At 35.4% G+C, this 72,089-nt stretch overlaps 4 protein-coding genes and 1 pseudogene across 13 annotated transcripts in view; 3 read left to right on the top strand and 2 right to left on the bottom strand.

Moving 5' to 3' along the window:
- Positions 1–15,027: 15,027 nt before the first annotated feature.
- Positions 15,028–19,984, bottom strand: fam168b (family with sequence similarity 168 member B). Of its 7 annotated transcripts, none has more exons than XM_026283068.1 (8): positions 19,833–19,981; positions 19,129–19,173; positions 18,361–18,449; positions 18,142–18,225; positions 17,280–17,374; positions 17,017–17,197; positions 16,817–16,936; positions 15,028–16,164 (listed from the first exon to the last, which is right to left on the bottom strand). In XM_026283068.1, exons 3-7 carry the CDS (start codon positions 18,428–18,430, stop codon positions 16,827–16,829), a joined length of 540 nt encoding a protein of 179 aa, XP_026138853.1. In that variant the 5' UTR covers positions 18,431–18,449; positions 19,129–19,173; positions 19,833–19,981; the 3' UTR covers positions 15,028–16,164; positions 16,817–16,826. The 7 variants fall into 7 exon arrangements, with proteins under 7 accessions (XP_026138853.1, XP_026138850.1, XP_026138854.1 ...); XM_026283065.1 differs by having other exon boundaries at positions 16,783–16,936; positions 17,280–17,422; positions 19,833–19,980; XM_026283069.1 differs by having other exon boundaries at positions 17,017–17,194; positions 19,833–19,980.
- An 824-nt stretch (positions 19,985–20,808) lies between these two features.
- Positions 20,809–31,462, top strand: LOC113115473 (ATP-binding cassette sub-family D member 3-like). Of its 4 annotated transcripts, none has more exons than XM_026283062.1 (23): positions 20,809–20,982; positions 21,498–21,531; positions 21,717–21,815; positions 22,602–22,690; positions 22,799–22,868; positions 23,488–23,585; positions 25,094–25,217; positions 25,330–25,386; positions 25,470–25,612; positions 25,708–25,777; positions 26,599–26,668; positions 26,756–26,853; positions 27,020–27,111; positions 27,235–27,326; positions 27,410–27,476; positions 27,564–27,627; positions 28,402–28,479; positions 28,570–28,635; positions 28,726–28,815; positions 28,935–29,054; positions 30,080–30,184; positions 30,282–30,338; positions 30,423–30,568. In XM_026283062.1, the coding sequence occupies exons 1-23, from the start codon at positions 20,873–20,875 to the stop codon at positions 30,498–30,500; spliced, it is 1,971 nt and encodes a 656-aa protein (XP_026138847.1). In that variant the 5' UTR covers positions 20,809–20,872; the 3' UTR covers positions 30,501–30,568. The 4 variants fall into 4 exon arrangements, with proteins under 4 accessions (XP_026138847.1, XP_026138845.1, XP_026138844.1 ...); XM_026283060.1 differs by lacking the exon at positions 22,799–22,868 and adding an exon at positions 23,175–23,244 and having other exon boundaries at positions 20,812–20,982; XM_026283059.1 differs by having other exon boundaries at positions 20,812–20,982; positions 21,714–21,815.
- A 1,629-nt stretch (positions 31,463–33,091) lies between these two features.
- On the top strand, positions 33,092–34,766 carry LOC113115490 (tartrate-resistant acid phosphatase type 5-like; annotated as a pseudogene).
- Positions 34,767–37,656: 2,890 nt separating this feature from the next.
- LOC113115472 (tissue factor-like) lies at positions 37,657–41,226 on the bottom strand. The gene is made up of 6 exons (XM_026283057.1): positions 40,991–41,226; positions 40,737–40,845; positions 39,893–40,086; positions 39,602–39,786; positions 38,674–38,842; positions 37,657–38,262 (listed from the first exon to the last, which is right to left on the bottom strand). The coding sequence occupies exons 1-6, from the start codon at positions 41,064–41,066 to the stop codon at positions 38,117–38,119; spliced, it is 879 nt and encodes a 292-aa protein (XP_026138842.1). The 5' UTR covers positions 41,067–41,226; the 3' UTR covers positions 37,657–38,116.
- Positions 41,227–62,368: 21,142 nt separating this feature from the next.
- Positions 62,369–72,089, top strand: part of LOC113115489 (UDP-N-acetylglucosamine transferase subunit ALG14 homolog) — a 9,947-nt gene continuing 226 nt past the window's right edge. Inside the window, exons 1-4 of the mRNA XM_026283083.1 lie at positions 62,369–62,447; positions 62,898–62,899; positions 63,474–63,572; positions 70,893–72,089. The exon at positions 70,893–72,089 is cut by the window's right edge and continues 226 nt beyond it. Of these exons, the coding sequence (XP_026138868.1) occupies positions 62,369–62,447; positions 62,898–62,899; positions 63,474–63,572; positions 70,893–71,123 (411 nt within the window). The 3' untranslated portion in view covers positions 71,124–72,089. The remainder of the gene's footprint in view (positions 62,448–62,897; positions 62,900–63,473; positions 63,573–70,892) is intronic.

Raw genomic sequence — 72,089 nt, 5'->3', positions numbered from 1 at the left:
TAATAACTTTCTACAGCAGGGAGACAGAGACATGAAACCACTGTCAATCATAGAGGGGGAGAGTGGACATTTTTCACAACCTTCTTTTTACCCCTACTGGTAGAAAAGGGAATTGCATGTCCAAATTAACCTTCTTTTTGTAATAACTTTCTACAGCAGGGAGACAGAGACATGAAACCAGTGTCAATCAATAGAGGGGAGAGTGGACATTTTTCACAACCTTTCTTTTTACCCCTACTGGTAAAAAAGGAATTGCATGTCCAAAATTAACCTTCTTTTTGTAATAACTTTCTACAGCAGGGAGACAGAGACATGAAACCAGTGTCAATCAATAGAGGGAGAGAGTGGACATTTTTCACAACCTTTCATTTTACCCCAAGTGGCTGATTAGGGAATGCATGTCCAAAATTATCCTTCTTTTTGTAATAACTTTCTACAGCAGGGGAGACAGAGACATGAAACCACTGTCAATCAAGAGAGGAGGAGAGTGGACATTTTTCACAACCTTTCTTTTTACCCCTACTGGTAAAAAAGGGAATTGCATGTCCAAAATAAACCTTCTTTTTGTAATAACTTTCTACAGCAGTGAGACAGAGACATGAAACCAGTGTCAATCAGTAGAGGGGAGAGTGGACATTTTTCACAACCTTTTTTACCCCTACTGGTAGAAAAGGGAATTGCATGTCCAAAATTAACTTTTTTTTGTAATAACTTTCTATAGCAGTGAGACAGAGACATGAAACACTGTCAATCAATAGAGGGGACAGTGGACATTTTTCACAACCTTTCTTTTTACCCCTACTGGTAGAAAGGGGAATTACATGTCCAAAACTAACTTCCTTTTGTAATAACTTTCTACAGCAGGGAGACAGAGACATGAAACCACTGTCAATCAATAGAGGGGGACAGTGGACATTTTTCACAACCTTTCATTTTACCCCTACTGGTAGAAAAGGGAATTGCATGTCCAAAATTAACCTTCTTTTTGTAATAACTTTCTACAGCAGGGAGACACAGACATGAAACCAGTGTCAATCAATAGAGGGGGACAGTGGACATTTTTCACAACCTTTATTTTTACCCCTTAATGACTTTTCTTTAACAGTTTTGATTCAACATACTGGTTGATCAAAACATACTTTAACATTACGACAGAAATTTTTATTTAGTTATATTCATTAACTTTCAGTAGTTTCTTTTTTTTTTGCAACACATTATTTGTATTTATTAATTTATTATTAGTATCTACTGTAAGTATAGTATTATGAACAATATTTATCAATCTTTTAATGTTACTTGATTTATTTTTGTTCATGTTGATTCACGGTACATTAACTTATGTTAACAGATACACAAATGAAAGTTAATAATGTATTTTTAGTATGTAACTATAGAATTAATACTATAAAACATTGTTCAAGTTAACATGCAGAGTTAAGTACTGTTAACATATTAAAGGAACATTCCACTTTTTTGGAAATAGGCTCATTCTCAAACTCCCAGTTTATACCATTTTTGAATCCATTCAGCCGATATCAGGTTTTGAGACCAGCAGCATGGCATTCAGAAATGACCAAGAGTATGGATATTTTTTCCTATTTAAAACTTTCCTCTTTTGTAGTTATATTTTTTACTAAGACCGGTGGAAAATGTAAAGTTGTGATTTTCTAGGGCGATATGATTAAAAACTATACTCATTCTGGGTGTAATAATGAAGGAACGGTGCAGCCATAACATGAAGCGCAGCCATTGCAGTGATATCACTGCAGTAAAACTCAACTTATTAACTCTGGGGGAGTTGGAGAATGAGCATATTCCAAAAAAAGGGGAGTGTTCCTTTAAACCTTATTGTAAACCATTATCAAAGGTTTATATTTTGTTGTCTGTGTGCATGGTGTTTAACCATTTCATTGCTGTAACCCTTAAAACCAGACTGCCAAATGGTTAATATCAATGCATGCACACCTAGTGACTTGGGCTCGTCATTGCAGCTTGAATCATTTCGTACTTTAATTTAGTAATGGCATTTTCCACCAGGGAGATGTAAAAGCAGTGTCAGTTAATAGAGAGAGACAGTGATCAACTTACACAACCTCACATTTAATCCTTACTGTTGCATAAGGTAGTTGCATTTACAAATTGTACCTTATTTACATCCTGACAATTATGAAATTTATGTAATGCAGAATGAACCTGTTAATACTGTTAACTAATTTGAAACGACAACAGCAACAGTACAATAGCCTTTTTGACTGAACTGGTATTTATACACTGATCAGAAATTTATTCCTGATTTAAAATTTACTGATTTTAACATTTATAAGGGAGCTGATCAAAACAAAAACAACAACAAAAAAAAAACATTCAAGAGTAAACAATATATTTTAACACCTACACTTGTAAAGTACTTTTTACTTTTAGAAAACACATTTTTCACAGTTGCTGCACTGAATCTAGTGGAAATGAAAATTGTCACAAGTAAACTTAATTTTTAATTATATTGAACATATGTAGGGAAACACAGGAGACGAGAGATCCAAACGCACTGTGAGTTTAATGTGTAATCCAAATTCAGAATCCAACAAGCAGGGGTCAAAACCAAAAATCCATCCAAACAAACAAACTGGAATAGGAACAGGAACAGGAACAGGACTTGAAACTCGTAAGGCGAGGAAAACTGGGTGACGGAAAGAAAGGACTCCATGAAAACAAACAGAAAAGACCGGTTAATATAGGCAGGGTAATGACTATCAAGTGAAGACACCTGAGTGCAATTGACAGGAGTGCAATTACTGTGATGAAGGGACAAGGCTTTGTGGGAATTGTAGTGCCTGCGGTGAGGTGCCTATGGGGAAGTGAGACCACTAGTGGAGACTCAGGGAAACAGAGACCAGGCAGCGTGACAACATATTAAGTTAAAAATAAACTGTAATTCATTCTTTTATTACTCCATTATTAAGATATTAATAGTAATTTCAGCTTAAAATCATCAAATTGAAATATAGACAATTGAACAAACAGTAAAAATAATAAAACTTTTGATCTGTATTGACCTAATACAAAATACTACTTAATATTTGATGTAAAGTCATTCTGTATTAACTGCATACTAATTATCGGCACAATCACAAATCAAAGTTTTATTTAACCATTTGGTCAGACAGACAGACAGACCGACCAGTGTATCGACAAACAGATAGACAGACAGACAGACACTAACCTAAAGGATTATTAGGAACACCATACTAATACTGTGTTTGACCCCCTTCCATCTTCAGAACTGCCTTAATTCTATGTGGCATTGATTCAATAAGGTGCTGAAAGCATTCTTTATAAATGTTGGCCCATATTGATAGGATAGCATCTTACAGTTGATAGAGGTTTGTGGGATGCACATCCAGGGCACGAAGCTCCCGTTCCACCACATACCAAAGATGCTCTATTGGGTTGAGATCTGGTGACTCTGGGGCCATTTTAGTACAGTGAACTCATTGTCATGTTCAAGAAACCAATTTGAAATGATTCAAGCTTTGTGATATGGTGCATTATCCTGCTGGAAGTAGCCATCAGAGGATGGGCACATGGTGGTAATAAAGGGATGGACATGGTCAGAAACAATGCTCAGGTAGGCAGTGGCATTTAAACGATGCCCAATTGGCACTAAGGGGCCTAAAGTGTGCTAAGAAAACATCCCCCACACCATTACACCAACACCACCAGCCTGCACAGTGGTAACAAGGCATGATGGATCCATGTTCTCATTCTGTTTACGCCAAATTCTGACTCTACCATCTGAATGTCTCAACAGAAATCGAGACTCATCAGACCAGGCAACATTTTTCCAGTCTTCAACCGTCCAATTTTGGTGAGCTCGTGCAAATTGTAGCCTATTTTTTCTATTTGTAGTGGAGATGAATGGTACCCGGTGGGGTCTTCTGCTGTTGTAGCCCATCCGCCTCAAGGTTGTGTGTGTTGTGGCTTCACAAATGCTTTGCTGCATACCTCGGTTGTAACGAGTGGTTATTTCAGTCAAAGTTGCTCTTCTATCAGCTTGAATCAGTCGGCCCATTCTCCTCTGACCTCTAGCATCAACAAGGCATTTTCGCCCACAGGACAGCCGCATACTGGATGTTTTTCCCTTTTCACACCATTCTTTGTAAACCCAAGAAATGGTTGAACGTGAAAATCCCAGTAACTGAGCAGATTGTGAAATACTCAGACTGGCCCGTCTGACACCAACAACCATGCCACGCTCAAAATTGCTTAAATCACCTTTCTTTCCCATTCTGACATTCAGTTTGGAGTTCAGGAGATTGTCTTGACCAGGACCACACCCCTAAATGCATTGAAGCAACTGCCATGTGTTTGGTGATTGGATTGTACGCTGAAATTTTCTACTGACAGCTACAGATAAAGACATACTGTAGATTACTGTCTTTAAACAATTTAAAGCTTCTGACAATTATAGTGTTCTAATAATTTTTTCCACCACTGTATAGATGAGCGTATGGTTACAGTAAGAGAGGTAGATGGATAGATTTACTAGCAGGAAGATCATAATTCATAAAAAAATGTGCACAGACAGTCAGGTGCCAAATACATCTTTGATCTCAGACAAATACTTTTTTTTAGGTTCTTATAGACCGTTCATTCATTAATCTGTCATGAGAAAATAATTATTAAAACATCTTAAGCATCAGGAAGATACTAGTTAATTAAATGGCGATGCGGGATTGCAAGTTGACCTAAATGTGCGGAATGTAAAATCCAGGCTTTTAAACATACACCAAAAAACACCACAGTTCTGCCAAAAAGGGAGTGCTAAAAAAATAAAAATAAATCACTGTAATTTTGCTTCAGTATGATTAATGAACTTTGCAATTATGTCCGTATGAATGCATCTTTTCATCAAACTGAAATGGCCATTAATGACAAGAATACAAAGATTGTCATATCATGATCAAAATAATATCAATAATAAGCTATTTCTTGTCATATATTCTATACCCAGTACTTGAGGAAATAAAATTTTGTAAATAATTGTAATAAGACAATACAGTAATATAGTGATTCGAAATCAATTGCAATATTTAATTTATGATAAAATAGTATCTTAACTGTTAATACGTTAAAAGTGTTTATACAAATAGTGCACAGCAAATCAAAATAGTTCAATTAGGTGATATGTAAAGACAAAAACAATGTTTTGTTTACTTTAACAACTTTTATAAATACACATTTCTCTGTACATTAGGTCATGGAGAACTATAAAACTTACTTATAGTTATGTATACTTTTATACATGTACTACTGGTTAAGTAGTAATGTTATTTTAATCTCTACATTGTTAATACTTCAAATAAATGTATGCATATATACTTACAGTACAGACCAAAAGTTTGGACACACCTTCTCATTAGAAGAGTTTTCTTTATTTTCATGACTATGAAAATTGTAGAGTCACACTGAAGGCATCAAGGGCTATTTGAGCAAGAAGGAGAGTGATGGGGTGCTGCGCCAGATGACCTGGCCTCCACAGTCACCGGACCTGAACCCAATCGAGATGGTTTAGGGGTGAGCTGGACCGCAGACAGAAGGCAGAATGCCAACAAGTGCTAAGCATCTCTCGGGGAACTCCTTCAAGACTGTTGGAAGACCATTTCAGGTGACTACCTCTTGAAGGTCATCAAGAGAATGCCAAGAGTGTGCAAAGCAGTAATCAAAGCAAAAGGTGGCTACTTTGAAGAACCTAGAATATGACATATTTTCAGTTTTTTTCACAATATTTTGTTATGTATATAATTCCATATATAATTCCACATTTGTTAATTCATAGTTTTGATGCCTTCAATGTGAATCTTCAATTATCATGAAAATAAAGAAAACTCTTTGAATGAAAAGGTGTGACCAAACTTTTGGTCTGTACTGTACATTAAATAGATATAAAATAAAATATAAAATAGGTACATATAAATAGTGTTCTTTATAAGTGGATAGCATGTTCTATCCACTAAATCAGAAAGATGTATTTTAATGTTGTCTCATAACATTTCTTTTCAGGTACCTTTATTTGTAATTGCATAGACATAAAACCATACATTGTTGACAAGGATTGTGCTATATGTAGTGAAGTGAAGTAAAGCAACATGATGGTGAAGTATAATAATAACAAATACTTGGAATTTGTGGAGTTTATCCCATCCACATGCACCTGGCATATACTTTGTATATTTACACATTACTCCTGTCATTGTGTCAACAGTGTATGGTTTATGTCTATCCTTTATGTTTTTATAAGCATAAAGCATAATGAACTCTTAACTCTACTTATCACAATTTTGTTAGTTTGGACGTCTGTCTTTCATACTTTGTCATTTGACCTATATTTTGTCTTACATTTTGATTACATATGTTCACCTGTGGTGTTGCTAATTATTTCATTTGTTCTGTCTACGTTACGTTCTTGTCCTTTTAGTTTGACTTTGTTGGGTAATGTTTTAGACCTCATGACTGCTATCTGTGGATACCCTTTTCCTATGTCATGTGGAATAAATACCTTCTGAATCTTCTCCTATGTGCACCTTTTTCTACAACCTAGCTTCTGTGTGAAACTACAAAATATAAGGTTCTTTAAAAGTTTAAGATCTTAAGCATTACCATCACCATGTTTCAAGTAAAACACTTTATTAGTAATATGTAGTAACCAAACCACAATAAAATAAAGTAACTATTCACTCATGCAAATTAAATACATGTAATTAATTAAAATAATTAGTAACACTATATTTCAGAGTCTATTAACTAGTTGCTTATAAGTATGCATATTTATAGAATATTAGCCATTTATTAGTAGTAAGCACATATTAACAGAGGTGTAAAATACTTGAGTAATTTTACTTGAGGCAGCAAAGGTTGCGTTTCCCCCGCAAAAAAAGTTTATTCATTATTTGTTGTTTTGATAGAGCCATTAGCTATGATAAACTGAATGCACAAAATAGTGCAAATAAAATCTGTGATGAAAATTTAAATACTATTAATATTTTTGTGGGACTTTTTTCTCATGAATCTAATTAGTCACAAATAACAATTTATCAATATTTGCTAGGAAAAAACTATAAATGCCCAAAATAAAAATCGAAAAGATCAATTGTCCTTTTAGACAGTGACGCTGAATAGACAACACAAATAAAGTGGACTTTAAAAACGTTAACATTGTTTGTATTAATTCTATGACTCTACTCATTAATTGAACACATTCTTGTATTCTGTTTCGAATATATTTCTAGCCTCTCCATCACATCTTGCTCTTCTGTCACAGTCTTATGTCTTTCTGTCACTGTCTTCTGTGAGTGTTGTGTTTGTTTGGTGCCATCTGCTCTCTCCTCTCTTTTTCTGATCCCACCCACCTTGTTACCTCATTATTGTTTAGTTGCTCCCGGACTCATTACCTTCATTCCGCACAGCTGTTTCATCCACTCACAGGCTGTATTAATTGTGTAATGCAAATTGTGATTTGTAAGTGTTCCTGGATACTCGTGTTTTTGCATCTTGGCTGCGTCTGCTCTTGTCTCCGTGATTTGTTTCTGTTTTGTTTTGTCTTGTTGGCCTTTTTGTTCTCATTTATTAAAAAGTAATTTATTCCCTGCACTTGGACCCAGAACCTTTTTTTTTCTTCACAGCTCCGTTTCTATCACGCCCTGACCTTCAAAGGGATAGTTCACCCATAAATGAAAATCACCATTTACTGACCTCTGTCATCCCAGATGTTTATGACTTTCTTTCTTCACATGAACACAAGCAAATAATTTTTATTTTTATTTTTATTTTGAACATGCAATTCTCTAATTCTCTAATTCTCTAATAAAATGAAAGGTTGTGAAAAATGTCCACTCTCTCCCTCTATTGATTGACACTGGTTTCATGTCTCTGTCTCACTGCTGTAGAAAGTTATTACAAAAAGGAGGTTTATTTTGGACATGCAATTCCCTTTTTTACCAGTAGGGGTAAAAAGAAAGGTTGTGAAAAATGTCCACTCTCCCCCTCTATTGATTGACAGTGGTTTCATGTCTCTGTCTCCCTGCTGTAGAAAGTTATTAAAAAAAGAAGGATAATTTTGGACATGCAGTTCCCTAATCAGCCACTTGGGGTAAAATGAAAGGTTGTGAAAAATGTCCACTCTCTCCCTCTATTGATTGACACTGGTTTAATGTCTTTGTCTCCCTGCTGTAGAAAGTTATTACAAAAAGAAGGTTCATTTTGGACATGCAATTCCCTTTTTTACCAGTAGAGGTAAAAAGAAAGGTTGTGAAACATGTCCACTCTCTCTCTCTACTGATTGACACTGGTTTCATGTCTCTGTCTCCCTGCTGTAGAAAGTTATTACAAAAAGAAAGTTAATTTTGGACATGCAATTCCCTTTTCTACCAGTAGGGGTAAAACGAAAGGTTGTGAAAAATGTCCACTCTCCTCCTCTCTTGATTGACAGTGGTTTTATGTCTCTGTCTCCCTGCTGTAGAAAGTTATTACAAAAAGAATGATAATTTTGGACATGCAGTTCCCTAATCAGCCACTTGAAGTAAAATTAAAGGTTGTGAAAAATGTCCACTCTCTCCCTCTATTGATTGACACTGGTTTCATGTCTCTGTCTCCCTGCTGTAGAAAGTTATTACAAAAAGAAGGAAAATTTTGGACATGCAATTCCCTTTTTTACCAGTAGGGGGTAAAAAAAAGGTTGTGAAAAATGTCCACTCTCCCCCTCTATTGATTGACAGTGGTTTCATGTCTCTGTCTCCCTGCTGTAGAAAGTTATTACAAAAAGAATGTAAATTTTGGACATGCAATTCCCTTTTATACCATTAGGGGTAAAAAGAAAGGTTGTGAAAAATGTCCACTCTCCCCCTCTATTGATTAACAGTGGTTTCATGTCTCTGTCTCCCTGCTGTAGAAAGTTATTACAAAAAGAATGATAATTTTGAACATGCAGTTCCCTAATCAGCCACTTGGAGTAAAATGAAAGGTTGTGAAAAATGTGCACTCTCTCCCGCTATTGATTGACACTGGTTTCATGTCTCTGTCTCCCTGCTGTGGAAAGTTATTACAAAAAGGAGGTTTATTTTGGACATGCAATTCCCTTTTTTACCAGTAGGGGTAAAAAGAAAGGTTGTGAAAAATGTCCACTCTCCCCCTCTATTGATTGACACTGGTTTCATGTCTCTGTCTCCCTGCTGTAGAAAGTTATTACAAAAAGAATGTTAATTTTGGACATGCAATTCCCTTTTCTACCAGTAGGGGTAAAACGAAAGGTTGTGAAAAATGTCAACTCTCCCCAACTATTGATTGACAGTGGTTTTATGTCTCTGTCTCCCTGCTGTAGAAAGTTATTACAAAAAGAATGATAATTTTGGACATGCAGTTCCCTAATCAGCCACTTGGAGTAAAATGAAAGGTTGTGAAAAATGTCCACTCTCTCCCTCTATTGATTGACACTGGTTTCATGTCTCTGTCTCCCTGCTGTAGAAAGTTATTACAAAAAGAAGGAAAATTTTGGACATGCAATTCCCTTTTTTACCAGTAGGGGGTAAAAAAAAAGGTTGTGAAAAATGTCCACTCTCCCCCTCTATTGATTGACAGTGGTTTCATGTCTCTGTCTCCCTGCTGTAGAAAGTTATTACAAAAAGAATGTAAATTTTGGACATGCAATTCCCTTTTATACCATTAGGGGTAAAAAGAAAGGTTGTGAAAAATGTCCACTCTCCCCCTCTATTGATTAACAGTGGTTTCATGTCTCTGTCTCCCTGCTGTAGAAAGTTATTACAAAAAGAATGATAATTTTGGACATGCAGTTCCCTAATCAGCCACTTGGAGTAAAATGAAAGGTTGTGAAAAATGTCCACTCTCTCCCTCTATTGATTGACACTGGTTTCATGTCTCTGTCTCCCTGCTGTAGAAAGTTATTACAAAAAGAAGGAAAATTTTGGACATGCAATTCCCTTTTCGACCAGTAGGGGTAAAAAGAAAGGTTGTGAAAAATGTCCACTCTCCCCCTCTATTGATTAACAGTGGTTTCATGTCTCTGTGTCCCTGCTGTAGAAAGTTATTACAAAAAGGTGGTTAAATTTGGACATGCAATTCCTTTATCAGCCACTTGGGGTAAAATTAAAGGATGTGAAAAATGTCCACTGTCCGCCACTATTGATTGACACTCGTTTCATGTCTCTGTCTCCCTGCTGTAGAAAGTTATTACAAAAATAAGGATAATTTTGGACATGCAATTCCCTAATAAGCCACTTGGGGTAAAACGAAAGGTTGTGAAAAATGTCCACTCTCCCCCTCTATTGATTGACACTGGTTTCGTGTCTATGTCTCCCTGCTGTAGAAAGTTATTACAAAAAGAATGTCAATTTTGGACATGCAATTCCCTTTTCTACCAGTAGGGGTAAAAAGAAAGGATGTGAAAAATGTCCACTGTCCCCCTCTATTGATTGACACTAGTTTCATGTCTCTGTCTCACTGCTGTAGAAAGTTATTACAAATACAAGGTTAATTTTGGACATGCAGTTCCCTAATCAGCCACTTGGGGTAAAATTAAAGGTTGTGAAAAATGTCCACTCTCTCCCTCTATTGATTGACACTGGTTTCGTGTCTATGTCTCCCTGCTGTAGAAAGTTATTACAAAAAGAATGTCAATTTTGGACATGCAATTCCCTTTTCTACCAGTAGGGGTAAAAAGAAAGGTTGTGAAAAATGCCCACTGTCCCCTTCTATTGATTGACAGTGGTTTCATGTCTCTGTCTCCCTGCTGTAGAAAGTTATTACAAAAAGAAGGTTAATTTTGGACATGCAATTCCCTAATAAGCCACTTGGGGTAAAACGAAAGGTTGTGAAAAATGTCCACTCTCTCCCTCTACTGATTGACACTGTTTTCATGTGTCTGTCTCACTGCTGTAGAAAGTTATTACAAAAAGAAGGTTTATTTTGGACATGCAATTCCCTTTTTTACCAATAGGGGTAAAAAGAAAGGTTGTGAAAAATGTCCACTCTCCCCCTCTATTGATTGACAGTAGTTTTATGTCTCTGTCTCCCTGCTGTAGAAAGTTATTACAAAAAGAATGATAATTTTGGACATGCAGTTCCCTAATCAGCCACTTGGGGTAAAATTAAAGGTTGTGAAAAATGTCCACTCTCTCCCTCTATTGATTGACACTGGTTTCGTGTCTATGTCTCCCTGCTGTAGAAAGTTATTACAAAAAGAATGTCAATTTTGGACATGCAATTCCCTTTTCTACCAGTAGGGGTAAAAAGAAAGGTTGTGAAAAATGTCCACTGTCCCCTTCTATTGATTGCCAGTGGTTTCATGTCTCTGTCTCCCTGCTGTAGAAAGTTATTACAAAAAGGTGGTTAAATTTGGACATGCAATTCCTTTATCAGCCACTTGGGGTAAAATTAAAGGATGTGAAAAATGTCCACTGTCCGCCACTATTGATTGACACTCGTTTCATGTCTCTGTCTCCCTGCTGTAGAAAGTTATTACAAAAATAAGGATAATTTTGGACATGTAATTCCCTAATAAGCCACTTGGGGTAAAACGAAAGGTTGTGAAAAATGTCCACTCTCCCCCTCTATTGATTGACACTGGTTTCGTGTCTATGTCTCCCTGCTGTAGAAAGTTATTACAAAAAGAATGTCAATTTTGGACATGCAATTCCCTTTTCTACCAGTAGGGGTAAAAAGAAAGGTTGTGAAAAATGTCCACTGTCCCCTTCTATTGATTGACACTGGTTTCATGTGTCTGTCTCACTGCTGTAGAAAGTTATTACAAAAAGAAGGTTTATTTTGGACATGCAATTCCCTTTTTTACCAGTAGGGGTAAAACGAAAGGTTGTGAAAAATGTCCACTCTCCTCCTCTCTTGATTGACAGTGGTTTCATGTCTCTGTCTCCCTGCTGTAGAAAGTTATTACAAAAAGAAGGATAATTTTGGACATGTAGTTCCCTAATCAGCCACTTGGGATAAAATGAAAGGTTGTGAAAAATGTCCACTCTCTCCCTCTATTGATTGACACTGGTTTCATGTCTCTATCTTCCTGCTGTAGAAAGTTATTACAAAAAGGAGGTTTATTTTGGACATGCAATTCCCTTTTTTACCAGTAGGGGTAAAAAGAAAGGTTGTGAAAAATGTCCACTCTCCCCCTCTATTGATTGACACTGGTTTCATGTCTCTGTCTCCCTGCTGTAGAAAGTTATTACAAAAAGAATGTTAATTTTGGACATGCAATTCCCTTTTCTACCAATAGGGGTAAAAAGAAAGGTTGTGAAAAATGTCCACTCTCCCCCTCTATTGATTGACAGTAGTTTTATGTCTCTGTCTCCCTGCTGTAGAAAGTTATTACAAAAAGAATGATAATTTTGGACATGCAGTTCCCTAATCAGCCACTTGGGGTAAAAAGAAAGGTTGTGAAAAATGTCCACTCTCCCCCTCTATTGATTGACACTGGTTTCATGTCTCTGTCTCCCTGCTGTAGAAAGTTATTACAAAAAGAATGTTAATTTTGGACATGCAATTCCCTTTTCTACCAATAGGGGTAAAAAGAAAGGTTGTGAAAAATGTCCACTCTCCCCCTCTATTGATTGACAGTAGTTTTATGTCTCTGTCTCCCTGCTGTAGAAAGTTATTACAAAAAGAATGATAATTTTGGACATGCAGTTCCCTAATCAGCCACTTGGGGTAAAATTAAAGGTTGTGAAAAATGTCCACTCTCTCCCTCTACTGATTGACACTGGTTTCATGTGTCTGTCTCACTGCTGTAGAAAGTTATTACAAAAAGAAGATTTATTTTGGACATGCAATTCCCTTTTTTACCAGTAGGGGTAAAAAGAAAGGTTGTGAAAAATGTCAACTCTCCCCCTCTATTGATTGACAGTGGTTTTATGTCTCTGTCTCCCTGCTGTAGAAAGTTATTACAAAAAGAAGGATAATTTTGGACATGTAGTTCCCTAATCAGCCACTTGGGGTAAAATGAAAGGTTGTGAAAAATGTCCACTCTCTCCCTCTATTGATTGACACTGGTTTCATGTCTCTGTCTCCCTGCTGTAGAAAGTTATTACAAAAAGAAGGTTAATTTTGGACATGCAATTCCCTTTTTTACCAGTAGGGGGTAAAAAAAAAGGTTGTGAAAAATGTCCACTGTCCCCCTCTATTGATTGACAGTGGTTTCATGTCTCTGTCTCCCTGCTGTAGAAAGTTATTACAAAAAGAAGGTTCATTTTGGACATGCAATTCCCTTCTTTTACCAGTAGGGGTAAAAAGAAAGGTTGTGAAAAATGTCCACTGTCTCCCACTATTGATTGAAACTGGTTTCATGTATCTGTCTCTTTGCTGTAGAAAGTTATTACAAAACGAAGGTTAATTTTGGACATGCAATTACCGTTTTTACCAGTAGGGGTAAAATGAAAGGTTGTGAAAAATGACAACTGTCGCCCTCTATTCATTGACTCTGGTTTCATGTCTCTGTGTCCCTGCTGTAGAAAGTTATTACAAAAAGGTGGTTAAATTTGGACATGCAATTCCCTTATCAGCCACTTGGGGTAAAATGAAAGGATGTGAAAAATGTCCACTCTCTCCCTCTATTGATTGACACTGGTTTCATCTCTCTATCTTCCTTCTGTAGAAAGTTATTACAAAAAGAAGGTTAATTTTGGACATGCAATTCCCTTTTCTACCAGTAGTGTTAAAAAGAAAGGTTGTTAAAAATGTCCACTGTCCCCCACTATTGATTGACACTGGTTTCATGTCTATATGCCCTTTATCTAAAAAGCTATTACAAAAACACCTACTGAGCTATAGCAAAAAACGAAGAAAGTTTGCAATTTCCCCACGGTCCCTAACTGAAGGCTCTGCTGAGAGCGTTCTCTCCCGGCTTTTTGCACATTGCCACGGCTTGCACGGGGCCGTGCTTATTATATCGAGGGAAAATATAGAAAAAGAAGGATGTGAAACATGATCAGCTTTGTCCTTTTGGCGGTCACACTGCTTAGATTTTTTTAAGGCAATTCGTTTTGGAGTTATTGGCGTTTACCGCTGAATGTGTCACGAATATCGAAAACAAAACCAACTTGACCCCGCTCAAAAATGGCTCATAAAATGGTAAATTTAGGAAAGCTTCATTTGTGTGGAGATGCCATTTGATTTGAGCTAACGTTGAAGTAGCTAACGTTAGTTTTCAAAGCAAATCGTGTGCTGGAATATTGTTTTTCAATAACGTTACTATCATTAGCTCTCACAACAAATATTAGATGTGATCTAAATGCTTTAAAGGAAGTCAAAGGACACCAAAGTTAAAGTATTCGTTGAATGTGGCAACTAATATTGTAGATTTAACCAGTTTCTTACCTTGTTTTTTGAGAGAAAGGTGTTTTATCAGTCATTTGACCGAGTACAGTCGAGTACACACTTAGGCGAAAGGTTAGATCTGTAACGGTCAATATACTAATGAGCGCGAGCCAGCTTTTAAACGTGTTTCGAAGCAAACGGACTCGGGCGCATTATCAAACCTATATGACCTGTACTACGATTTTAGGAATGTAATTTTCTTTCTTCGAGTGGTATATTACATGTTGTCGTTCTTAACCACAATATCTGTCAAAGTAATTATTTGGCCTAGACTAATGGCGACATCGATTGAAGTTAGAAAATAATTTATGTTGTTGCCACTGAAAATTATGAAAATTAAATCAGAAAGGCAATAATTAATATGTTAATATTACATATATTTAGGCCTGTATGACTTTTTAATCAGACACTGTGGCATGTGATTTTGTAATTTCTTATATTTACAGCAATCATGTCAAATTCCGCGTCCTCTCCAGTCATTTATGATTACCAGATTATTTTTAATTTCAGACATATTTGTTAATAAACACTGAAAAAAAACAATTTGAAAATGGTTTTCTGTGACAGATGGGACCTTAAGTTCAGAAAAGACAGTGTCCTTAACCAGTGTCTAGCATATTAAAAATAAAACCAGAAAACTATTTTATTACTGTATTTATTTTTTGGTCTTTCTTGAAAATACAAAACAAAAACACATTAAACATTACAAAATATTCTTTAACTGAAGTGACATAGGCAATGTATAAAGTAAAAAGACTATAAAATTCAGTCAGTTACGGTGTACTACTGAGGTAACAAGCGATGTTTGGGTCAAGAATAACTAAACAACTCAAATTCACCTCCTCAAATGTAACCAGTAGTGTAATCAAATCAAACTTAATTACATTTCTTTTTATTAACCACATAAACAATTGACCATTTAAAATGCCGAATATCACTGCGATTCCAATGTTAATCTTTCGGTCAGACTTTTAAAATCTAAGAAAACCAAACCAGAGGTACACAAATGAGTTTATATGCTCTCAGCACTAATACAGCTCAATCAACCAATTTATGTACACACACAGGCAATTAGTGCAACAATTAACTGCAGTGAGAGCATGTCGAGTGATAAAACTAATCAAATGAAAACAGGCATATGAAGCAGAGGCACAAACCCTAAAGGCCCGTTTTCCCAATAGGGCACCGAAGCAACAAGCATACCGTCACCCAGAGAAAACAAACCATGCCTGGAGCTACAATTACCCAAATTAAAACCAGGAAAATAAAAGAAAAATATTAAATGCTCAAGTTATTAATATTTTGTATGAAATAACAATTAAGACATTGCATTTAATATACAGTTGTTGTTCCCCCATCCCTTTGGATTTTTGCTTGAGATAACTGCTGATAGTTTTGCATCTGTAATAGCTGGTAGAATGAGCTAGCGCTGCTTTTTTTTTTTTGTCCTCTGTTAAATATATACATGCATTCAATAGGTATTCCAATAAAACTAATTCCAACTCCCTTCCGGTTTCACCAATTAAAGAGTTAGCTAAAAACTGCAAGACAGTCCACACAACACAATTCAGCATGAAGAGCTTCTCTGGTCTTCGGCCGTGAGATATGTTGTAGAATGAGTGAAGGATGGGAAAATACTCTTTCCTTTCTTCTGTCAAGTGGAGTCGGATTCACATTATGTTTGGAAGGAAGAGCAACTGGCTGATAACACTTGTAGTGTCAGCTCCAACTGTGAAAATACTGGACAGTGAGAATGCATATCTACCATCTTTCGACCTGAAAACAACAAAAAGACAATTAATTCACACAGGGACCGACAAAAAAGTATTATTTTTCTGAGTATAAACACAGTAAAGGTGCAGTCACATTAGTGTAATTTATTTAGTCTACAAAATGATTGTCAATAATGTAGCGGTGCATGAAGTCACGATCAAACCAAGCAACTTTCTAATGTTCAATGTAGCGAATTTACGTAATGTATGTAAATCGTTTGCGCAAAATTCTCTGTAGATTTTCAATAGCATAATGTAAGTTGTCACTTTCAAACCAAGCATCTTTTTGTCAGACAATGCAGTGAATTCGAGTAAAGCAACTAAATCTGATCCATTCTTAAACTATATTCACAATCGCATGGATTCCCATTGAAATTACTGAATTTTGCCGGTGAAAATTAGCGTTAAATTTTTTTCTGTAGTTAACAGTGTAACAGTGTATGACGTCGCTTTCAAACCAAGCAACTTTCTGTCAGCGAATTTGTGTGACCAACTGAACCCGATGCGAAATATGCACTGGAAATATTTCGTCCTCACACGAAATTCCCATAGACTCCTATGGGAAAATCTCACAAAATCTCGCCAGCGAAAACTCGCCAAACAACAGTAAATATGACCGCACCTTAAGAGCTGGCAAATGTGGGCTTTACACTCACAGTGTGGTGTTCACCACTGCGGGGGCACGTAACTGTAGGTGGGAGTGGTAGGCGGGCGGTACGTGGGCATTGAGGGGTGAGGTGCGACTGGGGTCGGAGAGTGAGTTGTTAATAATGTCCCTGAGGAGACAATAAAATGCATTTTTAAAATTGCCTCTTCAACTACATGAATTTCCATGGATTATTTGGATGAGACTCACCAGCAGACATCGCCATGGTGGTGCCTCCTACCATTCCCATGGTAACTCCGTTAGGGCGGGGTGGGGGAATGGGAGGGGCATACATGGCCGCTGGCATGCCATTTGGCTGGACCACAGTTGTATGATGAATGACATGGGGCGGTGCTGCGTAAAGGGGCTGTGTGTAATAAGTGCCTTGCTGCTTTGGAAAAAAACATACAATATTTTAACAAATTGCAGGTTTTATTATCGCTTCATAACATCTGTTTTTTTTTTTGCCTTACCTGTGCGTAGGGGTTCTGTTGGGCGTAGGGACTTCTCATGGGGTAGACTGCAGCAGGGTAGGGGTTGGGTGATGAGGAATAGGGGGGTACAGCACCTGTTGTTGGGGAGCAGGACATTTTGAAAGGGGTCCCGGGAGCATAACCTGCAGAGATCACATTATATTTAAAGATAATAAAGAAAATACATTTGCTAGCAGCAATAATGCTTTTAAAAGTGAGTATAACATCAAAATTGACCTTTTGGATAAAAATGGCTGGATAAAATTAGGTAAAATCATATATTTTTCATGGAAATCTAGTTTAATCAGAATATATGCAAAATTGCAAAGGCATAATGGGCAGTTAATATCTTTTCTAGTTATTCATGTCATTTAAAATCTGTATGACATACTTTTTTCTGTGGAACACAAATAAGATATTTTAAAGAAATGTTTAATTAAATTTGATTTGCTTGATAATCAAATGGTCTGGTAATCAAATTGACTTCCATAGTATGGACACAAAAATACAATGGAAGTAAATAGGAACGAAAATGTTTAGTTACCAACATTCAAACAAATCATCCATTATGTTCTGCAGAACAAAAAAACTAAAGAAACGTCATACAGAAGTTTTTTTTTTTGTTTTTTTTTAAAGCAACAAAAATGTTAAAGAAAAATACTGAAAATAAAAAAACAATGTGAGCTGTAATCCAAGAACTGCACTTTTATAGCTTTGTAAAACTTTGCAAAAACGTCAGAATATTTTGCTTGGCTGAGAAAAGGAGATCCATGTAACAACTCATTTCACCTTAAAATCTCTGTTTTGGCTTATAGGGGAACTGAAAAACGCAGCAAAAACACAGAGTTCGGACTTCCTTTACCTGAGGGAAAGACTGGATTAGCGCCAGGGTACATGCCAGGGGAGTATGCTGGAGCTGCCGCTGCATAACCCACAGGAAATCCCGCTGTGCAAAAAAATCACAGCAATTAACAATAACAGCAAAGACATTGTGCTGGAACTTAATTGCATAGATGTTGTGATAACCCCAGACACTTCCTACCAATTGCATGCAAGTGAGTCAGAGCTCATCTCTGGTTACCTGGGTATCCTATTCCTTTAGGGTTGGCATAAGGAACCCCTGATGATGCAGGGTTATAAACAGGATTCATGATGTTTATCTTTCAGCACCTTTGAAGAGTTGGACAAAATAAGAGATTGCATTCAGCTAAACAATGACCAATTACTAGACAGCTGTACTGTGTGCGCTTTACTTTTCTTTGGAAATACAGGTGTGTTTGTGTGTTTGTTATATATATATATATATATATATATATATATATATATATATATATATATATATATATATATATATATATATATGAGAGAGAGAGAGATCATAACAAACACAATAGGTTTCTACATGGTTCTAATTTATTTTATATATATATATACCAATAATAGATTCTTAAACACAGCAAGTTCCTATTTCAATGGAAAAGTAGAGTATACAAATTTATAAATATAGACTTTTTTTAATGTACAGATAAACCAGTAATTGGTTTGACTAATCTTTTTACTTTTCTTATCAAAATCTTTTTAAAGTTTACAGATGCCATATGCTAAATATTCACACTCACTGTGCATTCAACATGCATGCATAAATGTAAAATATCACCTTTTTTTAAATAATTGACTTTTTGGTTTAGAATTATGATAATTTGTTTTTAATCAAAGTAGTCTAACGATAAATTAATTATTATTATACTTATTATTGAGCATTCTAAATCAGTATCAATATAGGTCAGCACAAGGAGAAGTGGGAGGATATGGTATGCAGATATATTAGTCACGTGTAACGGGTACTTACTTCGTAATGAGTCCCTTTATGAACTTGAGTCACCCTCTACTACACCTGTCAATCAAAATTTATGTGCGGGAACACAAAACCGTTAACCGCATTGCATGAGTTTAATAACATGTAAAATGCCAAAACCTGTGTTACTCAATGCTTTTCAAGAAAAACGTCGAGATTATGAATACGAATGCTGTAAGGCGGGTGCTGATGTGAGATGCAACGTGTTTCTGTTCGTATTGGTTGAGTGTGCATCCGATTTAAGATATTGAAAACATACAGTTAATGCATTGAACTACAATTCAAAGCAATTGAGAAAAACTATCAGATGCCAAGCAAATGCGTTTAAACGCATTTAAACGCACTGCATTCAATGCACCAGGCTCGTCTGAAACACAAGAACGGCTTTCAATAAGCCTGAGGTCCCAATTGTAAACTGACTCTACCGGTCGGACAATTAATATTTTACATGCATGGATAAAACAAGAGCTTTTGCATCACTGCACAATGCTCAAACACATCATAATAATAGATGTGACATTGTGAACGAAGGATGCAGCGCAGCGGCTCGGTGTTACAGGCCAACAGCAGCATCCCTATCCCAATTCACTAGATGTCCCACTCCTCCATCCATCCCTCTCTTTTTCCCCAGACAAAACCCCCTCAGATGGGCAGCTAAAGCATTGCATCTCAACCGGACAGTGGCTGTAGGTACGTACGGTCGCTAGAGTTTTTGTAGTGGGCGAATAATCCAATATTTCGCTCGTATCTGATGATGTTGTCCGTCTCGCGTTCTTGCGTCGACTGCGAACACTAGGCAGCACCGTGCGTCACTTCCGCCTCTGTCAAGAAGGGAAGCGGAAAGACAATTTCAAATTGTCGAGCAGTTTTTTACTGAGGTGTGGACGGAATTTCAGATAAAAGACAGATAAAAGGAGTCTGAATTTTATGTTTGGATTTCTTCTAAATTGTTGAAATGACGTGAAATAAAACCAGCAAAATCAGGGTATTATGTTTCATATGTCTAATATCTGTTTTAAATGTATTGTCGATCGAATTTACTTCAGTTTTAACATTACCTTGTTACCAATGCACGTGACATAATGTAAGATAGTACGTAAGATAAAATTGGAGTGGTTTTTGTACCACCCTGTACGGTTAATTTGTGCTCATAAAGTAGTCTTTATACAGCAAATATATATATATGGGGGTGGGGGTTGACATTTACAATGCTATTCCAAGAAAGAAAACCTAGCTAATTATGCAGACAATAAAATCAGACAATGTAAAACTAAAATTTTCATTTTCTAAATATAATTTATAAAAGTGAAAAAGACAACTCTATTAGTTAAATTTCACATTTAATGTACATTTTCCAAGAATTTTCCAATATATATATTGGAAAATACTATATATATATATATATATATATATATATATATATATATATATATATCAAAAACTCTTTGGTATATATAATCTACCAAACAAGTGGTAAAAGTTCAGATATTTTAATAAAGTGAATAATCATATTTAAATAAATTATTAAATGAAAAGTGTTACTCGTTTAACTTTAACGTGATTGATATAATAGGCTTTTCCTCTCCATAATTTTATTTCAAGTTTGTATTTGTATGGTTGTTTCTTAAAGGGTTAATGAACACAGAGCAGGTCCGTGATGATGGCGTGATGATGATGTCATCATGAGTACGGAAGCCGGTAGAGGGACGGGATCTTCATTTCTCTCGCAGTAGGAAACATGGCGGCCGTCAGCAAGTACATGACAGCGAAGAACTCCGCTGTGGCTGGCGGTATCCTACTCGTTTTATACTTTCTAAAGCAGAGACGAAAATCCGCTGGACTGAACAGGTATGTAAAAACACACATAAACTACCTAATGCATAAAATAAGATAACAAACAGAGTTCAGTGTCAGAGTGACCCCGGTTCAACTAACAGCAAAACGAGTTCTGGGCAACATTATGGCCATGTGTCAAAACCTAATGAGCTGTCTAGTCTAAGTTGGAACCTCACTAGTTTTTGAGACACATCCTATATCTTGACTTTAAAGTGAAATATAATCCATGAAGTTTATTGAACTGGATTTTGCTTGTTGCAGATTCACTGTCCAAACAATGGACTCTTTCATAAAGAACAGTGTTAGTTGGGCAAATGTTGTCAGAGTTTGCAATCAAAAATGATACACTCAAGAATGATAATAAAGAATAATTAATGCTTGAATCTTTAATCTCTCTTAATTTAGGATTCAGCATCAAGCATACTTATGACAGAAGAACTGCAATATTTATGAAATGCTTCTTACTGAATGTTATTGGACATACTGTAATTATTATTAATGTATATTTATTTCATCATCTTCAACAGGAAGAAGGGTTCTTCAAATGATCTGAGCAGTGAGGTAAGACATGCATTGATCGATCTCTGCTGTGAACTGGTATAAACTGTAAATACTGAATGCAGTGGAATGTAATGTCAGATGCATAAATGTAATGTATAAGACTATTTAGTCAGTCTGGCTGTGTGACACTATATTCCATGAGTTTACTTTGACTTTCAACACTTCTTGTGTTTTAAAACCAGCAGAAAGATGGCAAGAAAGACAGAGCTGCTGTGGACAAGCTCTTTTTCATCCGTATCTCACGGATCATCAAGATTATGGTGCCAAGGTTTTTCTGCAAAGAGGTGAGAACTGGCCTAATGTTAGTTCTGGCCGGAACAGGAAGTTGTGGTGAGGCATATGTTGAATATTTCCTTTAAAAAAAAAAAAAAAAGCCAATCACCTTTAATTTATGTCATGGCAAAGAACATGATGTTCTCTATGGTGATGATAGTCAGAGTGTATTGTTTTCTGCATATATATATATTTTTTTCTAACTGAAAAGATACAAATTTTATATACTACTATTAAAAAATTTGTGGTCACTGAGATTTTTTTAAAATAAATTATTATTTTTATTTTATTTTATTTACCAGTGCATTAAATTGATCAAAAGTGACGGTAAGACTTTTACATTGTAACAAAAAATGGACTTAAAATAAATGCTATTCTTTTTAACTTTCTGTTCATCAAAGAAAAAAAAAAAGTATTGGAGTTTCCATGAAAATATCAGTCAGACCAACAATTTTCTACATTGATGATCATAAATAGAAATATTTGTTCAGTATCAAATCAGCGTATTAGAATGATATCCAAAGGATCATGTGACAATGAAGTGAAATGAAATTAAAGCATATTCAAAATGAAAACAGCTATTTTAAATAATAATAATATTTCACAATGTTAATGTTCATACTGTATTTTTGATCAAATAATTGCAGCCTTGGTGAGCATAAGAAACCTCTTCCTAAAACATAAAAACTTTCAGACTCCACACTTTTGAAAGATATTGCGCTAAATAAAAGTGATGCATTTCAGTTAATTATTTTTTTTTCACATTATTATTATTTTTATTTTTTTGTATGTCACAGACATGGTACCTGCTCTTGATCGCAGTTATGCTAGTGACTCGGACCTATTGTGACGTCTGGATGATTCAGAACGGCACTTTGATCGAAAGGTACCGTATGGATGTAGACTTTAAATGTGTTAGTGCTGTGAAAACGCCAAGCACCCAGACAAATATTGATTTAATGTGATTTGATTGTATTTTTGAAATCTTTGACAGTGGAATCATTAGCAGAGATCCCAAACTGTTCAAGAGGCACTTTTATTCCTACCTGACTGTCATTCCTGGGGTAATTTACTGTATCTTCATGTGCTGTGAAAGCTAATGTATTGTTACCGATGTGTGATGTGATTTACATCACTTAACCAGTCATTGTGTTTCCTCACATGCTCACCTCTCAGATCTCCTCTGGTCTGCAGTTTAAATGCACATTAGTGTTTTATTAATCCAACTATGAATGTGCGCTTCCTCAAAAATCATTTGCATTCATTTTTCCATGCACATGAAGGACAGGCCAGCGGGATGTGTGTTTATTCCCTTCTGTATTAACTCAGACCATGTTTGCATGTGTTTGTGTGCATGTTGTGGTTTGCAGTGCAATCATTGGTCGATCCACTAAAGGTTTCAAGAAGTACTTATTCAACTTTATCACGGCCATGCCAGTTGTAAGTTTCTGCTTTTTATCCAAGTTGGTAGTAATTGTTAATAGTCCGAGGAGTTCTGAGAATATTAACTACTTAAAACATCCATATAACCATCTAATATGTGCCTCCTGTTAACATCGAAAACATTTTTGCGGATAGAATGCATTTGTTTAATATCAGTAAGAGATTAGCTTGGAAGAATTGCTTGTTGTTGTTGCTATGAAATCATCCAGATTTGTAAATGGTTGCATCTCAATCTTTTAGATCGCTCTGGTGAACAACTTCCTGAAGTTGGGTCTGAATGAACTGAAGCTGTGCTTTCGTGTGAGACTTACCAAACATCTCTACGATGAGTACCTGAAGTAAGGCCCATCAATGACATTATTCTGACTGATAAATTCTTCACAAGTTTTCAGTAAAATGCTGTTTTTACAAAACAAGCATTACTATTATATTTGCTCGTATAGGCATTCGTTATAATGTACTAAAATAAGAATGATTAAAATGGATGTATTGACATTCAAGTTCTGATAAAGGGCTAATATTAAAACTTGAGAAATCTTTGTAAAAAAAAAAAAAAATATATATATATATATATATATTTGTAATTTATTATTTTAAAGGTGCCTATACTTGACTATAAAAGCATAACATACCATAATATGTTTACAAACATTTAAGAAACATGTTAAGTTAAGAAAAACAATGCTACAGTCAGTTATTCTCCTTTGAAAATGTGCGTTCCGGGCCGGAATGTCAGTCTCTGTTTTGGTTTGTGAAACCCGCCCACTGCCAGTTTACCCAGCTGTATTTTGGCATCCCGGGTTGCCAGTTGGCCCGAAAACACATTGTATTTCATTTCATGCATCGTCAAGTGCGCTCGTATCTGTTGGTGTCATCAATCTAGCAACCTGTGTGTGCATCATGTCTGAGGAGGACAGGCCAGGTGGAAAAAAAAACCCACTCCAAGATTTTGAATTTGGACTGCAATACCTAGTTCAACCACTCGTTGTCAATCCTACATACAGCACCTTTAAATTTAGGCATCACTACATGTAGAATTGCAAGTGTGTGAAATGTTAATTTTAACATCTGCTGAAGATTAAATTTAAAATTTAGTTTTAAATAATAATAAAAAATATTTATTTTGTGTATATTTATTTGTTTATTATTTATTATTTATATATAAAAAAAATTGAATTAAGTGTAATTAAAAAAATCAATTTAAAGACAGATTTCAAAACATTTATATCAGGCAATAACTGATATGGTATGAATATGTGACCCTGGAGCAAATAAAACCAGTCAGAAGTTGCTGTGGTATATTTTTAGCAATAACCAAAAACACACTGTATGGGTCAAAATTATCCATATTTCTTTTATGCCAAAAATCATTAGGATAATAAGTAAAGATCATGTTCCATGAAGAAATTTTGTAAATTTCCTACTGTTAATATATCAAACGTAATTTTTATTAGTAATATGCATTGCTAAGAATTCTTTTGGACAACTTCAAAGGCGATTTTCTCATAATTTTTTTTATTTTTATTTTTTTGCACCCTCAGATTCCAGATTTTTAAATGGTTGTACCACGGCCAAATATTGTCTGTTCCTAATAAACAATACAACAATAGAATCACACTTTATTCAGCTTTCAGATAATATATAAATCTCAATTTTGAAAAATTGACACTTAAGACTGATTTGGTGGTACAGGGTCACATACTGTAAAAGCATACCAGATTATTCATGAGAGGTGATTTTTACCTTTCTAATGTGAATAGAAATGTGAGTTTGTTTTGAAATCTGATTTCTTTTTGAAGGAAATGTAAAAGTCTAGCTACTAATGTCAGTATCTTTGGGATCACAGGGGATATACATACTACAAAATGGGAAACCTGGATAACCGCATTGCTAACGCTGATCAGCTGCTGACGCAGGATGTGGAGAAGTTCTGTAACAGTGTGGTGGAACTTTACTCCAACCTCAGCAAGGTACGAAACCCCTTTGTACAAAATACCAATTTTACTTTTCCCAATAACAGCAGATGATTATTTTCTTCGACTGAACAGCATTTGTTGAGTTTTTCTTGCTTTCCCCCTCCAGCCTCTGTTGGATATCGGTTTATACATTTTCAAATTAACAACAGCGATCGGTGCTCAGGTGAGCGTGAAAGACATCGTAAAAGATCTACTTTAGATCAGTGCCATTGCACATCCTGAGGATCTGTTGGTCTCTTTGCACAGGGTCCCGCCTCAATGATGGCCTACCTGCTGATCTCCGGCCTCTTCCTGACCCGTCTGCGCAGGCCGATCGGTAAGATGACCGTGACTGAACAGAAGTTTGAAGGAGAATACCGATTCGTCAACTCTCGTCTCATCACAAACAGGTCATTACTCGTATCTATCTAGCCGTATAGTGCTAATATCATTTTGTTTTTCTCAAATTTTGATGCATGCTCAAATGTTTTTATTTCCTTCTCAGTGAAGAGATTGCCTTCTACAATGGAAACGTAAGGGAGAAACAGACCATCCATTCAACCTTCAGGAAACTGGTGAGTGTGTGACCAAACAAATCTGTGAGTTTTAATTATCAAATGGTTGCAACAGGATTAACAGATGAAATACAGAAAAGCCGAATATGATTATTTTTATATTGTTGCTAATAAATGGCCAATATTATATTTTACCTAAATCAAATACAGATAAACTAGACTAAAATGAGTCATTTAAAATCCCAAGTGTATTTAGGCATTACAACGTTACAATGTAAAGTATGAGAAATTAATATTTTGATGACATTTAACATTGTTATTAAGCTATTAATGTTTTTATTAATTTTGTGGTAAGGATATTCTAAAAAGATATCAAAAGTAGATGAAATATAAATGCATGCGCATACAGAATTAAATATCCAGAATTCTAATATGGGCCAATAATCTATAATACAATATTTTCCCGGCTATAAGTTGCACTTTTTTTTCATAGTTTGGCTGGTCTTGCGACTTATAGTCAGGTGCGACTTATTTATCAAAATTAATTTGATATGAGCCCAGAGAAATGAACTAACAGAAAACATTACCGTCTACAGCCTCCAGAGGGCGCTCTATGCTGCTCATTGCTCCTGTAGTCTACACTGAAAACATAGAGCGCCCTCTCGCGGCTGTAGATGGTAATGTTTTCTCTTGGTTCTTGGTTCTAAATAAATGTGACTTATAGTCCGGTGCGACTTATATATATTTTTTTCCTCATCGTGACGTATTTTTGGACTGATGCAACTTATACTCAGGTTCGACTTATAGTCCGAAAATATATATTTAATATAGGTTTGCATCTTGATAATTGAGTTTATTAGCTGATCTGGGTTTGTTTGCAGGTCGATCATCTGCACAATTTCATCTTCTTCCGTTTCTCCATGGGAATGGTGGATAGCATTATTGCCAAGTGTAAGAGGATGTTTCATTATCTCCCTAAATTAAATATACATGATCATGCGCAGTAAAAGATGAATAATATGTTCTCTCTTGCTCCAGATTTCGCTACTGTTGTTGGGTATTTAGTCGTCAGTCGTCCTTTCCTTGATCTGTCTCACCCTCGACACCTGAACAGCTCACACGCTGAACTGCTGGAGGTAAAACTTCACTACTGATGTTGTTATTATGCTTAGTTTGAGGCCCTCAGTTGCTTTCACGATGCATTTAAATGTGGTAATATCACATTGCTGAGCAAAACTGAATGTTCATGTGGAATAATGAGAGACGGGGCAGGATTATTCATCTTGACATGTTCTCCTGCAGGACTACTACCAGAGCGGGCGTATGTTATTGCGTATGTCCCAGGCATTGGGCAGAATTGTTCTTGCTGGCAGAGAAATGACGCGTCTGTCAGGGTAAACGTTCATATTTCCTCATCACATTGCACCAGCATGTGCAATTAAGTTATTGGGTTACTCGCCATTTTATTAAAAACTTGTTACATTTGATGCCATAAAATGAGTTTTTTTTCTCTTCAGCTTCACCACACGCATCACTGAGCTCATGAAGGTCCTAAAAGAGCTGAATTCTGGGAAATACGAACGCACCATGGTGTCTCTATCAGAGAAAGGTGGGTTTAAGAGACTCTTAAGGTCCAAAAATATTTTTTTTAAGAGCCACTTATTTAATTGTTTTACAATTTTTTATAAACAGATGATACAGAAAAGCTCACGCTGATACCTGGAAGTGGAAGAATCATCAATGTAGACCATATCATCAAGTAAAAGCAGCTTTCTTCAAACCTTAATCTCAGATTGAGCGCTTCACTGTTTGGAGAACCAATGATGCTAATGTTATTTCTCATCAGGTTCGATCACACGCCCCTGGCTACACCTAATGGAGACATACTGATTAGAGATCTGTGTTTTGAGGTGTGTTTCACTTTATTTCTACAACTCAGTTGTCAGTAAGGTGGCAAGAAATTAAAAAGAAATTCTTAATATCTCACAATCTTTTATATCTTAAAGTTTTTCAGAATAGCTACTTCATTTCTTGCAGTTGTAACATTGTTACTCATATTTTACACATCTTTACATCATGCAATTGATGCATTTTACATCAAAATTGTGCCATAACACAATTATGTTTTAGTTTCCCTATTGCAACTTAGTTTCTTGTAGTGTGATTTCATATCGCATATTTGCATCTTTTTCTCATAATTGTAAGTGTTTCTCATAAGTTCGACTTTTTTTTCTTTGTTTCTTTGTTTTTAATTACTAGAACTCTTTCTCACAGAGATTTTTCTCACATTTGCAACTATTTCTTGTAATTGTGACTTTTTCAAAATTGCAGACTTTTATTATTGTATCTTTGTTTCTTGTAGTGTGATTTTTGTTATATATATATATATATATATATATATATATATATATATATAATCAAGTGTTTCTTTTTAATTGTGGCTTTGTTTCTCGTTATTGCATTTGTATATCCTATAATTGTATCTTCTTACAACTTTTTCTCACAATTGAAGACTTTCTCCTCTCATTTGCAACTTTTTCACAATTGCAGTTTGCTCATAATTGAGACTTTGAATCTCGTAATTGTGACTGCGTATTATTTAAATTTTTTATTTCACAGTAACCTTGTTTACTTTTTAGTCAGGGGTGGAATGTTTGTACAAATAATGCGTCTGCTCTTCAAAGGTGAAATCCGGAACCAATGTTTTGGTGTGTGGTCCCAATGGGTGCGGAAAGAGTTCACTTTTCCGGGTTCTTGGAGAGGTGAGCATGTCTGCATATCGAAGACTGGAATTCTGTTAAAAAAAAATCAATTTTTGTCCGCTAAATGTTGGTTTTCCTGACTCTCTCTAGTTATGGCCGCTGTTTGGTGGGAGTTTGACGAAACCAGAGAGGGGAAAGCTATTCTACGTCCCTCAGGTGAACAGCAGAAAACCCACTTTACCCATGGCAGAACATCTGAATGGTCCACAGCAGCTGAATAACTTGCCTTTTTTTGTCTGTTTTCAGAGGCCTTACATGACCCTCGGCACACTGAGGGATCAGGTGATCTACCCAGACACCCATGAGGACCAAAAAAAGAAAGGCATCTCTGACCAGGTACTAGAAGCTAGTTTTTAAGATCCAAAATGTTCTAAAAAGTCTGTTACATGTGCAGATCACGTATATTTATTTTCTAATAAACCATTTTCATTCCATCAACCTGTTCTGTGTGGCAGGTGCTGAAGGAATACCTGGATAATGTCCAGTTAGGTCACATTTTGGAGAGAGAGGGGTCGTGGGACATGGTTCAGGACTGGATGGATGTGCTCAGTGGAGGAGAGAAGCAGAGAATGGCGGTAAACAGACATTTTTAACAACCACAAAGAAAAGTCCCATACAGTAACTGCAGGGATAGTTCCCTGAACAGAAGTCAAAGGCACTGATAGGGCTATAATTTTGTCTTGTTAACGTCCTGTTTTTGAACCACTTCACCACAATATGTGTTAACCTAGATCTTTGACAGTACCATTACACTACTGCACTTAGACCGAGTCGCGTCAAGTTGGAATAATCAGAATTACCATATTTATAAGAAGATTTCCCAATTTTTTCAATTTGTACTTTGTTTCACGTAGTTTAGCAGTCAGGTGCGAGAGGTCGGAGTTTTTCTAACATGTACAAAGAGTTCTTTGGACCTACTGGAAATGTTTAAATAGCATTACATAGCCCCGCCCACAACTGAAATCTGATTGGTCAAAAATATTGGTCCTTATGTACACTACTATTCAAATGTTTGGGGTCAGTAAGATTTCTTTTTTTAATGTTTAAAGTCTCTTCTGCTCACCAAGGGTGCATTTACTTGATCAAAATGAAGTGAAAAAATAATATTGTGGACTATTTTATTGCTATTTAAAATGACTGCTTTTCTATTTTAAATATCTTTTAAAATGTAGAAATTGTTTTCTGCACGGCAAAGCTGAGTTTTTTTAGTTTTGTCACACGATCCTTCAGAAGGCTGAATTCTTATTATCACTGTTGAAAACAATTCTGCTTTGTAATATTTTTGAGGATGGGATACATTTTTAATTATTTATTTTTGTTTTCAGTGTTCTTATTTTTATTTTTATTTTTTATGCATTTATTTGAAATAGAAGTATTTTGTAACGTTATACTGTCACTCAATTTTAAGCATTTGTGCTAATCGAAAATATAAATTTCTTTCAAAATAATGAATCTTACTGCCCCAGACAGTCTTTCAAGTTCCAAATGAATTGCAACTAAACTGCAGCAATTTAGAGTCAGTATTATGTAAATGACAGTAGTCTGTTTATTGAGAATTCCTAGATGTTTATAGGTTTCTAAAGTGATGGTTTTCCCATAGATGGCCAGACTTTTCTACCATAAACCCCAGTTTGCCATTCTGGATGAGTGCACCAGTGCTGTGAGCGTAGACGTGGAGGATTATATCTATAACCACTGCAGAAAGGTGCCTGAAGCTCACCACACACAGATTTTCCCATTGTATTACTGCACATTTTGCAAAAATGTCTCTGAATGTGTGGTTTATTGTTGTTATTCGGCAGGTTGGCATCACTCTGTTCACAGTCTCTCACAGAAAGTCCCTGTGGAAGCATCACAAGGTGAGATCAGCGCTGCTTCCCATCATCAATATATCCTGACATTTGCCGTATGCTTAAACACAAAATGTTTTTTCTGCTCTTCAGTTCTACCTCCATATGGATGGAAGAGGAAACTACGAATTCAAACCCATCACCCCTGAAACTGTGGAGTTCGGCTCTTAGAAGAAAAACAACTGCACTATACTATCATCAGCACCTAACAGTTCACTTCTTAAAGTGATAGTTCACCCAGAAATGAAAGTTTTGTCATCGTTTACTCTTTGTTCCGATGAAAGCTAAATAAGGTAACATTTGACCATGGAAGTCCATGAAGGCCGTCAGCTTTTTTCAAAATATCTTCTCAAATGTTCAGCAGAAGGCAGAAACTTGTAAAAGTTCGGAACAACTTGAGGCTGAGAAAGCGATGACAGAATTGTCATTTTTGAGAGAACTGTCCCTTTAAGTAGTCGCCTAAACTAGGAGTTTGTTTTTAATCATCTATAACCTTTTTGGGATGAAATCGTGTTTAGAGGTTTATTAACACTACTTTTGTCCTTAGAGATTGTATATAATTTTGTAATTAAAGCAGTCCAATTTATAAGACATCTGTCTGTTAAGTATGCGTGGGAGCGTGTACCAAGGAAATGCATATTGTGTCTGTGCATTAATTTGTTAATAAATGAGATTGGTCTGTGTAGGCTCACACAAATCGATGGCACTGGACTGAACGGAGCGTTTAATATGCTAGACACACAATAATGATCTTGCTTTTTCTATGTATTAGTAATGATTTTGCCTTTTTCTTATCAGATAAACCTTTCTTTAAGCTACTAAGTGGCCTTTCGTGCTCACTGCAGCGTGGTTGGGTGGTCTGGATGTGTGCGAGTTGTTTATTGGTGCACTTTACCTAGCTTGGTAATTTGGAGAACCGGGAAGCCTTGAATAACTGTTCGGTGTCTGTAATCGATGAGAGGATGCCTATGCACTTGTTTACTCCAGCACTGTTGGCATTTCTTGATGTGGAAGGAGTCTGGAACGGTTGTTATGTAAGAACTGTAAGAAATATTGTCGTAGCACTTCACACATTAAGCAAATGAACCACTTTGCTGTATGTTTTCATTAAAAAAAAGGAGATATTGATACTATGAAGTCTGTTAGTGGTCTTTTTTTTATCCTGAAGAAATGGTTAGATTGTGTTGATGATTGTGTGTGTGTGTGAATTCAGTTGGACTGGTTTATCACACATTATGAAACTGGTTACTTAAATATCTTAAAAAAGGATGAATGTTGATCTTTAACACTCGTCAAATGTAAGTGAAAGGTCATTTAGATTAGACGCTCATTTGACCTTTCACCCTCCACATGATAATGTATTTTTAAAGTGTCTCCAGTCACCTGTTCCTGACCAAAGGTGGTAAAACACAAACTTAGACGTACTTCTTGTCAAAAGTGATTTTGGATTTACCTGATTCACTGTACTGTGTTTCAAACTACAATCATCTCATTTTATTGGTTTAAAAGTCTTTGTTTAACAAGTACTCTGACGTTAAGATGCAAACATAACTGCACGTGAAGACTACCAGTCAAAAGTTTGGAAAAATGTATATTTTTTTTTTTTCAATACAGTTTTTAAAATAAGTCTCTTACCTTTGACTTGTAGTGAATACAGTACTCATTTAGTACCATAATATATATGTCAAAGTAGCATGGTATTACCATCTGATGGATAACTGCCCCTGTTACCAGATTGAAGACTGCATTTGTTTAGTAGTGAAGACTGTTCATGACTTGCTTTCCAGTGTAAGTTAATGATTTATGAGATCTGCTGGAGAGCTTCCACTGTAAACTCTTGACTAGAGCTGTAGAAACCACACTTGATAAGAGTTGGCATATTACCAATAGATCACTATACCGAATTTTAAATAAATATGTTACAGATCAACTCAGCTTGTCATATTAACACACAGAAAAACTTTTTGAAAAACATTTTTTTAATTCAAATTAAAATAATGTAGAAAATATAAGATAACTTCATATTAATATTTTATTCATATGATTTTATTATTAATTATTAATTATTCTTGTTTTTTGTAACTGATAATAAGATTATTATTCAAAATAATTATAAAACAACTAATCTACAAAATATTAAACTTTTAATTATTATTATTATTATTAAACACTTGTTTTGTTATAACTATTATCTCATTCGATAGATCATACAAACATTATATTCTAACATAAAATACTATACAAATATTTTTTTTACAATTTTAAATAATGTTTTAATAATTATAATTAATTGTTAATTATATTTTATGAACACTTTTGGTAGCTGATCATGTTATTAAAAACAAATAATTATGTTGCAATTAAAAATGATTATAAAATTATTCTAATCAACAACTAATGTTGTAGTATAGCGGTGGTGGTGTATTTCTAATCTCTTTCTCTCTCTTTTTTTTTTTTTCCTGATAGCAGATAATAACATTCATTTGTTTACTTTGTAAACTGGTGATTGTCGGCCATCATGTGCTTCATACTTTCACTCTGGGCTCAATACAGGAAGTTTGTCATAAACCACATGTAGTAAGGTGCAATAAAAAAAAGTGTTAAGCTCTTTGTGGCTTGTCAGTGTCTTTGTGACTCTCAAACCTGTAACAGTTAGCAGGATCTGATCAGCCATCCTTGATTTCTCCTGCCTTCAGACATTTTTTACAACATGTCAGGCGAATGGACAAGGTAGAGTACAGTATTTCTGATGTATTTTCTTAATGATCTGTATGACTGTAAAATTGATTACAAGTGTAGAAAAAAACTGGTTCAGTGAGAATTTTTCATGTGATCAAGTGTGAAGTTGAAATCTGTTGAATATGCATTGATATAAAATCTCTGTCTACATGTTTTGTTTCTCTTCAGCTTCTCTGAACTTTGTTGGAATTGGACACTGGGGTGGACTTCCTATATTCCCCACAACACGCCACATGATTTTGACACGGCCAATGAACTGGGCAGAATCACTCAGGCCTGGACTTTTTTTTCTCAGTCTTGGAGATCTTCTATTCAGAGGGATCAGGGATGTAGATGACACCCGTTTTAAGGTGACCACCAGGTTAAGTCACTTGTGAACTGATTCATCTCCTCCTAAATTTCTTTCTTAAGTGCTTGTGGAGTTTGCTCAAAACTTTTTGAGGGATCTGTTATGCAAAAAGTAGGGTTTTCTCACGTTAACATGTACAGCTTCAAAGTTTGATGTTGTAACCAGGATCAGAGAGGTTAGAGAGCAGACAGTGAAAGTGTACACAGGGTACTTCAGCTCACTGAACTGTCTTTACTCTCCGGTCAGTGATCAGCTGATATGGTCAGACTCACAGATGATGTGGTCCCTCTAGTGGCAGAAGAACAGAATGCAGTTTGGATTACTCCTAATCAGTTTTTACAAAATAAAATGAAATGAAATAAAATAAAACAGTAAATTAAATTATAATTTATTATTAAATACTTTATATATATATACTGTATATGTATGTATATGTGTGTGTGTTTATTCATATTTTACTAATATAATATATTATAAATACTATAATATCAATAACGGAATTATGTTTATAATTTTGTGTAATAATTTATAGATTTTTTTTTAATGTCTTCAAGTTTTAATGAAGGGCTATTCTTCAGTCTTCCTGGGAGAGTGTGTTCTCTCACCCCGCGCTGATGGACGTGTCGTGGTACCTGGTAGCAGGAAATCATGATCACCGTGGAAACATATCAGCCCAGATCGCTTACTCAAACAGATTGTAAAGATGGTGAGTGAGGTCAAAGGTCAAGCTCTGTGTATTAAAGAATGTAAACATGGGCATTCATTCGTTCACGACCACAGTGTACTGCTGTTAATGTTTGGCAGGATCTACCCAGACCTCCACTATGAGCTGAACTTCAAGGTTACTTCCATCACGGTTCTGATGATTGACACGGTGGTTTTGTGTGGGAACACCTATGACGGGCTTGAACCTGTAGGTCCAGGGGACTACGTTGCCTTTAAGCAACGAATGAAATGGATCAAAAAGAAACTTCAAAACACCAAGTGAGTTATTAGTACAACAGTAGCTAAGACCCAAATGCAAACAGTCTGCCCAATATCTAATAGAAGAACAAACAACACTGAAATCCAATGTGGATAATCGCAAGAAGTGTTTTGCTTTTACTGGGCAAACATTAGACGTCTAACAGGAATTTTAGGGCATGTTTTTAAAGGCCCTGGCCTGCCACACTCCTTCCACGCCTCCATTGTCACATTCTTTCACTTATTCTCTCTCACTTCTTCACCGCCTCAGATCCACAATCACATCCTCTTAAATCTCAGATGTGACTTGGAAAACACTCCTGGCATTCGATACTAAATATATGACCAGCTCTTAACCCTTTAACTGCCCCACCAAGAAAAAAGCATTTTTTGTTTGCATTTCTTATCTCCTTATGTCATTAGTTACCACACTCAATGTATTTTTTTTCCAACACGTCCCATAATTTTTAAAACATTAGCTTAGCTTTTCTACGTTTACCATAAAGTGACAAATCAACCATTTGGTTGAGCACGTTTTTGAAAAATTATTGAAAACATACTAAAGTTTTTTCATGGCACCAAGTAAAATAATTTTGTAAAGTTAGGGCTCTTACAGTGTAATATGTAAAAAAAATATGCTTACCTTGCAAAATTTCACCAAAAACAGTTTACATGGCAGGAGTGATTTCTTTCTCTCTGACATCCATCAAAGAAGAAGTGTTGTGACAAATGCTGTTGATTTTTTTTTGGCTTAACATACCTCTACCAGATGGTAGAGATGGCTCAATCAGCTTGAATTAAGTTAGGTACTCCTCTCAATAAAATATAGTGACTCAAAATGTGCTCAAACATTTGGTCGAGCAGCAGTTAAAGGGTTAAAGGGACAGTTCGCCAAAAAATGAAATCTGTCATCGTTTACTCACCCTTATATCATTGCAAAAAACAGTCAAAAAACAGACTGTACTTAACGCCCTATGTCACTTGATTGATAATTTTAAAACCAAATAAATGGCCTTTTAGAATAACAGTAAAAGTGTCCACTTTCAGGTTGTAGTGTGTTTCTTTTTGATGTGGAGTTTTATCATCTAAATGAAAGAATAACTTATATATTGCTATTAATATTTCAAGATGAACCCTTACTGGGCTGAAGCAACTTACAGTGGGTTTACTTGATTATCCATTATAATTTAGCATTTTTAAGAAAAATCATCATGAAATGATAGTATCAAAAATGATACATCATGCTTTTCATAAATATTTGATCCTAAAAGCATTTAAATATCATCTTATTAAGACATTTTATCGAAATATATTGTGTGAGAATTTATATTTATGTATATTTATGCAGGTACTGTAGTCTGCTATAAAGATCACACTATCATTACTATTACTATTACTATTATAAATACTATTACTATTATTATTAGAATTTCATTGTACTTTCAAACCATATCAATATCACAATTTGCAAAAAAAAAAAAAGGCATATTTTTGCTGAGTTTGGACCGCTTAATAAATTTCAAGTGTTTTTTTCCTTGAGTATGAACTCTATATTCTGTAAGAGCCATAAAGCTTGATGTATCAAATATGACAAAAAACACTTTACAATATGCTGTCAATAAACTATTAATTCAGGATGCCACACAATGTTCAAAAAAATTGAATGCAGCAATTTAAACTGTAACGTATAATAATATAATGCCAGAATTTGCATTTTGAGTGAAAATAATTTTTTAATTGCCCAGTTTTATGACTTAACAGCCAGATAAAAGTAAACACAAACAGCACATGCCCTCACATGCGCAGGTGAAATTACAGAAAAAGTTCCACCGAAAAAAAATAGCGGCACTCACTCACTCACAAGAGTTTGGTATCAAAACTCAGACCACTTCTGAAGAAGTACAGCATCTCCTTATATCTGTGTGGTCGTGACCACATCTACAGGTCGGTATCTTGACATTATCAGGTGTATCAGAAAATCAAGTACTATAACATTTCAATAACATATTCTATTAAAGGTTCACACCAAAATTTTAATTTGCTGAAAATGTACTCCCCCTCAGGTCATCCAATATGTAAATGAGTTTGTTTGTTTGTCTGTTTATCAGAACAGATTTGTAGAATTTTAGCATTACATCTCTGCAGTGAATGGGTGCCGTCAGAATGAGAGTCCAAACAACTGATAAAAACATCACAGTGATCCTCTCAACTCCAGTCCATCCATCATCTTGTAAAGCAAAAAGCTGTATGTTTGTAATAAACAAATCCATCATTAATTTCAAACTGATTGCTTCCAGCTAAAAATTCTGTATCGATAATATGCTTTTCTCCAGTGAAAAAAAGTCTGAAGCAGGACAGATATATGCAAAGATCAATTTTGATGTAAGAAGACAACATGGGATGGATTTCTTCACTATAGGAAGCGTTTATGAACTGTTATTTTGAACAGAAGCAACTGTTTAAAGATAAAACACATTTAGATTTTTATGATTTATCAGCTGTTTGGACTCTCATTCTGACGGCACCCATTCACTACAGAGGATCCATTAGCATGCAAGAGAAGTAATGCTAAATTTCTCCAAATCTGTTCTGATGAAGAAACAAACTCATCTTCATCATATATGGCTTGAGGGTGAGTAGATTTTTAGCTGATTTGTTTTTAGTGATCTATTCCTTTAAGCAAATTTATGAAAGCATTAATAGTGAATATTATGGATGCTAAAGCATCAGCAGCATCATGCAATCAAGCTATAAGTATTTCTATTTCATCAGTTTATCAGAGAAGACGATGGAAGTTCATACGTTGTCAACGAAACTGGAGTTAATGCAGAACAATTTACACAGAGAACAAAAACACCTTCCTGCCGTCTTGGCACCTGTTCTCCAATGCAGTTAATCAGACGACAGGAGCGATTGTGTACATTGAAGTTAATACAAGTGAGATGTTGATCAGTTACATCCAGGAAGACGGGAAGTGTGTGTACCAGACATCCATCCCTAAATGGAATTTTACTCATTTACAATTGGGGGCACCATTGAGCTATTTCCCTAATTGTTCAAAATCTCTATGAGTTTGAATTTAAATATGAGTTGGATTCTTAGAACTATGTTTTCTTATAAGGCACAATATAATACAATGAAGTTAGAAAATATAATGACAAAGATCTGCATTCTGAGTCCACATGCGCAATTGTTTCATAAAAAAAAAAAAATTCCACATTAGTACCATTCCTACTGGATTCACAGGTTTGTAGTTCAGTGATAAAGTTTATGTAAACATTATTTTATGATGTCTGGTTAGCCATGTACAGTTGCAATGTGTACTTAACAGAGTGTTTTGTTGTTAAAAAACAAATATACTTTACAAACAAATAGATTACCACGTTAATAGCTAAAAAAATAAATTAGTATTCTTTCTTTTCATAAAATATGCTCTGATTTTGATTCTCCCAAGTGCATACAAAAAACCCATCATAAACCATACAGTATTTCAGTTTGTTAACAAGTAGGTGAAATTACAGTAGGTAGTGCTTCTACAAATGTTTATACAGTACATTTCAGTGCCTGACTAAAGAACCCACCACCTGACAGTATAAAGGTCTTGTCCTGCTAAATTATATGTCTAACATATCTACATTTTGAGGTTTCATAGAAACACAATTTTCCCACTGTTCTATAGTGGAACAGGATGCTATATCCTCGAAACTAGATGTACCACACACAGCATCCACACTCCTCACACACCATTCAGCGGTAGTCCCTCTTTTCCTGTGTGTTGTGCTCTCTTCCTTCGTCTGCAGCAAATCACGATGACAATAACGATTGCTGTTATTGCCAAAATGATAATAAGAATGGCTCCGGCTATGACACCCATGCTGTACTCTGCAAAAACATGACATCATTGTCATTAAGGTCACTTAACCCTTGATTCAATGAGTTTGATGGACACTGCAGAAATTTTGCAGTTCTGTTGGTCCTTAGATACTGAGACGATTCATTTAAAATCCACCCATTGGACAATTTTCTTATCAATTAGGAGTGCTATCGGTTGCATTAAATGTCTCTGTGAAACACACATTCATAGAGTCCATATAAATCTCTGATATGATACTATATCAGCTATCTGACACTTCATAAAGGGATGGGTTACAATCCAGATGAAGGGAGAGAGTCTATTTTGGGAAGATGATTCACTTCCTATCAGACAACTTTCCCAATGTTTACTTTTCCTGGGAATGTTGAGCTGAAAATCCCTGACAGGACAAGTGTTAATGTAAAAACTTCAAGCATTACCTTCAAAGAGAGATGTGTTTTGTTCCGGAGAGCACTGGATGTTGCTGATCTCCCCGTGTTGTTTGTCTTGAGCACGGAAAGGTAGGAAGGCCTGAACGTTAAAACAGTAACTCTCTCCTCGGTCCAAATCCGTCAGCTCAATGATGCTACTTTTACTGATCTTCTCTCTCTGAAGAGGCAAACACATACAATTTGTAGAATCTAAATACTGCACTGTAAAAATAATTTTAATTTACGGAATTTTACTGTTTTATTTTATTTTTGAAATAAAGTTTAAAAAAGTAAAATTACAGAAATAGACTGTAAATCTACATATCCTATGTATACTGCCAGCCAAAAGTTTGGAATAAGTATGATTTTTTTAATCTCTCTTATTTCACTTATTTACACCGAGGCTGCATTTATTTGATCAAAAATACAGTACAGTAAGTGAGATATATAATTATAATTTAAAAGAGCTGTTTTCTATTTTAATATATTTTGAAATGTAATATATTTCTGTGATTCAAAGCTGAAATTTCATTAGCTGTTACTCCTGATTTGTCTTCAGTGTCACGTGATCCTTTAGAAATCATTTTAATATCCCGATTTTTTGAGGCTGAATTCTATGATGAATAGAAACTCATTTTAATGTAAATATTTGGGTAACAGTCAAAACAGCAGTTTTGATCAATTTATTGCATCCATGCTGAATAAAAGTTTCAATTTCTTTTAAAAATCTTTCTGACATTTTCTGAATGGCTGTATAGACTTTTTGGCATTTTTGTTATATTTTTGTAACAGCTGTATTTAATGTGTCCTATATGCTGTATCGTGTTGAGTGAAGTCAGTTTTCCTATATGAACTATAATTAACCTCTAATTAAAAAAAAACAACAACATCTATTTCTATAAGATAAGAAAAAAGCGAGAGACAGGAGAACACTTACCTTTCCCGTGCTCTTGGCTTTCCTGTAGGTAATTTTATACTGCAGGTTGTCTCCAAAAACATCCCGAATATTCAGTCTCTTTTCATCCTCATTAAAGAGAGCTGTAGGGATGTCTTTTACATTCAGCGTTGTCTTCTTTTTGTCGCTGCTTACTTCTATTGTAAACTCTGGTTTGCCAATAGTAGCTGAAAGAGAATCAAAGCAGAAGATCTTCATAACATTTCAAAAATCTCCATGTTATTAAATGAAGTAAAAATCAAAGGTGTGAAGTGAATTGTCAGTGATACTGACTGTCATAGTAAGGGGAGAATTTCTCCGAGCTGACATGAGGGAACTCAACCAGATCGGTAGAGGCGCCCCGCTTGGGTCCAGACAGGATGTCAGCGCTGTAAGAGGCATTCAGGTCTTTTAACCTTTCAGTCAGGTCGCATTCAGTTTCCATCATCTTGATACAGTGCGGCGTCCGATCTCTGTCCTGGCCAAGTCTACAGTCATTTACACAGACATTCAGATTGCGAAGAAAACATTTGGAAATAATAAATCATTATACAAGAGAAAATGTGACAGGCTGGTGCCTGCTGTAACAAGTCCTGGGTGTGGAACTATGCAAGAGTTGCCAAATCTGAGAGTTTCTAAACCAACTAACTGTAAAATCATAAGTTTAGCTGACTTTAAAAAAAGTGGATCCAAAGTTATAACCTGCAGAGGTCCATTCAATGCACGTTTAATAGAAATTGAAAGAAAATGAAATAGAAAAATGTAATACAGTAGAAACAAAATAAATAATACATCATATAGCCTAGACTTTTATTGCCTTTATGCTTCACACATTTATCAGTTTGAGGCCATGTTCAGATGGCAGAGTGAGAAACCTTTTGATATAATCAATGAATTATGGCTTGAGTGGTCAGAATCAATATGATCTAGTACTGTATTAGTAAGTAATATTAGATAGCGGCCATACAACAAGGCAAACGTCACTTTTTATTGAGTCTTTTCATTACTGTATTTAAATAAAACATCCTATCCAACATATGAAGCTCATCTGTACATACTGTACATTTTACTTTTATATTAAATTTGCAAGGGAAACTGTAACTGATTCCACTATTGTAAAAAAAAAATGAAGACTTACTTTGAAAATTCAACAGTGTAGGAATAATTCGTAGGTTTTGGACTCCATGTTAACATAGATTTAAAATTGATAGAGGACCAGGTTACGTTCTGTGCTTTTGGAAAGGTATCTATAAAATAGAAAAGCAAATGAATCAATACGTTACTTTTAAATATTTTAAATATAATTATTAGAACGAAAGAATTGTTTAAAATAACTGGTTAACGAAGGGAATAACACGCATTCAGTCGTTATGGCACAGGTATGTGACTCACCTGAGGCGCAAGCCTTCATGAAAAATAAAACGAGCACCAATTCACGCAAGTGGAATTTCAATTGCCTGTTTTCCATTCTGTCCGAGATTCGAGGTGGAGAAATCCAAAGATCAACTAAAACTCCTTTTACCAGGTAGGATAAAAATTAATGTAAAACCTCGTCCCAGGTGGCTTATAAATGTTATGGACTATGTGTGTGTGTGAGCGCAGGAAAACCAGACAGATTCCAGTCGTGATTCTAGCGACACTAATGAAGCCCCGCCCTTTAGGACAAGTGGGTCTGTCTACTTTTGCATATTGCCATTTATGGATTTCCTCAGTCATACAGTTGATTACACAAACCACTAAAGAGCTTTAGTGTGAAGGAATGCAAGTTTAAAAGGAAAGAAATATATGTTTATATAATTATTAAATTGTATGTATTTATTCATTTGAATTATTTATAAATGTTTCTATCTCTACCTTAAAAAATATATGTAATATATATATATATGACAATATATTAGAATTATTCTTTGATACTGCTGATATTAAAAATGCAAGCTAAAATAATTGTGTTTACTTAATTCTCCATTTAATAAAATAAAATAAAATAAAATAACATTTCCTCCATGTTTCATTAAACCTTGACCCTTTGCCTTCAAACACCATCTGATGTGTTTAGTCACTCTTTACACCAACACATGTGCATTGACATATTATTCAGGAGAAATAAATAAATGTTTTAAAGATCTCAAATGTGCAAAAATGTCAACTTGTAACATCCTTATATGTCCCTAGCAGATAAAAACAGCCTCTCGATTGGAGTATGAGCTTTTGATTATGTCCAGGTTATGTAAAAACAACAGTGATTTTGGTCGGATTGTTTCTAATGGTACATCAGAAGGTTTCAAGGTTTCAGAGAACTCTGAGAACAGGAATAAATTAGTTCAACAAATAAACAGTATTGAGATTGTTGCATTTGAATTAAAAATGTGATCTGAAGCAATATTCGAAGGGATGAGACACAAACTAAATGCCGGTGTATGATCAAACCATGCATTATGTCATGTAAAAAAGGCTTTCAACTGCTTATGGGCATAAACTCCTCCAATGACCCCTATATGACAACACTTAATATTACTCATGACATGCTTGCAAATTGTATTTCGGGAAGTATGACTGGAGTTCTGTCCCAGTTTCGGGAGGTATGAGACGCTGGCACCTCTGAATACCAGCAGGGGTCTTTTGCCCATTCAGAGCCTTATGCTAATGAGCAGCTGGTACCTCACTCTTGCTTGTGGCTTTGCATGCTAAAACGCTTAAAGGATTCAGTGCTTCCAGTAAAACTCACCCAAAACCACTAAGAGATATGATCAGACTGGAAAAGGGAAGTTTTCCTGAAAGTCTCGTCCTACTGTAGGCTACTGTTTGAGAATCTCTTTGGGCAGTACCAGTTGTGTAGGGATATTTAATTCCTAAACTTAGGTTTTGTCAAGAATTAACAATTAACTTTAAGCTGTTTAAAATATGATTCATCAAAATAAAATATAATTTATGTGTGGTAAAATAAAATATAAAATAAAAATAACTTACTGTCATGACTCTACGGTTTTGCTAGGATGTTGCTATGTAGTTGCTATTGTGTTGCAGGTTTTTTTTTTTTTAGAGGGTAGCTTACAGGCCCAAGAAAAACAAGAGCCCCCAAGTGTCAGATCTCTCCTTCAGTGTAAACCCTGACAGGAATAATTCTCTGATCTTCAGCTAACCTTCTGTGTTCTCTATAATGTACACGAACAAACGTTCTCTTAGAAATGTTAATTCAGTGTTATCTAGTCTTTAAAGGAATAGTTCACCCAAAATTGAGAATGCACTTAAAATGTACTCAACATAAGGCGGCAGCCCATCCAAGATGAACAATTCATGATTCTTTGGAACAGATTTGGGGAAATTTAGCATTACATCACTTGATCCTCTGCAGTGAATGGGTGCCATCAGAATGAGAGTCAAAACAGCTGATAAAAACCAAACACACACACACACACACACACACACACAAAAAAACTCATTTTTGGTTGACCTGTTCTTTTAATATTGTTCTTAAAACAGTAGGACAAAAGCATTGTTTATATATCATTCTTGGATCATTTTAGAGAACATTCAAACACATTCAACATTCCAACAACGTTTGCATAGTGCTTAAATGGAATGTCCATTAGAATAAATGTTTTTAAACTATTTTAAAAACATGACATTTTGAACAGTCGGAGAACATTCGAAAATAAGATTTTCATAACTTAATAGGGATATTACCAAAATGTTCTTGGAACACAATTTGGTTAGTTATGATTAAATGAGATTTCTTTCAACCATTTTATTGACTGATTTTAAAATGATCTGATGGGTTAGAAAAACACATTTTGCACAGTTTTTGAGATACGATTCATGCTGATAGCACAAACAGTGCTGGACTGGAAAAGCTTGATATTTAGGGTTATGGGTATGTTCATAGAATGCACCATTTATAATAAGAAAAAATTACAATCGTGAAATTATGGTAAATGGGACAATAGTTAACTATTCCAAATATTCAAAGATAACAAGATGACTCATGATGCTCTCGTGGGCCCAGTGGCTCAATTTGATTACAGGAAGTGACATATACTAACCTTTCTGCAAGTGTTTCTTTTTGTATAATCAAAAGGATTAACAACATAGGTTGTTTTTTAACAGTCGCCTTTGATCATTTTTACCAAGTGTGTAAAAAATTCTGGCCTCTACTGTAATTAAATATTTAATATTGACTGATACCAATAAATTAAAATGTTTTGAATACTGGTTGATAGTTATGAGACTAATATGTAACCCTGTACCACAAAACCAGTCTTAAGTGTAAAATTAAAAAAAATGAATAAATAAACTTTCCATTGATGTATGGTTTCTTAGGATTGGACGATATTTGGGCAAGATACAACTATTTGAAAATTGCTTTTGAAGTTGTCCAAATTAATTCTTAGCAATGCATATTACTAATCAAAAATTCATTTTTGACATATTTATGGTTATGGTAGAAAATTTAATTAAAGGATCATTAAATTATGCGTCAATGTAAAGTCCCCAGGGCTGATGACAGACTTTTTATTTCTTTCAGAACTCCAGGACAACGTTTCTTTTGTCTTGGATCGTTTCTTCAACCTTTTCCCGGGTTCATGCTCAAGCTTAAAAATATACACAGGGTTTTTCCCATTTTAGGAACCAAGCCAAACAGATTCCCTTTGAGCACATTGAGAAGATCTTCTTTTTTCATGTCTTAGATAATTTTCTTTTGCTCACAGTCCAGGTAAACATTCAGGTCTTTCAGGGCTTTTCATGGAATCTGTTTTCTTGACGGAGAAAATGTAATAACAAACACATTTTGCTGTAAATTTAACCCTTCTGTTTTGACAGACTGTCTCAGGTTATTCCCGCACCCTAAGAAGTTAGTACACCTCATGTAAGTGTGTCATCCTGAATCAGACTTCCATGTGCCGATAAGAACATGAGGAAGACCGTCTGAAACTTTATCTTGAAGCTTTTTACTGTAACACGTTGCAAAAAAACACCTGATAACCTTAAACAGCAAGTGAAGAAGTTATTCCATATCGACAGTGTATGGAATCTGAATCATGAACACACTTCCAGAATGTGAGAAACTCGGAAGAAGGTTCACATGGCATGTCCTGTATAATCACTCACATCATTAAAGCAGGTCTGGAAGCAACTTTCTGTTTAACTCTGGGTCTCATCTGTCAACTCTATATGCTGTTAGTTCAAACAGAGGCTGGAATTCTCCAGACACAAAACAAGAGCTGCATTTTTCTCACAATCGTGTTCATTATTGGAATCGGTGCACATGTGGACAGACATTATTCACTCGTTTCAGAGCTGCAGGATTGGTGTCAAACAGCGGACAGCAGCTCTGAATTCGTGTTCTTCAGGCTGCGGTTAGATGCAAGATAAGAAGTAAACAGCAGATTTACATTCTTTTACACTATCAGATGAGGGGGTGCTGAATGCTATTTAATGGTACTTTCCAATAACTCAATACTGCCCTATTACTGTAAGTGCAAGGGAACAAAACATAGTATCTCACAAAAGCAAGAATATGGTCCTGCCATTACCATTCTTGGCATTTCCCTTTAGAAAAATAACATTTGGGCCAACTACATTCTCTTACATGTGGCTAGACTTGTGGCAGATTGGATTTGTACACTCAGAGGACTTTGGTTTACGAGCAAGAGCAATTACATGCTTCTATTAAGGATGCTAAGAAAAAAAAAAGGTGTTCATAGCTCAATTTATAGTCACTCAAACTATACAGAAATACAAATAGGAACATAGTGTATCAGCCTGAAAAAAAAAACAAACAAACAAACTACAAACTAAAATAGAAGCAATAGAGTTATTATAGTTAACTAAAGCCGAAACAGAAAACAAACATTTTTGTCATTGGAAATAAAAAAATAAACTTTTTATTTCAAAATTTCTCATTCTGATGTACTAAAATAATTAAAACTAGACAAAATACAACATGTATACATATAAACTTAGAAAATATATTGTAGACATATATAATATAAAATAAACATATATGAAAAAAATATATAAATATATAAAAACACACAACAAAATTACCGAAACTTTAACTAAATTTGAAATGAAAATAGAATATATATAAATAAAAACTGATTCAAAATAATATAAAAAAACTTTAATAATATTGCAATGATACTAAAATCACACTGAATAGAAGATGAAAAGTCATTATCATGTACAAATTTAATTTAAATGAGTCACAAAAATATTGAATATTAAAACATTTCACAATATATCTTTTCTGCTGACGCAGAGCAGTCTGGCATCATGACAAAAAAAAAGTTGTTCCTGATTGGTCCGTTTGCGGTCATTCAGAATGCTGATTGGCTCACAAATAGAACCTTAGAAACCAGTTAGAGTTTGATTTTGTAGATAGAACCTTTTTGCTTTCTATATAACAAGTCCTAAAATGTACTGTGATGAGTGGGGCAGATAGATATAATGTCAGATAGAACCTTATAATTTCAATGCATTGATTTAATTAGAGAACAAATTCACACCCTTGTTATTTAGTTTTACTGTAATCATCTGATGACTTTTGTTTATTTCCATGCACTATACCGTGAAAGATATAGATTGCACCTAATTCAATTATCCTCTTGTTATTCCAAACTTATAACTGGAACATAATACAAATATAACACAGTAAAAGTATTCAAATGTATCTAAATCTTAAGTCATGAAATAAATTTGGGCAAAATACAGAATGATTGGTTCAATTCATGAATAAAGCATTCAGTTTTTTTTTTTACTGGATCCACTGCTTCACTGTCAGGAGTTGACTTCAGGGAATAAAGAATTCCTAAAATACTACTTCTCTGAGAGCTGAAACAGAGGTCAACATGAGATTTTTTTATATTTATTTTGGGTGGAATGTTTCTTTAAAACATTTTAAACTGCAAACTTCACGTCCAAAGCAAACACAAAATAAATTCTTTTACAATGACTATTAATGTATGAAACAGTAGATCAAAATGGCTCTAATGTCACAATCTGTTCTTTCCGTATACATGTTGTAGCTTGCTGGACACACTGGTCCGGGAAAGCGCAGTTCTTATTTACTTATTGCAGATGCCAGAAAATATGCAGGTATGACTGTGGCTTGTGGAGGTGTTCAGTAGCATAATCTGATTCAGGCTGCTTTACACAAAAAGACCAGACCAAACATGCAGCTCGTAAGATCTTAAATAATATGGGTTTCCTCTGAACTTCTCTCCATGCATCACAAACGCATTTCAGAACAGTACAGTAATCCACAAGTTGGATTGAAATCTATTGTGCATGCGATTACATGTTTGGGAACAGGGGGCCTTGTTACATAGATATTCATCTCTGTGTCGGAAACTGCGCTTCGGTTGAATGCACAGTTGACAGTTCACAACTTGCTCCCTGTGATGGTAAAACCCTTCCGGTTACCAACCCAAGTTCTTATTAAAATTAAAGCTTTCACAAATTAAAGATGAACTTAACCTCCAGGCCATCTGAGATGTAGATGAGTTTGTTTGCATAAGCATTACAGATCTTGCTCACTAATGGATCCTCTGCAGTGAATGAAAAAGCTCATTTTCAATAATCCTCATGTAATCCACACCACTCCAGTCCAGCCTTCAGTGTCTTGTGAAGTGAAAAGCTGCATATTTGTCAAAAACAAATCCATCAAGGCATTTTGTTTTTTATTATACTTTGCTTTCAGACAAAATGCAAGTCAATAATCCGCATTATACCATTTCCTCCAGTGAAAGCGTCCATCCCCTGTTATCCTCCGACATCAATATCCACTAACATATCTGTTTAGAACTGTTTTGGCTTGTAAACAGTGCTTGATCTGTGCATACCTCTTTCCTGATTCAGACTGGATTACTTTTTGCTTTACAATACATTTCTGATGGACTGTATTTGCTGCAGTGGATCCATTAGTGAGGTAGCCATTTAATACCAAATTTCCCCAAACTTCTGATGAAGAAACATATTCATGTTCAAGAAACATATTCATCTACATCTTGGATGTCCTGAGGGTTAGTAGATTTCCAGCTGATTTTCACTTTCAGCATCTTCGACTTCATGACACCCCAAATAGTCATGCAGTGTGCAAAGAACAGCGATCTGTCAACTTTGAAAATCGAGTAGTGTATGAACATCATTAGTTTGTTTCAAAGTTGCTACCTTGATGTTACAGCCCTCATGTTTGAACCACAGACTTTGTAAGAATTTACATGGTGACAAAGTCAGCTCTCTGATTGATAAAAGCCCTGATCTTTTGAAGGTTCGAAATGTATCATGTTCACCCCCAGAGATGAATGAACATAGAGTAACTTAGAACTCTATGTAAGCAGAGTAAGCTTAAGTGGTCTTCTGAGTCTCTTGTTTTCTAATTGGAAACAGATTCCTTCCAACATGTGTCTCATGGCTTGCTGCCAGGATATTATACAACAATCTCCACAATTCTTCTTTTAGACTTCAGTGCTTATAGTCTACTGTATCTGTGCTTAAATAACTTTTTACATTCTATTAATACACTCAGCATAAAAACAGACAGCATATGGTCATAAAATATTACTTTGGAAATGGAAATGACTATCAAGTTGGTCTAAATTCACAGGAAAAGCACAGACTTTGCAAAATGGCTTGGTTTGAATGTAAGATCTGAGAAAGCTTTGATTCGCACATAAATACACTATTAGATAATAGAAAATTGACCTTTTTTCATTTCCTTAAGTACTAATCAATTGGGTTGTACAAGTCATTTCAACTTAGATTGCATTTAACCTACTTATCAAGTTGGCTTTGATTATAACATACAAAATTAAATTAATGTAAAAAATAAATAAAAAATCAAACAAACATAAATTGCCATGGCCATATTATTAACCGTATAGTGTTCCCATGAAATTTCACAAAAATGTTGCTACTGTATGTGCTATTGACTAATTAAAATAGAAATAAGTTGTGTTTGAACATGCAAAATAAGGGCAAGTTTCACCAGCTAATTACAGGAACCCAAACTGGTGTTGACTCATCTAAACTGAATTTAATGTGTGCCCAAAAAAAAAAAAAAAAAAAAAATTCTGAAGAAAGACAGCTAAGTTTGACAGCTATGGTGTATTTTGGCCTGTTTTAGACAAAATATGTCAGTATGCCTGTGAAATCTAAGAGCATTTAAAATGTTCCTTTACATTTTTGGATTAAATATTAAAGTTTCTTTTTGTTAAATTCAATAATAAATTCAGAAGAGATTATCACACACACGTATTTAATATTATACAATTGGCTATAAATGTCTAACAAAGCTATGCAAAAGTTTACGGTTTAAAAAAGCCTTTTAAGATGAACATGTTCATCTATTTTCTCATCTGGGAAAACAAAAAATGTTTGACAGTGACCTTCAGACCAGAGGATCAGTTCTTTCCTGGGGTGAGCGGCATTCATTGAGTAATGAACAGCTGTGGTTCCTCCCGAAAGCTTTTAAAAATAGTGACCAGTTAATAAAGGATCTTAGACATTTTGTATTTGAGGCTTGAGCACATCAAAATACACAGAGTACACAAAGCTGGCGGTTCAAATTCAACAGGTACTGTTATACCAAAACTGCTTCTCAACAACATCACATAAAACTTGGGTTTCCATAAACATTCCCTCTTATCTACCTTTTATTCGTACAGACAAAACAGTTCATGAAACCCCAAAAGCATGAGATGAAAAACAATGAGAATGCATAAGCTAGGGAACATTTATAAGAAATGTAAAATATAGGAACATAATAAATGAATAAACATAATAAATGTATAAACATAATAAATGTATAAAAAATAAAAATGCTTAAAAGATAAATTATAATTGAATGATACAAATAATCAAATAATAACTCACGTGAATGACTATATGATGATTATGTGAATAAATGATCATAAATGAATAAGGAAAAACATAAAAACACACCACTTGCATGTGAGGATCTAAGCCAAGGATCCTTCAGCAGGAAACAAAAAGGTGTTTGCAAGGGCACACTTCAACACACACACCACTGTGCATTCAGATCACAAACACTCAGAGTGTTACATAGCACGCAATAAAGAAGAACCACCACCTCAAGGAAGAAGATCCATTCACTTGTTTTTCAGATCTGTTAAGTTGCAAAGACTTAAGATTCAAATCCAAAGCGATATTCAAAGTTAAGATTTTTCCAAGCCCTACTGAAATGCCTCGTTTAAACACGCCCCCATATATCTACGTCACTGTGTGGGAAGATTTGCGTAACACCGCCCAAATGTTCACACAAGGAAAAATGGCGTAACTTTTATTCTTGCTGTAGTATTGTTGCCGCCATGTTGTGGAGACGCTGTGTTTCATTGTGAAAGTGTAACTACTTTGTTACACCATTGGGGAATTCATGGCCGGGTGGTTTTGAGAGTTTGACTCCTAACCCTAGGGTTGTGGGTTTGAATCTCAGGCCGGCAATATCACGACTGAGGTACCCTTGTGCAGTAGGGCACTGAACCCCCAACTGCTCCCCGGGTGCCGCAGCATAAATGGCTGCCCACTGCTCCAGGTGTGTGTTCATTGCTGTGTGTGTGTGCACTTTGGATGGGTTAAATGCAGAGCACGAATTCTGAGTATGTGGCTTTCAAAAGAGGACAATATCTGCCTTGTCATGCCTCGAGCTGATCCATGCCCAGCCAGAGTCCAGCCCGGGGTTGTCAAACGTACTGGCCACAAGCTCCTTCATCGAATCCGCAGTTCCAACTTTGTAAGGACAGTCTGGCACTTCTGACTCACACACTGTAAGTATGTTTTTTTTATATTGAAAGGATTTGCCACTGATGATTCAAACACAAGTTTTTAGTAGTGTAGAGTAGCGCTTGTTGTTTGTCGTTTCTCCGATCACAAATGCAGGCATGGTTTTATGTTTACGTGGCACGATACTTAATACAACGTGTAAAAACACAGTATAAGTCATTATAATCAGTAATTACTGCATGTCCCCACTCGATGCAACAAATGGCTCATTTGTAATGGGTTTTATTGGATTTGTCTCATAACACAGAGCCAGAGCATAACAATATAGCAGGGGTTTAACATTTCCGTCACATGCTTCAGAAATTCAGCCAATCACAACGCACTGGATAGCTGGCCAATCAGTGTACACCTCACTTTTCAGAACGATGAGCTTTGTAAAAATTGACGCATTTTAAAAAGACAGGGCATAGAGGAGAAACAATAATGTACAGTGTGGAAAATAATGTTTTTTTTTTTTTTTTTTACCTTAAACTGCATAAGCACATTTCATTACACCAAACATAATATTCTTTTTAACAACTTCATATGACCCCTTTCAGATGTTCTGAATGATTGCAAGGTGGTTGCAAATGATGTTCTAATCTCTCCAGAGATGACTCTAGATAAAACTTTGTTGAAAAACCCGGTATACACTATCTTCTGCATGCCTTTTGTTGTCTGATTGATAGTTCAGGACTTTTAGTACAGTTCTAAAACCTGTTCTCTTGAGGTCATGCCACACATTGTTCTTGCAGTGTTTACACAAAGTAAATGTGTTAATAACTTTTATTTTGTTACTATATATTTCAACATGAAAAATTACTGGACTGAAGCAACTTACAGTACAGTAGGTGATTATCCATACCTCACATCAGTTTAAAAAAAAATGGATGATTCATTGTAATAAGTATTTGTTCAGTTAAAGACTAAACATAATAATGGAACTATTGGAAATAAAAATATGGATTTGGTGTGAAAATTCTGGGTGTCCAGCATTGATAAGACCCCTCACATCTGTGAAATCATTGAAAACAGTGTGGAGCGGTAAACCATATAACCACACATCAGAAGTTCACATCATTTCTGCGGTCCCTCAATCTCTAGAGCTCATGCCTAAATCACTTCTGTCCAGCGTTCAGCTTTTTCTCACAAGTGCTCCAGACGCTGGTCTTTCAAATCTGTCCAGTTTCCTGTGAAGGAGGCTCTGAGTCCCTCATTTGAGGGGAATTCTATTTGAGCCTCAAGGGAAATGTCTTCGAGGAAAATAACTGGTCTTTTTAGTTTCACAATGGATTAGATAAGGAAGGACTACTTAAGCAACATCCCTGAATGGCAGGTTAGTGCCAAAGCAGACATCACATTCCCTGAATGGATTTGAGGAGTGACATCTTTATCAGGCGTGGACATAGATGGAGACCTGAAAGGGTCACCCCATTCCAGAGGCTTCTTCGTCATGGCTCATGTCACCAGCCGTCCAATCAGAGCTGCTGATGGGTCATGACCTCATCGTTCTTCTTACTGCAGCTCTATTATGACGAGAGACCAAGAGGAGTCACTGCTTGCTCATGCGGTGCATGTAGGATGGAAATGGCAGCGCTATGAATATGTAGGAGTGAGACTGAAAAGTAGACTCCTTTTGGTATATTAAATGTTACTGAAATATGGATGTGTTTTTCTCACAGTCCTCTGCTTACGTCTAATTAAGTAAATCAATCAAAATAGGCTATATGTCTGCCTTTCAAGTTTTGATTCACATTTGTGAGTTCATTCAGCTGAGACCCCCTGCTCCACTGTTTCACCTGAGTTCTGAATGTGAATTCAGAGTCTGTATTGAGTGTAAAGCATTACATATTATGTGCCGCAAAATAATGGCAAAATGTCTTTCCAATGAGTCGTCGACTTTTAAGAGCCGGGGTGGGGGGTATTTTTGGTAAAATAAAGCCATACAGTGAAGAGGGTGAGGTCTAACCTCAGTTTAACCTCTAAAAACTTGACTCATAATCTAACACATTTAAAACTTATTCATACAGTATAACTCCAAACAAAAGATTCAAGATGAAACTACAACCAATTTACAACTGCCATATCTGTAATACAGCATCATCATCATACTTTTCATCATACATCATATGTTTTAGGAGTGTCTTACTGTCAATAATCTGTAGACACATGTAAAATTTGTTTTATCCTCTTTACTACAAACTGATTACATTTTTAAGCCAAGGTTATGTCTTCTTAATGATGATTCTGGCTTTTGTATTTACTCAATACAAATAGCCCAATTCACAAACAAATGACTTTTGTAGAACTCAGAGGATTCAATAAAGAACTAAGAACTATTTTCCAACAAGAACTAAATAAAACCAAACAAAAAGCCAATGAGCTCTGATTTGCAATATCAAAAAAAAAAAAATTATTCATTTTTACTTTGCTTTGTAACAAATTAAACAAAATCTTTTTTTTTCTTTTTAATGCATCAAGCTAGATTTCAAGATCTTTCATCAATTATCCTAATCACAAAGCCCTTGACCTACCAACCCCACATTCATTAAAAATGCCTTAAAAGGATTTTCGATAGAAGCGTTGCATTAGGCCAGGCATGATACTTATCAGTGTGATAAATCAGTCAGCCATGTGTCTCACAGCAGACAGGTGTGTCAACCTGAAAGTTGCTCCATTCAACCCCCTAATCAAACCAACCGTCACATGAACAAAGCCAAAACAAAAATAAGCCAGGAAGTTGGGAATGATTGACTCACTATGTAACTAGCCATATTATATCTTCTTCATGTTTACGCTTGTAAATCAACAACTGTTGATTGTATTTGCTTAGTAAACTGCGTCAATATCAGCATTAAGACTCCTGATCCCCTCCTTTCACTGCTGAAACTGTAGATTATTTCTGAGTGCTCCCCAAGGGCTGGATACACCCTGGTGTTTTTGCCAGATCGACATACAGCAGGAGCTTTGTGCAAATAGAATGCCAACCTGCAACAGGACTCTTAATGGCATGTCTTAATCCAGTCAAACTAGATTGGTTTAGTGTTTGATCTGCCAGTATCTCTCAACACATTCTCAGAGTCTTAAATTACATTTGAAAAATAAAATAAAAAACACAAATCTCACTTACCAGTTCTTTGTAAATAAAATGTGTTCATTTAATATTTGAGAGCTATTGTTACACTTTTATACAAGTGAATATTTTATAGAAGTGGGGTTACTTTAAAAGAAAAGTTTTGGATACACATACTGTGCTTTAAAGTATTGGTTATTTATATGTTTTTGAAAGCTGATGTATGGAAAGTATGTGTCATGATCTGGTCACTGAACTTCGGTTAATTCACCACCAGAGGTCATCATCCACACTACACAGTACACCCTGGACTACATTTCCCATGCTCCATTGTACCAATCACAGTCACCTGATAACAATCACACATGCACCTGAGACCAATTACACACACACACACACACACACACAGCACAATCAATCAGACAAGCTTTATAAGCATTGGACATCCTTTCACACACTGCTGAGTATTGTTCTGCACATATCCCTCTCATAGTATTAGCTGCAATACCAAGCCATTCCGTGTTTGTTTTCATAGTCTTGTCTCGTTTTATAGTTTTCATAGTCTTGTTTTGTTTTATAGTTTTCATAGTCTTGTTTCAGTTTCTCGTTTTCATAGTCTTGTTTTAGTTTCTCTTTTCATAATTTAGTCTTTTTTCTGCCTTGCCCTTTTTTGTGTTTTGACCCTTTTCACTGGATACTGGATTACCCCTCTGGATATTGTTAGCTCATCAAAGACCCACGCTTGCCTCAGAAATATTCTTTGTCTTGCTCTCTATATACCTGTTTGCCAGTGTTTGACCCATGTCTGTTATGACCACATCTCTGTCTAATAAAAGCTTGCACATAGATCTGCACATCTCAACTCGTCAGCCCCGTTAGAGTATGGAAAAAAAACACCATGGAAGTCAGTGGGGACCATCAACTGTTTAGTTACCAACATTCTTCAAAATATATTAATACTATTATTAATTATACTAAAATGCATATGTTCCACATAAGAAATAAAATTCTATACTTTTGGCACAACTTGAGGTTTTTCATTTTGGCCTGTAATAGTTAAAAAAGCTGTTGATGTGCTGCTGGACAGAGGAAGGAGGTTGTCACTGAGAAATGATTGACTGAAATCAGTGAGAGTAATGAAGTCAGTGATGTCAGTGTGAAATGGTCAGCCTTCATATGTATGCAAAGGAAGTTGTATGGAAAAGGAAGGAACATGTCCAGAGTAATAGTCTGGAATGTGGTGCGAAGGTCAAAGTCTCTGTACACAAGCAGCTTATAAATTCTTGTGTTATTGATGTGAGAAATGTTAGACATGGGAATCTTGTAACAGATGTTCACTGGAAGGTGGAAGAGAGTTATATGAGATATATCCAAGATATTTAACATCAAACTAGCGCGTTCTCAAACTAATTACCATCAGCTTCTATTTTCGTCCAAGGGCTTGTGTTGTGAAATTTGAACCACAATGCCCTGTGCAGTCTGTCCCCTTGTGGTACATTTAAGAATTATTACAGGCAAACATTCCTCATGCCCTGTAAATGAACCTTTTTAAAAAGCAATTTTGGCTGCATTGCTGGGAATCTGGCTGAACTCGGATAAGGTATTAGATAAATCAAGTCTGAGAGCTGATGACTGAAGTTCTACATCATAACAGAGTTTTTAATCAGAGCATGACCGAATTTCTAAGCAGGCCTTAAATTAGGCAGTTCAATCCTAAAATGTTTCCTCTTGAGCCAAATATCTGCTGGCCCAGACAAGTGAGACCCAATGTGATTGAAAAACCATCATCATCATCCTAATTATTCTTATTAGTAGTAGTAGTGGTAGTAGTATTTGTTGTTGTTGTGTGTGTAAAGTAATAATAATAATACACAATACTATATAATAATATAAAACACAGTTAACACAGTTAAATTCCAATATCATAATATATATTGGGTAAATTCACTGATTCACTGCATTCCCATGAGTCCACCAATGGACGCAAATGCATTTGCTATTTAAAAAAAAAAGAATTTGTAGAAACTAAATACTTTATATGTAGTGCCAGCCTAGATTTTTTTAAACATTTGAATGTCTCTGATTCTCACTGAGGCTGCATTTACAGTAGAAACAGGACCATTATAATTTAAAAATGTAATTCATTCCTGTGACGCAAAGCTGAATTTTCTTCATTTGTCCTCAGTGTCACATGATCCTTAAGAAACCATTCTAACATCTTGATTTATCATTTATTATTATTAGCAATGCTGACAATAGTTATTAATTTATTAATAGCTACCTTTTCTGAGGAAACTATGATTATATTTTCAGAATTCTATGATGAATGGAAATTAATTTAAATATAAATATTAAGAACATTATCAATATCTTTGCAGTCAGTTTTGATGAATTTATTGCATCCTTGCTGAATAAAAATATCAATTTCTTTACATTCTGAATGATTGTACAGACTTTTGCCTAACTATTTAGTCAAAAAAAAAAAAAAACAATTGTGAAGGAATTATTTTGGAACAATTGCTAGTAAATTTTTACAAACAAACAAACATCAGTAACGTTGATTTAAATGTAATTTTGAAGTAGAAAGACTGAAATAGTATTTTCTCTTAAAACATATCAGGAAAACGTTTCTTTTGTCTTGGCTCATTTCTTCAACCATTTCCCAGGTTCATTTTCAAGTTTAAATAGGAACCAAACCATTTTCATTTAAAGGGGGCAAACACAAATAACAGAGCATTTTGGCTCATACCCTAAAAGTGTCCATTTCAAAAATGTGTAAAAAAATTATCTGTGGGGTATAAAACACCACATACACACTCTATGGATGTCAGAGAGAAATTAAAAAAATATGATATCAATGCATTTTGTGGCATCTTTAACTTAGTGTTACTGTAGCTTAGTTGGTAGAGCATTGTGTCAAGCGCAAGGTTGGGGGTTTGATTCCCCGGGAACACGTGATATGTAAATATTGATAGCCTGTATTCACTGTAAGTCGCTTCGGATAAATTTCTTTTCAGGTTTTAGATTATTTTTTGCTCATAGTCCAGGTAAACTAAAGACTCCTGTGGCCCAGTGAGGTCATTTCAGGTCTTTTCATTGAATCAGTTTTCTTGACAGAGACAGATAAGTTTTCTTATTGTAAAAACAAATACATTTTGCTATGAGTTTTACCCTTCTTTTTAGACAGACTGTCTCCAGGTTATTCCTGCTTACCCTAAGAAGTTAGTACACCTCATGTTAAGTGTGTCATCCTGAATCAGACATAACATGATGAAGACCATCTGCAACTTTGTTATCGACACTTGAAGGCTTTTACTATAACCATTAGCAAAAAAACAAAACAAAAAATACCTGATAACCTAAAACAACAGACACAGGCTGACAGAAGAGCGTACACTGTATGCGTTCAGCTCATATTCTCCATACCCCAAAATGGTGCTACGTGATGTGAAGAGACACAAAGGACACAAATTGTTACATAAAGTCATTATTTGTGCTTTCTTCATGTACAAAAAGTATTCAGCTTTTCATACTTTTCTGGACCTTGACAGTGCAATTTACAGTCACAAGCCTCCCGGTTTTCATTCAAAATATCTTAAATGTGACACATTATCCCCCTTTTTACATTATGTAATGCAAGTCTCTGGTGTTCCCAGAATGTGTATGTAAAGTTTCAGCTCAAAATACCCCACAGATCATGTATTATATCATTTTGAAGATGAATCAAAATTCAGAAATCAGAGCACTCGTTTTCTCAGATGCTTGCTGAAAAAGGCTTGCCAAAACAAAGTTACTGGGTTAACCTGTTTCACATTTACAAATGACTTTGCATCAAAAAACAAAACAAAACAAAAAACAGTTAACACAAGGGTGTTTTTAACGCAGTGTCTATGGGAGAAATGGTAAATTTGACATCATTCTCTCTTCTGACTGCAGTTATCAGTCTCTTTCTATTGTTTTCCTTTTATTGAAAGTCACAAAAACACTATCGTGGAGTTTTTTCTTTTGCTTTCCGAACAAATGGGAATGCACAAAATATATTTGTGGTACTCTCCCGTTCACTGCTCTTCAAGTTAACCCAACTATGCTGACTCCTGCTGCTGAGAAACCAACCAGGAAATGTGAAAAGGTCCATGTGTTCAGTCCAATTCAGAAATGCAGTGTATGACATATTTTGCCCTGCATCAAGAGTAATATTACCATACATATTTTATTTTATGTAAGGCTCAAGGTCCAAAAATTTATTACATGTACATAAACATATATATATATATATATTTATATATATATATATATATGTATGGGATTGAGAGGGGGGGGGGGAAAGAGAGATACTGTACATAGAGATGTATATGTGTTACGTGTCAGGGGTTGTTCTCTTCCCCCTTCTGTGGCTTGCTCTGCTGTCTCTCTTGAGTTCTCGCTTTTTGCTGTTATCTTTTTCTTTTAGGGTTGCTGTGGGTCAGTCCACCTGTTAGTCATGGAGGATGTCATTGGGAGACGGCAAATCAGGGACTGTGGAGTCAACTTAAAAGGCCCTCCTGTGACCGGAAGAGGTGAGGGGGCTTTGTGTGTGTTTGGTATTTGTTCTAGCTGTTGTTTGAAGCTGCTGGTTGTTGTTCTTGGTGGTTTGCTAATTTCTGGTGTGTTGTTCCAGATGATGTTCATGATGTCTTGATGTCTGTTTTGGGATGTTCAAATGGCCCAGTAGAAAAGTCTTAGTTAAAAGAAATTGTTTGCCATGAGAGAGAAACAACGATCTGATTAAAAATTTATAAAAAAAAAAAAAAAACATGCAGAAAATATTTAATTATTTATTACTTATAGCTGGGTTTATCATGAATAGACACAATCTTGCATTCAAACATTTTAAACAGCATATTAGCTCTTTCAAGTCAGTGGACGAAACGTATCAAACTTACATTCCCGGGTGAAAAGGCGTGCAACTAAACATCATATCTCACAAAACCAAGAATGTGGTCCTGCCATTAACATTCTTGGCGGGCTGGCATGATCTTATAAGCATGTTATTGAAATCAGAACAAAGCCAGCATTAGCAAGGGAGATATTTAGTTTCATTTGAATTTGTGCCCTGTTCTCACTGTAGCTGATGAGTAACTAAAATGCATTCGGTATTTGTTTATTTATGTCTATTCTTTGTATAATATGGTTATTGCAAGGCCCAGGTGAAATCTGTTGACTACCCATGGAAAAAACATGTGAAAAATAGTCAAACGTGTTAAAGCTGCAGTCGGTAACTTTTGACGCTCTAGCGGTTAATAAACAGAACTGCTTGCGTCTTGCGGAAGAACATCGTAGCCGGAACTACTTCTCTCTGTTTATGTCTATGAAGAATCACAAAGGTACTGGGTTACTCCGCCGCGGTGCCCCTGAAGCAATCTAAAATAGTCCGAATATAAACACTTATTATAGGTGCACCCTAGTGATTCTGGACAATCTAAAAACACGGTTTGGAAAATGGATTCATGGTGTACTCGCTTATTATATACATTTTCCTACATTTTGAACACAAACAAAGTTACGGACCGCAGCTCTGATTGGTTGTTTCTTAACGGGAGCAATGTATTTCTGCAAATGGCAATAGGACCACTGGGAGGAGCCAGAGGAGCTTGATTTTTTTCACAGATTATCTGTCTCATATTCAACTGTCAGGACATAATGACAGGTTTAACAAATATGTAAAAAATATATTTTTACAAAAGTAACCTACTGCAGCTTTAATATTAATATAAGTGTATTGACAGTATGTAGAAAAAAAAAGTTTTATATCCCATCTCCATTCACTGAGTTTTAATCTCACAGTCACAGCTAATGATATGACGTACTGCACAATAAATTCCCATTGTCCTAAATGGGCTTGTTTAGTTTGTCAGATCATTTGTAAAAATAAAGAACTTGCTGTTATGATACCCATCACAGAATGATACATTTTAACTGAACATGTATATGATGGAGAAAGTGATGGCTCTTCCAGAAACAACAGCTCCTGAAGTTGTGGATGTAGTTGTGGAATTACGTACTTATTGTTTCCCCATTAAGTGTCTGGCTTCCTATAATTGTTATTATGGAAATCACATTCCCTGTTGTCTGATATGTCATGTTCAGTTAAAAAAGTTCCTTTTCTTATTTTCTCATAACTAATGGGAAATATTGATTTTAAAAGTAATTGGCAACATGCCACACATAACTACACTATTAGACAATGAAAAACCCCTAACTTAGTAATCAGCTGGGTTGTACAAGTCATTTCAACTGAGATTGCATTTAACTGACTTATCAAGATGGCTTTCATATAACTTATAAAAAAGTTGCTCAACTTATTTTGATGAGTTAATTAACTGCCATGACTGACAATATCATTATTTACTAAAACATTTGCTATGTGCAGTTGACTAATTAAAAAATAAATAAGTAATTTATGTTGCAATTAGTCATGCAAAATAAGGGCAGGTTTCACCACCTAATTTACAGGAACCCACACTGGTGTTGCCTCATCTAAACTGAATTTAATTTTATTTATGCCCACAGGGAACTGTGCACAAAAAAAAAAAAAAAAAAAAAAAAAAATTATATTCTGAACAAAGACTTGTTTGACAGCTGTGTCATGTATGTATTTTGGCCTGTTTTAGACAAAACATGTTGGTTTGTCTGTAAAATCTAAGTCTATTAAAAATTTTCATTTGTCATATTTGGCTTAAATATGAAAGTTTATTTTTTGTTCAGTTCAATAATAAAATGCTAAAATAGATTATTACACGCACGTATTTAATCATCAGTTTACAATAATAACCATATATGTCTAACAAAGGAATGCATAAGTACACGGTTTACAAGAGCCTTTCAAGATGAACATGTTCATGTATTTTCTCATCTGGGAAAACAAAAAATGTTTGACAGTGACCTTCAGACCAGAGGTTCAGTTCTCTCCTGGGGTGAGCGGCATTACATGAGTAATGAACAGCTGTGGTTCCTCCCGAAAGCTTTTAAAAATAGTGACCAGTTAATAAAGGATCTTAGACATTTTGTATTTGAGGCTTGAGCACATCAAAATACACAGGGTACACAAAGCTGTCTGTGCCCCTGTAAGCAAACGCAAAACACATCAGTCTGGAATCATTAAACCAACCTTGATTATATAGACATCACATCAGTAAAAAAAAAAAAAAAAATAAATAAATATATATATAAAATTTAACACTTATTGTAAAGTGTTACCTTAATATTAAATAGCTTGATACTGATGATTCATTGTAAAAGTGGCGGTTTCTCAATTTTTTTCATTCAACCAGTGTTACACTAGCTTCCACTATTCTAGACTGTTTGTGCTGCCTCTAAATAGTCCAATCAGCGTTGAGTCGCGTTCTGTGTAGTACCGCCCCTTTTTGGGTGATTTCTGTCAAACTGGGAATTGCCCTAAGTGCTCTCATAGACTTCCATTCAAATATATATTTTTTTGAACCACAGGCACTGCAATCAGGGGGGCAGGGTTTCATATTTTATTGGAGCTCCCCGGGCACCGCCATTGGCTAGTGGACCCCCCACCTGCTGTTACCATTCCATTGACTCCCCTTCATTTTGGTGTCACTTTGACAGCGAATAACTTTACATCTGAGGCGTTTAAAGACTCCATTTGTCTATTCATTATTTCTAAAGAAACACTAAAATGTATAAAAGGCTCCATTACCTTGTATCTTCCATTATGTTCCCGTAGAAGCAGTTTTTGTAAAAATAGGCTAACGATTGCGTCATAACCTGTGACTCTCTGTCGCGCAGTAAAGAAATTACCATATGGACAGGAGGAGAAGCTCGCAGGCAATCTTTTACTGTCTATGAGTCAATCGGGGGGATGTGGAGGCATAAAGTCAAGGGAGAAGCCCATAAAACACTTACCAAAATTTGCTCCTGTTCACGCTCGCCGTCTTTGAAAGATTCGGTGGGTGATTTCTCTTTGCACAGACTTACTATTATCAGACAGGTTGCTCACGCCACATCTACGTCATCAAGCTCAGTTTGAGTCTGCGCAGTACGCCACGATCCCCAGGAAGTGTGTGCTTCTAATTGACTTCACCTGTCTCCGTTGAATCCAATGGGGTCGCTGCGTCAATTTCTTGTACTGTCTATGGCTGCATCCGAAAACTCAGGCAGGTAACTTGCGGCCTCGCTGTCGTATCAGGCAATGACTTTGCAGGCAGCGTTTTTGCACGAAGGCACCTCACGAAACTGATTTTGGACAGGCTTCTGAGGCAGCGTAATGATTTAATGATACCCCCCCCCCCACCCACCAAAAAAATTGGCAGCCACTGCATTGTAATAAGTATTTGTTTAGTTAAAGGCTAAAAAAATAATAATTAAACTATATTGGAACTAAAATATGGAGATGGTGTGAAAAGTCTGGGTGTCCAGCATTGATAAGACCCCTCACATCTGTGAAATCATTGAAAACAGTGTGGAGCGGTAAACCATATAACCACACATCAGAAGTTCACATCATTTCTGCAGTCCCTCAATCTCTAGAGCTCATGCCTAAATCACTTCTGTCCAGCGTTCAGCTTTTTCTCACAAATGCTCCAGACGCTGGTCTTTAAAATCTGTCCAGTTTCCTGTGAAGGAGGCTCTGAGTCCCTCATTTTAGCCAAATTCTATCTGAGCCTCAAGGGAAATGTCTTCAAGGAAAAGTTTAGTTTCACAATGGATTAGATAAGGAAGGACTACTTAAGCAACATCCCTGAATGGCAGGTTAGTGCCAAAGCAGACATCACATTCCCTGAATGGATTTGAGGAGTGACATGTTTATCAAGCGTGGACATAGATGGAGACCTGACAGGGTCACCCCATTCCAGAGGCTTCTTCGTCATGGCTCATGTCACCAGCCGTCCAATCAGAGCTGCTGATGGGTCATGACCTCATCGTTCTTCTTACTGCAGCTCTATTATGACGAGAGACCAAGAGGAGTCACTGCTTGCTCATGCGGTGCATGTAGGATGGAAATGGCAGCGCTATGAATATGTAGGAGTGAGACTGAAAAGTAGACTCCTTTTGGTATATTAAATGTTACTGAAATATGGATGTGTTTTTCTCACAGTCCTCTGCTTACGTCTAATTAAGTAAATCAATCAAAATAGGCTATATGTCTGCCTTTCAAGTTTTGATTCACATTTGTGAGTTCATTCAGCTGAGACCCCCTGCTCCACTGTTTCACCTGAGTTCTGAATGTGAATTCAGAGTCTGTATTGAGTGTAAAGCATTACATATTATGTGCCGCGAAATACTGGTAAAACGCCTTTCCTATGAGTTGTCCTCGCTGGCTTCATTTATTCAAGTATCGACTCTTAAGAGCACTTTTCAAAGGAGCAAGTAGAGGTCGCTGTTTCTAAACTTCTGAGTGAAAGTGATATAAAATGTGTTTTTATTTTCTTTCCGTTGCAGCTGTTGGCGTACTGATATTCCATTCTGAAAAATACGACATTTATTACAGTTTTAGTTTAAAAAGTAGTTTAAATGATCAATGTGTTCGTTTCTGACTACTAACGTTTTGAGACTTGATTCTTAAAACTTTTGATAGCGTTTAGTTTGGTATCTGATGGCATTTCTGTATGTTTTGAGTGGAGTCGTTCTCACTGCTGTAGCCTAGTATTAATAACAGCGTTCATTTTACGATTATTGGGTATTTTGCGACATGCATCTGCATATAAACCAGGACAGAAGATGATTGATTTATACTGAAAATATATGTTCACCATTAAAGGAATAATTCGCCCCAAAATTACAATTCTTTCCTCATCCAAACACAAATGATTTTCTTTCTTCTGTGATCATAAATGTGTGAATTAAAATTCTCTTACTTTGACCAGCAGATGGCAGCAGATCCTTTGTTTTATTTTATTTTTTCTTATAATTATTTTTCTTTAGTGTGTGTGTGTGTGTGTGTGCATTGCACTGTGGATTTGAAATTATGTATATTACCTCAATCATTATATGTTTTCCTCTCTTTTTTAATCACAGTTCACTATTCAGCAGATTCCTCGCAGTGGTGAAGTGCGTCAGTTGTGGAGTTCCTCTGTTTCGAGTTCCTTCAGTGCTCTGATGTCGTCCGTCCCGCTGGTCTTTGGTCTTTAGGCTTCAGCCGGACATGGAGGGTTTTCTCTCCTCTCATTCATTCCCCCATCATGTTTCGGAAATTAATTTCCTCTGTTCTGCAGGCCGTTTGTGTAACGCCCCTCCAGAAATAGCATATTTATGAAACTAAGGGCCTAATGGCAGCCTAGCACTACTTTGAGTACAAAGAGCAATTTATTTAAATGTAAATATACAGTATGCAAACATACTTGGATGTGATGAATATTAGTTTGCATTATCGAATTCGAAAATGTGAAGTAGTCAAGTCATCAAACTTGTCATTTTTCTAGCTTTTTAATACAGTGTGCAGTACAGTACAATAAAGACAGTGGTGTTATCATTTAGCTCAATTATTTAGTTTCAGTTCAGTTCAATAACTATGTCAATATTGCAAATAATGAAACAAGTTCAAGTTATTTATAGGCAGCTCTACAACTGTGTCATTGTTCAGCTCAAGTAATATATTCGATTGTGTTATTAATGTACCATATTGTTAATCATACTTTAATGTGTCTTTAAAGTAAATATCTGTAACAATGTGTGCTTCAGATTAACATTGTAGCATTTTCTGCCCGGTCCACAACCTTGAGAGTTTAAACATCCTGTGCACTGTTTTGGAAAACATAGCTTTTTATAAATATCTCCACCCTCTATTATTTATAGTTCAGATCATCTATAAAATCTAGTCCAAATTCTGTAGTTTTCCTTATGGTTTGGCCAGAGAAGTACAATTTTTAAGTCAGCTGATGGTGTTTTTGAGATAAAACATCACATACACACTCTGGGGACATCAGAGAACAATTTAAAATATTGTATCAATGCATTCTGTGGCACCTTAAGAGGTTTTTTATGGTCTTTGAGGCTGCATTTATTTCATTAAAAATACAGAAAAAAAGAGTAAAATTGTGAAAATAATATTGCAGTTTCATGTAACTGTTTTCTATTTTAATATGCTTTAAAATATAATTTCTATGTTGCAAAGCTGAATTTTTATAAGCCGTTACTCCAGTCTTCAGTGTCACATGATCCTTCGGAAATCATTCATTTATTAGCAATGTGAGAAAATATAAATCTTTTGTAATACACTGCTATTCAAAAGTTTGGGAATTTTTATTTCTATTTTTGAAAGAAATTAATGCTTTTATTCAGTGTTACTGTGATAAAAAAGTGACAGTTAAGATTTAAATAGTAAGAAAAGATTTACATTTTGAATACACACACACACACACACACACACACACACACACTCACACACACACACACACACACACACACACACATATATATATATATATATATATATATATATATATATATATATATATGTATACATACATACATACATATTACTTTTTATTCATCAAAGAATCCCAAAAAAGGTTTTGCAGGTTCCAAATAATAAGCAACAAAATCTGTTTCCAACATTAATAATGAATTGCCATATTTGAAGGATCATGTGACACTGAAGACTGGAGGAATGATGCTGAAAATTAAACTTTGATCACCGAAATCAAAAGAATTTTAAAGTATATTAAAATAGAACACTCTTATTTTTAATTATATTTATAATATTTAATAATATTAATGCTTTTTCTGTATTTTTGATCAGATAAATTCAAAAGTAATAAAAAATCGCACTGATCGGCATTGTAAAGTTGCACTAAATGAAAATGAAACATGTTGCCTTGGCCACTAGTCGAAATAAAATACATTAAAAAAAAATTCGAGTCAGAAAATAGAATTTAAAATATCTTCGTTTGAAAGTTATACAGGTTTAATACAACTTGAGGTTGGGTAAATGATTTTTTGTGTGAACTCTCCCTGCTTTAAACAAAACAAAGCAGTAGTTGTTGTCACACAGCAGCACTGGGAATGTTTAAGCAGGTGATAAAGATGTATTTTTCCTTCAGCAGATGATAAGACTATCGCATTACTGCTGGAAGACTGTCTGCTGTATAAGCAAACACTAATCCTGCTGTTCCTCTGCTTATTTTCAGCAAGAACCAAGAGAGAGAGAGAATCGCTGGGAAAACTCTCAAAGACAGATAAAGAAGTGAGGTACGGGGTTGATTTAGGAAAAGAGAGAGGGATGGGCAGCGTTTAAGCCCTTTTCAAGGAATGATCTGCTGTTCAGGGCCTCTTTCTCTCTCTCCTCCTCCTGTGGTTGTGTAATGAAGGCTTGTGAGGGGAGCAGCCGAGGGGTCTTGTTCTCAGGAGGTGGCGAGACCTGACTGGCTCCTCGGCCCAGCTGCTTGACTACTCTCACATGTCCCTGTGGGGGCGGAGCCAAGCAGCATCAGATTTCTGCGTTACCGGGGGAACCGGCTGAGAGGAGGCGGAGCATGACTAAGCAGCCGGTGCTGCAGTGCTAGAGCAGCAGAGCTCATAGGTCAGAACAAACCAGCCTAATCTCTGACGGATGAGAGACCATGCTAGTGTTCTGTTAATCTCTATAATTAGCATTTACCTCTGTCCTCATGCTGATGTCACTTCCCACTTTTCCAGTCAGCTGAATTCATTTAATGAGTCTTTTTTTCTTTTTTTGACTTGCATCTGTTGTCACGCTTTAGTTTCATGTTAAAAGAGTTTTGTTAAACTTAGATTTTGCCTTAAATTCAAGTAATAAACTGGAAATAATTAAGAAAATTGTTTATTTAAATTAATTATATAATCATGTATGTACTGCTTTATTATAAAATCTTGAATGTATTTTTTTGTGTTTGCTTGTGTCTGTATATATATATATATAAATATATATATATATATATATATATATATATATATATATATATATATATATATATATATTATATTAGCTTTTATCTTTATATTTTTAGTTTTCATTAAAAATTTTATAAATTTTTGTCATTTTACAAATTTTGCTCTGTATCATTTTTAGGAGTCTTTTTATATTTTTATTTAACATTAATTTATTTTTATTTCATAAATATATTCATTTAGATTTTACTATTTTTTTTTTATAATTCAAATCAATCTGCCAAGGCTACATTTCTAATTTTCATGTAGGTTTTCATCCAGTATTTATATTTAATTTTATTTAATTTCAACCTATTTTTATTATCAAAACTATTATTTAATTATTTTACTTAACATCACTTTATCATTCTTCAATGCTAGCTCATTTCTCATTATTGTTATATACTATATAATCAGCCTTTCTGGACACAATTATTATTATAAACAATTATTTTAATTTTAATTATAATAATAAACTATATATATATATATATATATATATATATATATATATATATATATATATATATATATATATATATATATATATTGTGATATCCACCTGCATATATTTGTTATAATATATAATACATGTTTATTTTTATTTTTTTCGTTGTTCATTTGGAATGTGAAATTACAATATAAGTACCAGGTAGCCTTTGATCCGTTGCACTGCGGCAGCAGGATTTCCTTTTTAGTCCAGCAGACAATGTCTAAGATCTTCTTTAGGGGGTCCGGCACCCCTATTGTATCTGCGCGGTGAGGGATCGTCCTTCAGCATGACTCAAATGTCAGCTGTTTGTTTTAGCCAAACTTGAGCATGTCAGTGTAGGGCTGGGGCCTGCGTGTCCACATACCAGAGCGCAGATGGGGGAAATGGGGGGGTCAGGTCTGAAATCCAGAGGTGAAGAGGGGGGTGGATTCAGTCCTCTTTTAGCCATAAAAGGAAATAAGTGCGTCACGGGTCCTCATGAGCTCCAGATGTGTCAGCACAAGCCAAGTGTCTCGGCCTGATTCCGCATGCCGTGAGGAGCAGTCAATAATACCACTGTTCAGTAATTACATCTCATGTTATACCGTCAGTCCAAAGTGCGCACAGTTTAATATTGTTTTAATAATATATTTCAAATCAGCAATAAAACTGATAACACAAATATGTTATATTTTGCTTCTTTGCCTTATATTATGCATAATTTTTTTTGAGCATCAATATATGTATATTAAATAAATTTAATTCATACAGCTACTATATTCAGAGTGCCACGATCTTGTCAAGATCATCTTTCAATAATTAAATTCCAATCAGCAAGGAAAAAGATGCTGTCGATTGTATATTTTTTGCATGTTTGGCTTCAATCACACAGACACACACATAAAATATATATTTTTATGTTACAGTAAAAATGTTCTAAAGTAATCAAACAGGTTACGAATCAGAAAGTGTAGATGTAGTGTAGGGATTTGCTTTCCTGCTTTACTGATCCACTGTAAAAAAAAAAAAAATTATATATATATATATGTGTGTGTGTATGTGTGTGTGTGTGTGTGTGTGTGTGTGTGTGGTGCAGTTTTCCATATTGATTTTTTACAGGTGTTTTATCTTTATTTTGAATTTTACACTTCATTGCATTATCTTTTATAGGGTTAATGGAAATGTCCGTAAAAAATAATGGATGACATGGCAGAAAATTAACTGTATATTTTCTGTTATCATTTATTCATTTATTTAATTATTTCCCAGTGTATATTGAGATGTACAGTTTCTCACATTTCTTTTCTGTATCACTGCCTTAGACTCACTTTGACAAGTTAACACTTGAACTGACACTAAATTAGTTTTGAGACATCTTGATAAAACTATTCTGCACAGAAATTCACCTTCCGCAATCTGATTGTGGGGGAAATGCATTCAGTTTCGTGAGGGAGTCTAGCTGTGACACAAATCCAAAATGCAAAAGAATACGGGAAAACTATTTGAAGAATCTGTGCTACATAGCTTTTGTGTGTGTGGAGGAGGAGGTTGTTACGATTTACAATAACAAATAATGGGGTCTGCCTTTGTGTGCTGGACGTCCCTTCACATTCCACAGAGACTCCTCACTGATCCTGAGTTTTTTGTTCGACTACATCTCCATATGTTTCATCTTAGCCTTATTTGGAAGCGAAGAAAGCTCTGTGGATAGATCATAAAACAAGATCTGCATGTTAGAATATGTTAGGATCTGCATGCAGAGAAATAGTGTTCATAAACAAGCAATCCTAATCACAAATCTAATGCCAAACCATGATAACGTGGAAAATGTAATATAAGCAATAATATACAAAAGGGCAGGCAATAAACAACACAATACAGTTTATCAAAATAACAACTTCATTCTATAAATAATATAAAGTAAATAAACAAATTAAACAACACGTGCATGCATATATGCATGTATATTGTATGTATTTATTATTTTATCATAATCTAAAATGTGTTATATACAGTATGTAATTTATATGTAACATACATTATTTTAAAATATATATAATTTAATTGTGTATTATTTATTTTATATAGCTTACTCAAAATATATTATATATATTAATATACACATTTATAATATAAATTATATTTCAATGTTTTATAGAATTTTTATAACAGTACATAATAAATAAATGTTTTGTGTTTGTGTGTGTGTTTGTAATACATATTTGTAATTAATATACATATTTATAATAAATAATAAATAAATAAATATTTATATATATATACACACAAATGTAAATTAAAAGTTGAAAACATAAGATGCTGCCATTCTTGCAGTAAAAAGCACAGGCTGGCAAAATATAGCCAACCTTTTACTCTGTTACTGTTTAACAAAACTCAGAATGAACTTGTCTGTCATTTATAGCCGTGACACCTGCAATCTTGTCTGTGCTGACTCATCGGAAGCCTGAGAAGCCTGGGAACAGTTTAATCTCATCTGGAGCTCCTCTGAATGATGTGAGGTAATAAAGTTGGCTCACAGAAGTTTCGATGACCTCATTAGTGATTACACCTCAGCACCTGTACACGTCCTCACCTGTCGGTGCAGCTGTGACACGAACATGTCTCACAGTGATGTCATCACAGGGACAATGACTCTATAAGGCCTTTGATTTATGAAAATACTTCAGTATTAGTGTATAATCCCCACTGGCTTTAAATAAGCAGCAGTTTAACATGCACTGGCCATTAACAGATATTGATGAGATATTCACTTTGCTTGAGCACCGTGTTTATGTGCAGTGGAAAGTTTTGGACTAACGTTCTGTTAATTATAACAGTTAATTATATTTTATTTATTTTATATTTTATTTTTAACCAATTTTAGATCTTTAGCTTTGTAAAGACACTGTATGAAAAAAGTTATATGAAATATGAATATGAAAATGATTACAAAAACTTGTCTTTTAGCTTGTTTCCTAACACTGACTTTTGGAGATAGTTAAAAAAGACAATGTTTGTAAATGGATTGCAATATTAATTCAACTATTGCTATGTTCATTCAGATTGATTTTTTGAATGAAGACAAACTTGGTGGAACCGTATATAGCTGATGTGTTTTAGTTTTTATGATTGCTAATGCCAAGTGTTTGAGACAATGCAGAAGAGGCTAAAAAAGAGAGTGATTTAACAAAAAGAGGTTTGATAAAAACAAGCGGTTTTCTTTGATGCACATTCAGCACCCCGCTGATCCAATAGCCCCAAAATGGTGTTTTTCGAACGTTTGATTTATGTCGTGTTGAAGTTTCACACAATGGCCATTTAAATTTGCTCCACTCTGATGACGGACTCAAATAGCGCTCTGACAGCTTGGCCTGTGCCCATAGCAAACGCTCGCCAACCTCTGTACACAATCCAGCAGCCTTCAGAGCTGAAGTCAGCGTCTCTCTGTTGGGTGACAGTGATGTCATTCACCGAAGTGAACTCACAGGTGTGTGAGAAATGTAAATACGGGCCGAGACAGATCGCCCACCTGCTGCTTTATCCCTGCCCATCCTCATCACTCATCTGCCTCCAGGTGCAGGATGGGAAATGGAGTGTCTTAAACCGTTTGGAAACTGGCAGTAATGTAAATCCGAGCACCGGTGGGCCTTGAAGCGGACAGAAATGAACTGAAGCATATGTGAGTGGAAACGTCCATCACCTCTGATGTTCTCACGTTAGTCGTTGTCCTCGGTTCCTGCCACATATCGGTTTCAGCTCTGCGCAGACAGAGGCTGGATTTTTCCAATGTTAATGTGTCTGAGCAGTCGGTGTAAGATGATTTCTCCAGACCCCATGGCTCGTCTCCACCGAAGTCTGACTGCCTTCCTGTGCCACTCACTGTCTCCAGTTTTGAACCAGAAAGCTCATATTTCTCCAACTCAGAGGACTCTGTACTTTATGCTGGCTTCTTGCTGCTGTTGTGTCTTAGTCTATATTTATGAAATGTTCATTGTTAGTTGTTCATTAATTGAATATTTAAATATAAAGTGATGTTTTTGCTTATATTTTTAAGCAAGTGTGTGTTTGTGTTTCAGGTGCTGTGTAATGGTCCAGGGACGTGTGTCCCACTGTGTGCCACTGGGCTGCTCCTGGGCATCCTGGGACTAAAAAGGGTCTTGATCATCTATGTGGAAAGCATCTGTTGTGTGGAGACACTGTCTCTATCCGGGAAGATCCTCTACTACTTTTCTGACTACTTCTTTGTGCAGTGGGCATCACTGAGAGACAAATACCCGAAGGCCGTCTACTCAGGGAGACTGGTGTGAAGAGAAATCCCTTTCTGTAGACTTTTTCATGTCTTTATGATTTCGTATTTGTATTGAGAATTACATGCATTTTGATGCTGTTCTTCACATTCGATTCATTCCTATGCAGTTACTGATGTGCTAAGTACACAACTATGACAACTATCTCAGAGTTTTGTTTTTTTCAGCCAGACGGTCATGATAGGCTGATGAAATGTCCTGTTCTACACACCTGCTCTGCCTTTTACGCCTCTGAAAGTCAACAAAATTAAAGCGAGCAAAGTTTATACACGCGCACCACTGCATGCTAAACAATATTTGTCTTTTGATCACAGGTTTGTCCATTTCAAGGTTATGTTATCAGTCAGTTAAATGGAAGACTTTTTTTTTTTATTTAGATTTTGACACCTCATTCTTTTTCCTCAGCATTCCTGTGAAATATTTTCCAGCTCACTATGCATTTGAGCGCTACTTCATTGTCTTCCTGTGCTGGTATGTGGTTCAAGAGGAAATTGTGTGAATTATAGACAAAACATAGAGAAAAGATGGAAAATCTGTGATTCCAGCGGTAGTTTTTTTTTATTTTATGGCCCTGTACTCATCTGTTCATCTTGTTACTAGAGATGAGACGGCACTCTAAAACCTGTAGCATGAGGTTTCTTTTGTGTCCCAGAGCAAGTTCATATGGAATAATTCACCCATAAATTATCGTTTTAATTCCCCTCAGGCCTATCAACATGTAGATGACTTTGTTTATTCATCCCAACAGATTGGGAGAAATGTAGCATTACAACACTTGCTTGTATTACAACACCAATGGATCTCTTGCAGTCAATGGGTGCCGTCAGAATGAGAGTCCAAACAGGTGATAAAAACACAATGATCTACAAGAAATCCACACCACTCCAGTCCATCAGTTATCATCTTTTGAAGTGAAAAGGTGACCATTTATGGAAGTCTTTATAGTGAAGAACATGAATCCATATT

Source organism: Carassius auratus, chromosome 15 (assembly GCF_003368295.1).
Source record: "Carassius auratus strain Wakin chromosome 15, ASM336829v1, whole genome shotgun sequence".
In the NCBI taxonomy this organism is placed as follows: Eukaryota; Metazoa; Chordata; class Actinopteri; order Cypriniformes; family Cyprinidae; genus Carassius; species Carassius auratus.
The sequence above is the reverse complement of the archived record's forward strand: the minus strand, read 5'-3'. Positions and strand labels throughout refer to the sequence as shown.

Excerpts from the sequence above, each read along its gene's own strand:
- LOC113115472 (XM_026283057.1), bottom strand. The coding sequence starts at position 41,066 with ATGGAAAACAGGCAATTGAAATTCCACTTGCGTGAATTGGTGCTCGTT. Across the intron at positions 40,846-40,990 it reads CATGAAGGCTTGCGCCTCAG|ATACCTTTCCAAAAGCACAG; the intron begins GTGAGTCACATA and ends TCTATTTTATAG. Across the intron at positions 39,787-39,892 it reads ATTCTCCCCTTACTATGACA|CTACTATTGGCAAACCAGAG; the intron begins GTCAGTATCACT and ends ATTCTCTTTCAG.
- LOC113115473 (XM_026283058.1), top strand. The coding sequence starts at position 20,873 with ATGGCGGCCGTCAGCAAGTACATGACAGCGAAGAACTCCGCTGTGGCT. Across the intron at positions 21,816-22,601 it reads CAAGGTTTTTCTGCAAAGAG|ACATGGTACCTGCTCTTGAT; the intron begins GTGAGAACTGGC and ends TGTATGTCACAG. Across the intron at positions 30,339-30,422 it reads CCCTGTGGAAGCATCACAAG|TTCTACCTCCATATGGATGG; the intron begins GTGAGATCAGCG and ends TCTGCTCTTCAG.
- fam168b (XM_026283064.1), bottom strand. The coding sequence starts at position 18,430 with ATGAATCCTGTTTATAACCCTGCATCATCAGGGGTTCCTTATGCCAAC. Across the intron at positions 17,198-17,279 it reads AACAGAACCCCTACGCACAG|CAGCAAGGCACTTATTACAC; the intron begins GTAAGGCAAAAA and ends TTTTTTCCAAAG. Across the intron at positions 16,937-17,016 it reads CACCATGGCGATGTCTGCTG|GGACATTATTAACAACTCAC; the intron begins GTGAGTCTCATC and ends TTGTCTCCTCAG.